Source organism: Paramisgurnus dabryanus, chromosome 3, assembly GCF_030506205.2.
Source record: "Paramisgurnus dabryanus chromosome 3, PD_genome_1.1, whole genome shotgun sequence".
Lineage (NCBI taxonomy): Eukaryota > Metazoa > Chordata > Actinopteri > Cypriniformes > Cobitidae > Paramisgurnus > Paramisgurnus dabryanus.
Window position 1 is genome coordinate 19,225,893 of NC_133339.1, and position 59,413 is coordinate 19,285,305.

Below are 59,413 nucleotides of genomic sequence, written 5' to 3' on the forward strand. Positions count from 1 at the left end.
TTTTATTATTTGAGTGATGCAATGCACAGTGATAAGATGGTCAGGTCGATCTCAAAGTTCAGTAGCTTGTAAAATGAACTCTTTGAAAAGGCGAAACTCCAACATCGTCTATCAGCAGTACGTAAATGAAAACACATAGAAAAAGGAAGAAATAGAAAAAGGAACAAAAGGTTCCCTACTTTCTAGGCTACTTGTTTCATGAATATTAATGTGATTGGACATTCTAGGAAGGTTACCTGGCAATGTCAACTTGACCCCATTAATATTCATGAGCTATGCAATTACCGTATGACGTCACAGCACCCAATCATTACCCACACACAGAGAAAAAAATCTTGAGTATGGTTATGTTTTACACGGCTGAAGTATAACCTCACTGAAACATATTCCCTACAATTATATCTTGGCAAAATCGAATGGATCAATGCCGGTCAACGTTTTCAGATTTGTCAATGCTAAAGGTTAACGGGACCAGTGGGACCCCATTACACATGCAGACGTGAAGAATCACTGGGATCAGCGGTCTGAATGATTTACCCGATCATTAATGAATTTAAACCGCCATCAGCACATCAGGACATCAAACCTCTGTGTGATCTAACCAGAGTCTCTACTCACCGAGTTCTACCTGCAAATCCCAAAGGACTTTTAGTGTCGTTGATGTTGCGTTTGCTTCCAAACATTCGTCTCTTCGTTTCTCCACCTGCATGCAGGTTCAGAGTAAATGTAGCCTAATACTTGCATAAATACAACACATGCTAAACAAAAGCATAGAAGTTATTTTTAAGAGAAAACATGGATCATTTACACATTTATTAGCACACACACACAGTAACAATGGGTCTTATTTACTAAGCATGCGTACGCACAAATGTGTTCGGGAAATGTGCGTTTGGACGAATCTTGAATCAACAAAATACTAACAAAAAAATGCATACTAATTTTTTTCTAAAGGTTTCAAAAAACCTAAGAAAAACTTAGACCACACGTACACAATAATCATGAATAAGGAAAAAGAACACTGAAACAAATGATTCATTAAATTTACTCAATGTTTTTAAGGTAAGTGGTTGCAATTAAGCTATATTTTAAAAAAAGTATTTTATTTTATTTTATTATTTTTTGTTCAAATGTAGCTTAAATAAATTTATTGCAACCACTTAGCTTAAAAATTGAGTAAATTAAATAAAAAAAAAATTTCAGCAAACCCTACAATATATATCTGTATTATATATTTTATATATTTTTCCTTGTTCATGATTATTGCATACCTGTGGTCTAAGTTGTTTTTACGTTTTTGCATACATGTAAAATACATTTTAGTATGAAAGTTTTTGTTGAATCATGATTTGTTAGTTAAAATGTCCAAACGCACATTTCACGAACAAATTCGTGTGTACGCATGCTTAGTGAAAGACCCGTTGATTTTTATACATCGCACTATACAGTACATTCACTCACTCACATATGGCAAAAATGTATTTTCAAATATAATTTTAAATATATATTTCAAAATATGTACTGAAATATATTTTAAAATGTGTTTAAAAGAATGTATTTTTCACCAATATATTTATTATATAAATATATTTTAATCATGTTGCATTGGAAGAAAAACTTTGTATGTTACAAACCTCTAAACATAACAGGTTTGAAAAGATTGAAATTAAATATAACTTACCTAAAATTGCATATTTTATACAAACTTTTATATTTTGGCCAAATTTTTTTTCCATATAGACGGTTTCAGCAGTAACAACATAAACAAGCGGCTGTCGCGGTCCGCACGTAACTTCCGGTAAACTCCGCTAAGAATAAATAACAACAAAGTTCTTTAAATGTAGTTTATTTATATAACAAGCAAAAAAAAACACATAGATTACCTAGGAAAGCAAAACATTTGTTATTTTCGACGAGGCATTCGTTCAAGAGATCAGTTTAGTAACTAGTCAGACCATTAAAAAAACGAAACCGGAAGTAAAGTTCGGATCCAGACGTGTATCACGTGCGTCCAATGAAACCGTCAAATACATTTAAAAAATATATATATGTTAATACAGTTTAAAACTAAATATATTTCTAAATTCAAAAATATATTGAATTAAGCTTTACTTTCTACAAAATTTATTTAAAACATATTTTTGTCTAGAGAATTTTATTTTTTTGGAGCCCTGCTCCAAAATTTACAAATCCAACTACACTACACAAGCAGCATTTAATAATGTGAAGGGTGTTACAAAAGCTAAGCTGCCTCCCAATATTGCAAAATCTGTATTTCGTTAAACAAAAGAATTAACAAAAATTAGCTGCCTCTAATTGATGATAAGAAACCTGTACTGATAATGAGGAAAAGGACAACCCTTCAGGTTTCTTTCATCAATTAAATTTTGACCCGCTCGGCTAAATCCCTTTATTGCTTTGAATAAATTTCACATGATGTTCTACCATCAATAGAGAAATACAATTGTGCACAAGCCTGTCTATGTGCACACGCAGTTAATGAATTCATTTGGCGGTTAAGAGAGGGGCTGTCTGGGAAACGGGTTTGGGTCAGCAGTCCATTACAGCTGATAGATTTCTGCATCTCTGCAAATTGATTAAAGGACGTGATGAATGGACAACAAAACATTCAGCCAAGAGGAAACACATGGGACAAGATGATGGAGGGTGTGGAACATGCCTACACAGTACTTAAATGCATGTATACTATTTTTGTTAAGTATATACAATTTACTGCGTAATATAAAACGGAGGTGACCATTGTATATAGTTAATCATTTCACTGATGGATCACTAAAATCCTTCCTCTTTGAATGAACTGTGGGTGATAGGAGTTTGAGTGCTGGGTCTTCATTATGACTTGCTGTACGATTTACATTGAAATAATTGACAGGATTTGAATTATCTATTAGTGGACAGGAGACGTGCTCTTACTCTGATCTTGTCTGAGGAAAGTTATGAATTCATAATCATGTCTGCACCATCTAATCTGCAGCTTCAATGAACATGAATTAAACGGAGCAAATGCTGTACTTTAGAAATATAAACCAGACACATTAGACCAAGAATGAAATATCAAATTGTTTGTTTGTTCATATCTTGCATGGCACCATTCCAGCACAAGTTAATTTACAGACATGTTGAGAAAGGGCCAAACTGTAAAAAAAAAGGCAGCAACTTGGTTTTGCAAGTCAATTCAGCCTACTATTTTAAGATTTTACCTGCGATAAGATGACATAACTTAAAAAATTAAGTTAAACTATTTTAAATTGTTTTTTTAAGTTAAAGTAAATATATGTTGATTTGACAAAAATGCTGCATTTTTTACAGTGCATTTGGCATCTTTAGTTCACCTAACCTGCATGTCTTTGGATTGTGGAAGGAAAGCATAATTCCCGGAGTACACGGTGATCTCTTGATGTATGCTGTTATTAAAAGAAGAAACATTGGTTCAAAGATAAATGAATTGCATTGTGGGACTCTAGCAAGTAGGATACCTAAAAGGACTAGCTGGCCTTAAAGTTCCGATGAAATCAAAACGTTCAATTCTTATTTTTGATGTAATGTTGCAGCATTTATTATAAACGATTTATCTGTACAAGTCACTTTTTTAATTCACGTGCCCTCATAAATTTCAACGGCGAACATTCTCTGACAGTAGGTTCACACCAGCTGCGTTTGAGGCGTCAAATTCGCGTCTACCGCGTCTAGTTTGTCGCTTTAAACATTTTGAGTTTACTTGCTTCATTCGCGCGTGAAAGCCGCACGTGAAATTTTACCGTGGGTTCACACCAGACGCAGGGCATCGCGTTACTCGCTCTAGATTACTCGCGGTATTAAACTTTGTGTCATGTGAATTTTTCGCTCGAGTTGAATATTTTCAACTTGGGCAAAGACGCGTTTGAGGCGAATAGCGTGTGTTTTCGCAGCAAACGCGCCGTCCATATCGCGTCATTCGCATAGCCCCACGCGAGGACACGTCTGATCGTGTCTTTGCATTGACTTTGTATGTAATCTACTCGCGCAATTCGTTGAACTCGCATCTGGTGCGAACCCACATTTAGTCATCGAGACATTTACGCGGAAATTTGCTTCTGCGACTCCACTCGCTTCCTGTAATCACGTCACTACTAGAGCAAGCTCCTGATTTGTAAACGTGGCAAGTTTTTCAGCCAAAATTTAAAATGTTCAACTTGCGCATTTGCCGCTGCAACGCTCAATTCACGCCATTCGTGCAAACTAGACGTGCGAATGAGGCGGAATCGTGTCTACTGCGCCGCGCTAAACGCCTCATTCGCGCCGCGAGACCTCCAGACTCACATTGACTTAACATTTAAATCACTCGCGCTTGACGCCTCTACCGCAGCTGGTCTGAATGCAGCATGATGATGTCAATTAGACGGCTTGGGCGGGATCATCTGGTAACTCCGCCCCCTCCTACGGTCAGTCTGCTTCCAGTTCCATTTCCAAATGAAACACCTACTTTTCTTTATCCAATCGAAGCACAGTGAAAAACACAAGCCAGCTAAACTCTGCAGGCCCTCCAGGACTGAGTTTGGGCACCCCGGCTTTTAAGGAAGAGTTCACCCAAAAATGCGTTGGAAGTAAAAAAAAAAAGTTGGTGGATGGGTTGTTACTTTGTTGTGTCGCAGGAGCGCAGCAGGTGAAAGGTGAAATTGAGTTGAAATTATATGGACTCGAAATAAGCCAAGTGGAATGGATTTGAGGAAGCAGCAGCGTGGAAGTAAAGGCTGTAGCTAAAACGCGGAACAGAGTTTAATTTATTATGGCATTCCTCTCTAGTGGAATGGATTTGACTGACGGCGCTCTGACAAGTGAACAGACAATGCGCTAAATTAAGAGAACAAGTGAGTGGGACAAAAATTATTGGTTTTAAAAAGTGGGTGGGTCTTGTCCCATGGTTCCGACGCCCATGCAAAAATATAAACTCGGTTATTGTTTACTCACTCTTGAAAGTTAAGGTAAGGTAAACTTTCTTGTCCCAAAGGGAAATTTGTCTTGGGCTCCACCATCTGTCCATTTGTCTGTCACCATTTGTTTTGGCGCTCCAAACCTGTACGATTGTTTTCTTGGGACCATATGTACATATGTTGAGGCTGTAAAAATCAAGGGGATCCAAGTTGGCTATCTCCGAAAAGCCAAAAAATCTACACAACCTCACTATTATCTTATTCACAGAGCTGCATACTCAAACATTCAATGACAACTTAACCGCACAACAACATTGAAGTCAAATCTGAAATCCGATTACATCTAAAGGCACCATATTTAAATGCATGCAGATGTGAATACATGCAAATAAATTCTGATGTTTGGATGAACTCACCCAGGCTGGTAAAGGGTCAAGTGCACAAATTATACACACACAGCCCACAAATAAACATGTTAAATGACTATTCTAAGTGAAAGTGACAATACTCGTAATGTGACCTCCGCATTTAACCCATCTCAGTGAGCAATGAACACAAGCACACCCAGAGAAGTGGGCAGCTATTGGACACCACCCGGGAGCGATAAGGGGAAACGTGCCTTGCCAGCCATGAGACGCAAACTGGTAACCTTCGGGTTACAAGCCCAACTTCCTTTCAGGTGATGGACAACTATTGAACATTTCATCCCTACTGTGTCGCTTACATTTAATCTAAAACATTTTGTTAATCTGTGTTTTCTGTGAATCAAACCCATGGCACAAAAATGAAATCTTTCTTTTAAATGTATTAATGTTTATTTATTTTCCAAAAACAAAAACCTTAAGTTTAAACCCTGAAAGGCTCTCAAGCCCCACCCAGTAACACAATTATCCAATGTTGATATTTAGTCTTTACTGCAGGGGGTGGTGGACTGAGGACCCTGTGGATATGAAGCCGAGTTTGGGCTCGACCACATGAAGTACAAGCCAAAGCCCCGCAAGAACAAATTCAGACAGATGGACGGTGAATACTGCAGACAATAATGCTGTTTCTCCCAAATGACATCTCTCTCTCACAACACACACACATATATATATACACACACATGTACACGCACACACATATATATGAACATACATGCACACACAGACACGCACGCACGCACAGTAAAATCTGTAGGTTCCTGAGCTGATATGCAACAATACAAAAATGTACATTCAAGCAGCGCATTAATAGCTTTCAGAGTAACAGCAATAATATATGCAAGTGTCTATAGGTCCTTGAAATGCAAAAATTGCTTATTGATTTGTTTGCGATTATGCGTCATTATATCTGGCAAATATCTTCTATACAGTAAAATCTATACATTCAGATCTTCTTAGAAACATTCATTATCTCTTAATTACTACAAATCAAAACTCCACTTAAAGACAGGAGTACTGACAAAATACAGTATGACATGCACTGTGATAGGCATATAGATAACATGTACATTCATATACAGTGCAGCATATTTACAATACAACACAACGTCCCATTAGAAAGCAAAATAAAATAAAAACGTTTGAAAGGTGCAGGCAACTTCTCCACTTTGAGAACAAGTACACTCAAATATTAAACTTCACTTGATGTTTTCTACACATTAGGGATAGGATTGCAATAAACCTCTTTAGGTTTGATAAACCTCCCTCCCATTTATAAGATTTGGCAATCATTTCTAAGTAAACTTGGCATGAAAAACACCCAAGTTTTGTTTAGAGTTGAACACCTAACTTTGTTTGATCTTGCACAATGCAAGTTTGTTATTACTGTGTTTGGCAGCTATCTCTGTTGATCGAAAGTACTACCATTAACAAAAACTGTACACATTCCTCTCAGCAACAAATATAAATAGTCTTTATAGTTGTGACGCAAGTCCATAATACCATATTTAAAACAAAAGAATGCATAAAGCATATTGATTTTGTGTTACACTGTGTTAACTGATAAATCTACAGTATCACATCTCAGATCCATACGGTACATGAAATAATATCTCCAGCACCTCTACTGTACAAAATAGGTAAAGGCAGTAGCACGGTCCACTTTATGTGTGTATGCAAGGGTCTGCGTACAGCACACATAACGCAATTTGTCATTAGAAGAGTGCGCAGCGCCAGATTTTTCAAACCGTGCGCATGTGGTAAATGTGCTGTATTTTGTCGCAATGCGCATGCGACGAACGTCTGCATACACGTACGAGTCAAATAAACCATGCTTTGCAAGGATGTGCGTTCACGTAAAAAAAACGGACTATACTGCGAACTTAACTGTGGATACATAAAGCTGTTAAAGCGATAGTTCACCCAAAAATGAAAATTCTGTTATCGTTTACTCGGCCTAATGTTTTTACAAACCTGTATACATTTCTTTGTTCTGATGAACACAAATGAAGATAAACTGAGAAATGTTTGGACCTTATTCACTTCTATAGTAAGAAAAAATACTATGGAAGTAAATGGGGTCCACGAACGGTTTGGTTACAAACATTCTCAAACATTTTTCCTTTGTGTTCATCAGAACAACGAAATTTATGCAGGTTTGTAACAACATGAGTAAATGATGACAGAATTTTCATTTTTGGATAAACTATCCCTTTAAGTTTCCTTCTTACAGTATCAGAGGTAAACCGAATAACAACAAAATCTGCAGATCACTAAAAAAATATTTCAGCTATATCTGAATGGTAATGGGGAATTTGCGCAACAAACTTCCGTATTCTGCAAAACATGTCACATCGCTTCTGGTTCAGTTTTTTGTAGGCTTAATTTTTATTTAACATCAATGAAGCTACCAAAGACAAGCATAACAGCTAGGGCTGCCTAATGCTTAGGCACGACTATTCGTTTGCAGAATAAAAGTTTTTGTTTACATAATTATTATTATTATACAAAGTACATCAAAGTATATTATGTATATATAAATACAAACAAACACTTTTTAAGGAAAAATATATTCATATAATAAATATTTATATATTATATAAATTATATATAAATCTACAAATGTTTATACACATTCAAATATTTCTTAAATATATACATGCATGTGTGTGCATTTATATACACATAATTCTTATACACACATTACACACATTTTAGTATGTAAAAAAAACTTTTATTCTGCAAAAAAATCGTCAGGCAGCTCTAATAACAGCTGTCCATTGCATCTGCCAATTGATATTTAAAGTTTTATTTATTAAGTATTATAATTTTTCTTCTCACTCACATTTTGATAAAAAAATTGAATAAAATGCCACAAATAAAAACAACTAGCTACGTTAGCTGAATAACTTAAGATATTGTCATCATCGGTTAATACTGCGAACATTTTCTCCATAAAAGGATGCAATGAGACTTAAGTCATATACAGGGCCTGAAGTTAACTTTTTTGACCACCAGCCACTGTGGCAGGTGGATTTAGAAATCCACCTGCCACAGAGACTTTTTACCAGCCAGTTTTTTTTTTTGCCTGAATAGTGAATTATAACACTGTCTTTATTGTATGAATGAAAAATAATTTTTTTCAGAGCTACAAACGTGAATTTCTCTTTGTCTTAGGTTGTTTGATTAACATTAATGACACAGACTTAAGTAGGTTAATTGAGGTTACTGTCTCTTTAAGACCAGCACAGACTGGTTTTTGACTCTCTATACATACACTTAAGACATAAAGAAATGTTTTATTAGAAAATGAATACTGTTGAGTTCATTTTGTTTATATGTGCCCTGTCAAGAGCAGAAAGATTTTATGTATGCATGCTTTTAGGAACGTCTCTCCGATGTGCCCTATTGAGTCCCCTTAAACCCGCGCACGCACACAGAGACAGAGAGGGCACAAACTGCGCACATAAACGCCGCACATACGTTGTTTTTCATTACTATATTCGCAAAATGTATGTTAATGTACTACAGTATAAGGCATAGTAGCGCAACTCTCTCTAAAGTATACACATCAAGAGTTCTGATCCGTCACAGCAGCACTACACATCTGTGCAACTGCGATTGTACAGTAGTCTATGTCAGCATTGCATTCTCATCCCATCTCACCAACAATTTAATACTTACTCGCACATCCAAACGTAGTCCGAGAAGTGCCTCATCTTCTTTCCAATCACATGAACGTTGCGAAACAGCAGTCGCATCATCTCAATGAATCACTCAATTTGCATCAGTGATATGCGCAGGTTGATAAGAAATGAGCGGGTGCCGGTTACGAGTCATCCAAAAATATTTTAATGATATTCAGGCCGCGGTCAGTCGGTCGAGTTTAAAAACTACTTTGAACAATTGTGGGCGGGTTAGTTGAAAATGTCGGTCGGGAGTGGGTTGTTTCTACAATGACCCGCGCATCACTGATTCGCATTGGCTACCCGCCAATGTGGCTGGTAGATTGACAGTGTTACCCGCCAATTGCAAAATCCACCCGCATTTGGCGCGTGGTCGGGTGTTAATTTCATGCCCTGGTCATATATCTTAGTCTAAAAATATAATAATTTTATTGCCCTAAATGGGAATGCTTTAAAGGGGACATTTCACAAGACTTTTTTAAGATGTAAAATAAGTTTTTGATATCCCTAGAGTAGTTTTAGCTAAAAATACCATATAGATAATTTATATCTTTATATATTAAAATGTGCCATTTTGGCGTGTGTCATTTAAAATGCAAATGAGCTGATGAAATGCAAACACTAATCGCCAGTCGGTTGAAATCGAAATTGAATTGAACTGTCAATTATTTTCTCTTTCTTTTTCTCTTTGCATTAAATGGTTGGATAGTTGCAGATTAAGGGGCGGTATTATTATTATTATAATAAGATCCCCTTCTGACATCACAAGGGGAGCCAAATTTCAATTACCTATTTTTTCACATGCTTGCAGAAAATAGTTTACTAAAACTACATTACTGGGTTGATCTTTTTTAGTAGCACTGATGACCCAACTGTAGCACATAAACATGGAAAAAGTAAGATTTTAATGATATGGCCCCTTTAAATTGGCTTATTTTTGCGATGTGAAAGAGTAAAAAACTATATATAAATAGTAATATCCAGACAGATACGGATATGTTTTCAATACGCAGTATATGGATTGGCTGGCCAAATATATTTGGTAAAGCGAGCTCAAAAAGATGCTTCAGCATCTAAAATGACAAAATTTTATATTTAGTTGCTGTAAAAAAACCAACACTGTATGTGCATTTACTATTAAGAAACAGATTGCTTGGTTTTTTTGTGACTACCAGTAACCACACGTATGTCGCAGAGACATTTGTGAAAGAGTGTTTCATCTGGAGAGTGTCACAACAGCATCTGCTAAATATATATAACATTTTAGTGAATTACAGCAGATGAACAAATGCTATCTTTCAGATCAAATAAATACAGAATAAAAATCTTTGAGATGTACGTGTGTGCGCATATTTTTGCTTTTTGAGTGGGTTAGGGTTAAGGAAAAGTGTAGCAAGTTTCTTATCTAATTCATCAGTTGTTCTGAACTAGAAAAGTCAATGCACGAAACAATTATAAAACCTTTAGTAAGTGAAGGATGATAATCCTGGCTCAGACTGGCATCCAAGAAAACCTCACAAGCTAAAAGGTGGACCAATTAAGATCCGACGTGTCCAGAAAGTCTGCCGAAAATAAGCTAGAGGGGGCGTGTCCGTTCAGGTTCATCATCCCTGGCCCCTCCCCTCCAACACCACCCATTCCAAAGTCTAGCCAATCCATACTGTCAGGAATGGAGTCTGACACCGAGTGACTAGTGAAACTCAGGTCACACGTATCCATTGGCGAACAAGGGTGGTCGAGGATACTCGGTGTGCTGAGCATTTGGTTGTGGAGATCCACGATTAGCGTCATGGGTCCTCCGGGCTCCACACCCAGCAATGGTTTGCCAGTAGTGCTTTCCAGGAAATCTTCAAGACGGCCGCTTCCCGTCTCACGGTTGGTGTGGGTATTAGATGGAGGTTGAGGTTCTAAAATCCAAGTTTTGAGGGGCAGATCAGAGGGAGGGGTGGTGACTGTGATAGGAAAGGGGCTTAATGAAAGAGGCGTATTTGGGCGGAGCCGTTCGAGAACGGGATCAGGGGTGGATTTGAAATTTTCTGATATGTCTGGAGGATTTAGGAAAACAGTCTTTGGATCAATAAAAACGTATGTACGCAAAAAATTTAAATAAATAAAGCAAGACACGCTTACCTCCACGCTGAATTAGGATGTCAAACAGGTCATCAACCTGCTGGTTACAGCCATTTTCCTGAAAGTAGACCAATGGAGAAGCAACAATCAGGATCGTAAATAATCACCAGAAATATTTAGTACAAATAATGACAAGACAACTGATCCTAAATCAGCCCCACTAACGATGCAATATGGTCATAAAAACAAGTACAAAAACAACAGTTTGTGGAAATTTTGGAGACGCTACCTGGTGACCAATGGGACTGGGAGAACACAAACTGGAGGTCGGAGAAGAGAGCAAAGGTCGCTGGTCCTGACACATCATTTCCTGACGAACAGAAATGGACGCACATTAAAGGGAGGAAGTGACACATAACATGCCCAAAAACAAAGAGAGATTTCATGAACTTGCCACTGAACTGAACAACCAGTATGTCAAATGAAAATAAAAGCTTAAGATGTTACCACAAACATGCTTTGCTCTTTTCATTTCTATGCATATAAATCTGTGCAATACAGAACCGCAGTTCTGATCAGAATTCATGTCTTGTATGACAAATTTGTGTTAAGCATCAGGAAGAATTTCTTGATGTGCCTTGCTATCTACCATCTGCATAGGCAGCTACTTTCTTATGCAACATCCTGAAAAGAAACCTCATAAGCAGACCCAGACAAAATCTTTTCTTGCATTTTCTCTGTTGTTGTAGTGATAAAATCACTAAAAATACAACTGCACAACAAATTTAAATCTGGTAAATGTGTGAAGTGGAGTACAGACCGCTACACTTTTACAGTCAGCTAAAAGCTTTATCAAATTAGCCGAAATGTTTTATAAACAAACAAGCTTACACTGTGTGAACCAATCGGACGGTTAGCAGGTGTTGCTGTATGTGGGAATGCATTTGGCGGATGATTTTATCCAAAGTGCAGGAAACCAAACCTCTGAAGTGTTAACACAATGCTCTACCAATTGAGCTACAGGAAAAGACGTCTAATGCACACAGGATCACTTGACGCGCAGAACACATATTTTTACATACATGCTCCCTCGAAAAAAGAAGTCACCAACCGCCACTGAAGTTAAGTTTGGCTAGAAGTGGGTTACTCACAGCCAGACTTAAAACCATTAAAAGCCCTTACATTGTTGTTGTTGTTGTTGTTTGGAGATGTTGGTCTGGTGTTGGTTGTTGAATCCATTGGAGAAATGGAGGTCTGGAAATTGGATGACGTTGAGATGGATGCAGAGTTTGACATTTTGTAATTGTATGTCACTTTAAGATCTGGCTTTAGTGCCTGTGAACGTAAAAACATGCATCTCAATTAGTCTCCGTGTTAATGGGCTAATAGCTCATGCTTTAGCTCAACTGACAGTGATTAGCAATTAGCATTTTTATCAACGGTGTTTAAAAGCCTCATAATCACTCCAATGAGCAAGTAATGATACACATCGTTCCTTCATATTGAAGGCCTTATTTTTAAACTATATGCCAACGTACAGCACAAAGACAGCACAGCAAAAGTAATCGACAAACCTTTTTGATTGGCTGCTTCAAAATGACGGTTTGTATGGGCCGTTCGGATTGGTTATTGTTATTAGGCAATTCAGCGACTGATTGGCTGGGTGGCCTGATAGGTGTGGACTGTAGTCTCTGAAAATGACATTAATATAAGTCAGTGCATAAAAATATTTGTTTTACACCCTACTGAAAAAAAAAGATCAGTAGCTGGTTTTAGCTGGTTTAGGGGCCATTCACATTTCGCGTCTTTTGCGCGCTCAAGTTTGTTATTTTAAATGTAGGCGCGCGGCATGCGCGCTCATAATGGATGCGACCCGGTTGGGGCACACATGCAGTGCCACACGCTTGTTTTTTCCAGACACATCCGCATGGCGTTAAAAACATTTTAACTTTCAGTTGCCACAAACGCAACGCAGGTCATGTGACAAGAACCAACCGGCAATTGTGTTTTCCACGCAGTTTAGATGCGAAATGTGAATCGCTCCTTAAGGTGGCAGTAGCTGGTTTAAGCTAATTCTCCCAGCCTGACCAGCTAAGTCCAGCTTAAAAAGTGACCAACACACAGCTCGACCAGCTTTTTACACCAGCTAAATCCAAGCTGAGAGACCAGCCTAAACCGGCTTATGCTGGTCTTACCTGGATTTTTCAGAAGTGTAAGCTTAAATGTTAAAACAAATATTACCTGAAGCGTGATATGATTGGTCGTTTTGCTCTTGGGTTGGCCTCGGGTTGGGGTCTCTGTGTTTTGATTTGACAGAGTTAGCAGGAACTGGTTGCCATTGCTGTCCATCACAATTGTGGGGGCGGAGTTAGATTTAGGTACATCCAATGTGACTGCAGAAACGTGACTTGACTGCTGGTTAGTGTCAGACTGAGACACCTGCTTTAAAAAAAGATAAATGTTTAAATATTTAATCACAAGACTTGACCTTACATGTTGTGAATCGGTTTTAAATGGGTTTTTATGAATAATGCAAATAATGAATGCTAGTCAACACTGACTTGTTTTTGCAGATGCGGTTTGGCCTGCATCTGGTTGGGATGTTTGTTTGTTTTCCTCTTCCTCTGATGCGCTTGTTGCTGCAGGTTACGCTGATTCTGTTGCATTACTAGCTGTTGCTGCCGATCCTGCTCCAACCTCTGCTGCAGCAGCTGCGCTTGCATCTGCGTCTCCGCTGCCTGCGGGAGGGCCTGAGGCTCTGTGGCCATCTCACTCTCTTCATGCACCTCTATGACCTCTTCTTTCACAGCGGCTGTGACCATCTCTATACTGACATCAGCAGATTCCTCTTTCACTCGGACCGGTTTGCCCTCCAGCTGTGAGCGGAGAGACTCCACCAGCTGCTGCTTCTGCAACAGCATGCGCGTGAGCTGCTGAATGCGCCGGTCCTTCTCCTGCAGCATCCGGTCCTTGTCTACAGGGGGCGCTGTAGTGGATGCCAGACAACAGGAGGACCGGGGTGCCTGGCTGTTGGGCTCCTCCTTAATGCGGACTGTTGTTGTGAAAGGGGAAGAGGGCTGCAAGGTGAGCTGGGTAAGAGGAGACGTCACCTGTAAGGAGCAGAGTTCAAATTATTTAAGTACTTACATAAAATACATTTTCTGGATTCAAAAAATAAATATAGACATTTACCATTTCACCAAAAGCATCCCCATTACAGCTCATTTCATCTGGACTCATCCCAGCCAATGAGCGCTCAGAGTGAGTGGGCGAAACGGGAGGGGAGGAGCTAGTGCTGCCAAACGGCATCATCTGCGGAGCTGTCGCCCTAGTCCTGCCCTGTTCTGCAGTGGCAGCCAATGGGATCGAAAAAGCCACCGTATTGCCATCCGTTGATTGCCGAGGGGAAGAGGCCCCTCCTACGGCAGGGACGTTGCCTGAGGGTGGGCCTGGTTGCTGTTGTGTTGTGTTGCTGCTTGAAAATGTTGGCATATTTCCACCGTTTTGTTCCTCAAAGTTCTTCAGCCGTTCGATAAGGTCATTTTTGGTTCCAGATACGGTCAAGCCACGCAGTTTCAGCTCCTGCTTCAGCTCTGCCACCTACAGGAGATGCGAAGAACGACATCAGTTCATTGATTAATGAATTTTCTTAAATTACAGTATTTACAATAACAGTAGCGGACAATAATAAATAATCACAGCTCATCACCTTAAGCTCATCCAAGTTGGGAGGCAGAGGCCCAAATTTTGCGGTAAGGTGGAAAGTAGTGGATGTTAATTGAGGGGGCGGGGCATTCCTGGATGGTGAAGAGCCATTGGCTGAAGAAGGCTGTTGGTCAGCTGGAGGCCTAAATGTATTAATCATATCATTTAAAACAAAGAAACAGCAAAAATATGATTTAAAGTGAAAGAAAAAAACACTTATTGAATTCAATTCCTATTGACTTTTCTTTTGATTTCTTGAATAAGTCATGCAAGATTAACTAGTAAACAGGTATATAGACGTGGATTTTACTTGGGCGGTGCCGGTAGGATGGTAGGGTAGTTGTAGTTTTGCTGCTGTTGGTTGATGATCTGCAGCTGAAGGAAGAGTTGCTGCTGATAGAGGAGTTTGGCGTAGGAGGAGTCGAGCATTGGTGGAGGATCACGCTCGGCCTTCTGATCCGGAGGAACGTACTGGTGGTATTTCAGCTTCTTTACCTTTGGCTTATTGTCCTTAACCTTTTTAGTGCGCTGAATAGGCCGTTCGTTTGACGCTTTACCACCCTAAGAGAGAAAAATAAAGACAGCGATTCAGACTGATGATGCAGCAACATGCTAGTTTAAATGGAAGCCTCCATTAACAAAAACAGGAAATACACTATTTCAAAGACCAATAAATATATTTACATTTAAACTCAAAGGGGTGGTGGAGGGGAGACAGGGTTTAGATTAATCAAGAACTAGGACATTTCACACATACCTTACAAACAAACATACCTTACACAAAAAAAATACTGTTGTGCATCTAGACAAAACAATTGCACTGATATATGTTAAGATACTGTATCAGTTCAAGATGTTTTTAAATTAAAGGAATATTCCACTTTCATAAACATCTTGGATGATATGAAGAATCTTTTAATTTCTTTCTTTGTTCAGTCAAGAAGAAATTAAGGTAATTCCAGGTTTTTTCTCGATATAGTGGACCGCAAAAATGTACAGTACGGTTTTAATGCAGTTTAAAATAGCAGTTTCAATGCTGCTTCAAAATGCTCTAAACTATCCCAACTGAGGCATAAGGGTCCTATCTAGCGAAACAATTGTCATTTTCGCCAAAAAAAAAGGACTTTAAACCATAACTATTTGTCTTGCACTAGCTATGTGACGCGTCAGTGTGACTTTACATTATTATGTAATCACGTCAAAAAGGTCACGTATGAGGTATGCAAAACTACCCGACAGTGTTTACAAGTGTGGACGAAGAGGACTGTTTCGAAGTTGTTGTATGTGGAATGATAGTAATAAATGTCTTTGTGTCAGTTTATTGTTTAAAATGGTCCGCATATGTAATGTGTGACCTTTCGGCGTGATTACATAAAGCATAACGTCCCGCTGTCGCATCACACGGCAATTGCAAGATGAGAAGTTATGGTTTAAAAGTACACATTTAAATTTTTTTTGGTGAATATAATGATCGTTTTGTTATCTAAGACCCTTATGCCTCGTTTGGGAACGTTTAGAGCCCTTTGAAGCAGCATTGAAAGGTCCACTATATGGAGAAAAATTCTGGAATGTTTACCTCAAAAAATAACAAATAAAAAACCTTAATTTCTTATCGGCTGAACAAAAAGAAAGACCCCCATGTCATCCAAGATGTTTATGTGAATAAATTATCGGGATTTTTTAAATAAAAGTGGAGTATTTCTTTAAAGGAACACGTCAACTTTTGGGGATTTTAGCTTATTCATCGTATCCCCCAGAGTTAGATAAGTCCATACATACCCTTTTCATCTCCGTATGTCCCGTAACTCTGTCTGATGCACCCACCGCTAGCCTAGCTTAGCACAAAGACTGGAAGTAAATGGCTCCAGCTAGCATACTTCTCCCAATAAGTGACAAAATAACGCCAACATTTTCCTATTTATATGTTGTGATATGTACAGGTATAGTCAAAGCGTGTACAAATAACAAGGTCATGGGAGACACTCCGCCCAAGTAGCAGTGCTTCGCTTTCTGAGAATATACAGTACTGTGCAAGTGTCTTAAGCCACCATGCCAGAATTAGATTTGTTGTTTTTGCAATGTTATAGTAATCATATATAATTGTTTCTCAGTCTCTTTAATAACAGAATACAACCAGAAAATCCATGAAATGTGTATATAGTATTAAAAACTGCATAAAAATGTAAACTGATGTGTCCAGTTTTGAGGGTAAACTCCCATTCCACTTGAGCAATAGCTGGAAACTACAGAATCCCTTAAACCGAAATAAAATTAAACCCTAATTTCTGATTTTAAAGAAATTAGTCTTTTTACTTCATTCTGCTCAAAAACGCTCAAGATGTGTTAAGTGCCCAGAGAGGTCACACTGAACACAGACGATGCCTAAAGACGACATTTAGTCCTGAAAATTGAGTTTTTTATTTTTCTGTACATATTTACTGTATTTTCTGTTTATATCTTAATAAAATAGATTGAAAAATAAATATGGATGTACATTAAAACTTCTTAAACAACAAGTCTGGTGGTGGTGGCCTAACACTTTTGCACAGTACTGTAGTTTCCAGTATGTATATGGTTAAAAGATGGCTGTCTCTCATACCACCTTGTTATTTCAAAACACATAAATAGGAAAATGTTGGCATTACTTTGTCACTTATTGGGAGCAGTATGCTAGCTGGAGCCATTTACTTCCAGTCTTTGTGCTAAGCTAGGCTAGCGGTGGGTGTGTCAGACAGAGATACGGTACGGACAGAGATGAAAAGGGTATGTATGGACTTATCTAACTCTGGGGGATACGATGAATGAGCTAAAATCCCAAAAGTTCCCTTTAAGGCATCTCAAACATGCATTTTAGTCTGGGACTAGGATAAGCCATGTCTGGCAAACTGCCCCATTGTGACTAATAGTGCAATAAAGTAATACATTTTATCAGTATATGCATTGCCGGAGTAAAATACCTTTCCCACTACCTTTCCATGCTTAACATTATGGTCTACTAGATGACAAATAAGTAATTAAGCAAATCACAGTCTGAGTAATGATACAGTGTCAAATCCAGTCACAAGGCAGCAAGTTTCCCCTATCAATACTTGACCTTGGAAAGTTCACATCATGAATGTTTTGGCATCACCATTGAGTCACATTTTAAAGAAATCTTTTATAATTGTATAATGAACAACAATGCTAAATTCTATGCTCCTGTACTCAAACAAAGGTATTGTGCCAAATAAATCATTTAAATGTCACATCTTTATAACAGTCTCTGCCAAGCCTACATTACTTTCTGACTGATTCATAAAACAATTCGAGCTGAAATGTCTTGAGCGCACTGTTGAGATCAGACTGAAATGATCGATGACCGTGTTAAAAATATATTTCAGCCTTTATGACTAAAATAGACACTGACTGTAGATACGTAAATGCGGACAGTCATGTGTTAAAGCTATAAGTCACATTTTTGGACCCAGTTTTTGGACTGTGGAGAAGGTTTTCACAGTACATCAATTTCTTTGATCTTTTTATGACACACGATAAATTAAATACAGAGTTATTTGAAGTTTCGATTTTACTTTGCAAAAAAGCTTTCTGTGCGTTACTCGGACAGCATAAAGCTTCAAAATAGTAGTTGCAGCTTTTACGAAACAGGTCAAAACGATCTCTCACCTTTTGCAATGCAGAAGCTTGCTTTTGGCCTGTTGTACCATTGGCCAGTTTCTGCTGGGGGGCGGGGCCAGCTGTGTTTGGCAGTGGAGGCGGAGGAGGAGCGGGCGGGACCTAAAAGAGAAATTGGAAAAGCTGGTGAAATCAGGGAACTTCATTATCTTTGGTACGCTAAACACGCTCAAACTACATTACGAGAAAGTAAGCGTGCGTGTCCATACGTGACTAAAGAACCAAAACACAAATGTGTGGAGATGATGAAGTGCGAGTGCACACCCACTGTATGTTTGTAAGCGCGTGGGGAAGTTTAATGAGCCGAGTGAAGCCGGTTTGCCCGCTGAAGATAATTCACAACTCTAGAGAGCTGAGTGGGCATAAAAAGCTACGCTGAACATCAAAGCGGGCGCGTGTGTGTAGTATGTTGATGATAGATTATTATTTCAATAACATTAAGAATTTACTGCAGCTGCAACAACTCATCCAGGTTCTGACCTCATTTTCTGTAAAAAAAAAAAAAATGCATGTGTTGGAGCCACCGAGTTTGGTTACGTCCCAATTCGCACACCTATACCATGTACTAACATGAACTTGATTGGTGCCATAACATTATAGACCCCTTTGCGTCCTGCTAAATTCATTACCTTTAAATGAATAATTAAAATTTTCCCCTTAAAATTAAAAAAGGGTTACGATCGGTTAAGAGAAACGTCACACAGATGCACACTTTCAATTAAAGGAGTAGTCCACTTTTAAGTTGGGGTCCATTGACTTGTCATAGTAGGAAAAAAAATACTATGGTAAGTCAATGGGCCCCATCTATAAAGTGGACTACTCCTTTAATAAATCTGTATGAAAAAATTGTAGCATGCTTTCACTTACTTAACAGATTATTATGGTTCATGGCACACAAATTTTTAGCGTAGAGATGCTAAATATGCGAATGTACCTGTATGAGAATGTGCACGCACCTTTTTGGGTGTGGTTTCACTGGCAGGTATCGCAGGTGGAGACGATAAGTGGGTGGAGCCAGGAGGAGGAGAGTCTTGACAGACTATTTGGTCAGGCGAGAACGCATCACTGCTTTCCTCGTCGAACGATGAGCTCTCGACTTTTGGAAACTGGGTATCTGATGTGATGAAGAAGAGAGAAAAAAGAAACAAAAATCACTGTTAGGTTAATCCAGTTAAATAAACACAGTTTACAAGGAACTTGCATACTTGCCGTTACAATGCCCGGGTGTTGCAACGGGTTGTTACTGATTGCAAGGTGGTTGCTTACCAAAAAGGCCAGTTTTTTATTTGTTTTATCATCCACTATAAAAAACGCTGAATTTTGATTGTTTTAAAACCATAGACTCTAAAAAAATATGGACGTAGTGTCCAAGACGTCACCCATAGGTTTGTGAAGACCTTTTTTGAAGCCATTAGTTGTCAGGGCCTGCTTGGTGCCGTCTCGCGGATAAATTCATCACAATACTTCCACAATACTTTTTTTTCCTACTATGGAAGTCACTATCTGCTGTGTGTTTACCATCATTTCTCAAAATATCTTCTTTTGTGTTCATCAGAAAAAAGAAATTCATACAGGTTTAGAACAACACAGAATTTTTATTTTTAATGGTGAACTATCCCTTTAAGAGACTAGAAGTAAACAAATATTTTAAGCCGGTCTCATTCGCTCTAATGTTTATACGGCATCACACATTGCAGCAGAGTTCATCATCTCAGCCCTCTATAAAGTGGCGGATACAAACGCGAATGTAAATTTCCCTCTAATTAATTTAACTCTGTGTTTGACGCGCACCAATCTCATTACCATAACTCTGCATGTAATTAACATCCAATGCGCCTGCTGCAGGAACGCAATATAGATATGAAGATGAATAACGCTAAGCGCTAACAGCGAGCTCTGGTGTGCCTGTGTGACTTTTAAGTGAGAAAAAGAAAAGGATCTAAATAAAGCATTTAGTGCGGGGAATATAAATGCAGACTTGGGAACATCAGCCAATTGCTAAAACGGAGCTTAAAGATAAAGGTGAAAAGATAAAGATGGTGACTGCTGAATGGATTTGGATGGGGCTTTAGTGGAGACGAAAAGGTTAAGTATTAAGAAGTTCAATGAGTGAAACGACTTAAAGTTCAGCTAGACTTTTCCTTAACTTTTGCTCTGGTGTGGTATAGGCAGTAGACCCTACTTGTTTCAGACATCCCACTTCTTCCAGATATTGAGAGGGGCTCCCTGATGCCCACAAATGATGATGTAAAATATCCCAGAAATCAATTATTTAAATACGTGCGAGTTAGAGAGGTCATGTTCGAATAATTTTGTACAAGGTCTCAGACGTAGAAGATTGATATAGCGAGCAACAAGACGAAGCAAGAAAGTGACAGACAGCGAATCGTGATTGGTCTCTCTTGATAACAAGACAAATCAGTATATCAATACTGTACTTCATTTTCACTGTATTGACTGTAGTACAAAAACAGAAAAAATACAGATCATGAGCCCCATTGACTGTCATAGTAAGAAAAAGAATACTGTGGTAGTAAATGGGGCTCTTTGAGTGTGGCGTAAGGGCCCAAACATTTTTGGCACTACTGTATTTACAGTAAAATGATTTAGTACCTATGATGGCTTGTTTGAGGCTGCTGTGTACTGGAAGGATGTTTTTGTGAATGAGCTCCATTGGTCCGGGCCGCTGGGAGATTTTATCATTCAGGTCATCGGCCAGACGGGCACGTTTTAGCAGAAGTTGCTTGGCTTGAAGAGAGGGCTCAGCCGATGTCTCTGTATACATACATTAATTTATGATCTGTGATCATTTATGTATAATACATAATATAATATTATATACAGAGACAACTATAAGCAGATCATGTATGAGGTGTGTAAAAAAATGCTGGGTTATTTTCAAGCCAGCGTTGGGTCAAAAAGGGACGAGCCCAACCTGTTGGGTTGTAATTTAACTCAAAATGCTGGGTTGTTTTTACTTATTGGGTTATCAAATATAAACATTTTCGAAGTAAATTTAAGCCAATGATTGGGTTTTTCCCTTTTTGACCCAACGCTGGGTTAAAAAAATAACCCAGAGTTTTTAGTATGTAGTAACACTCACCTTCTAAAATGTGCATCCTGACCAGCTCAGATCTTTCTGGACGACTGCGAATCTTTCTCTTCAGGTAGTCCTCAGTCTACAATTATTAAAGAAATAGAAAGATAAGCTTTTACCTTTTTAATAAATTAAGAAAATAGATTTTAAAAATGCAATGCATCTTACCCTGGCTCGCTCTAAACTTCGTCTTTGTTCGTGAAAGGAAGCAGAACTTTTCAGTGCTGAAGGTAAAAGAGATATGAAAAAGACTATTAAAATAAATAGCATACTTCCTCTGCAATAAAACTGTTATTAAAGTGTGAAGGAAAACATTTGTGACCCTGGACCGTCATTACGGTCATTTTTTTTTAAAATTGAGATTTATACATCATCTGAAAGCTAATAAATAAAATAAATAAGGTTTCCATTGATGTATGGTTTTTTAGGATAGTACAACATTTAGCCGAGATACACCTACAGTATTTTTAAGACCATAATACGCTCCGGAGTATAAGTCGCATAAGTCAAAAATGCGTTTTAAAGAGGAAAAACATATATAATCTTCACTTAATATCCTAATGATTTTTGGCATAATAAAGTTAAAAATGTACTGTTGCCTATTGCTCCAAATAAACCCATGTTACTTATGACTGGTTTTGTGGTCCAGGGTCACATTTGTCAGTCACTTAGAGAAATCACAAATAGCTTACGTAGAGCAGATTACAGGAAACATTTATGTGTGTACAAAGACAATTCATAGCCTTTTCTGATCAGGAGAAAATGTTATTTTTGTGTAACTGAAGTAAAGCTTATAGTTGTGAAACAGTACAAGGAAATAAGATAAATGTAAAGATAAATATGATGATTAAGAAGAATCAAAGAAAAAATCCTGCATGTACCCGGAACAACATATACAAGAGCAATATAACATTGTGATGATGCATGTACACGTGCAATAGGGCTGCACAATGTATTGTTTCAGCATCGTCATCGCAATGTGCGCCTCTGCAATAGTTTCATCGCAGAACATTTATTTCAAAAGGAAATCTATTTCGGATGCCTTTGCAAGTGTTACACTACTGTATATAAGAAGAATGGTTTCAAACGGAAAAACCATGACGAATGTAACTAAATTATCTAAAATAAAATCTGTGAGCTATTCAGAAATGCAAAGCAGAAGTTAAATGCTTTCAAACAAAGCTTTATGTCATCTGGTGAAATCATCCAGTTTTGCTCATAATCGCAAATAACATCGCAGAAATACAAAACAGCCCCCCATACCGTGCAGGCCCAACGCGCAATACATCTAAAAATAATACTGTGCTAAACACATCTGAAGCAGACCGTGTTTAATCCACCAGGTTCACAGTCTAAACAATCTGAAATGTGTCTGTGCTGGCTACATATTTAATAAAACCCTAAAACAAAACTTTTCCTCGTCCTGGTTATCATAGATGCTACGTTATAACTGTAGAGATAAGTGTTATAACACGGTGTTGAAATACAGAGAGGCCTGCATATAAAAGCTAAAGAGAAAGTTGCTATTTATTAAGAGGCTTGTAGGTCATATTAGTTCATGCTGCCCACAGCAGAGCATGGCTCCTTTCACATCATTGCTCACATACACACACACCAAAACCAAATATGCCCCATAACCTTTAGCATCAAAACACAAAAGCCATCAGCCTCAAGAAATGTATGTGTGCAAGGGTTCAGTGCGAAACCACTTTGTGTGTGAGAACCGTCCCATCATAATTTCAAGCTCTCAGACTCCCCCAAACATCAAAAGTTACTTATATATATATATATATATATATGTATATATATGTATATGTATATATATGTATATATGTATATATATATGTATATATGTATATATATATATATGTATATATATATATATATATATATATATATATGTATATATGTATATATATATATATATGTATATATATATATATGTATATATATGTATATGTATATATATGTATATATATGTATATATGTATATATATGTATATATATGTATATATGTATATATGTATATATATGTATATATGTATATGTATATATATATATGTATATGTATATATATGTATATATATATATATATATATATATGTATATGTATATATATGTATATATATATATATATATGTATATGTATATATATATATATATATATATATATATATATATATATATATATGTATATGTATATATATGTATATACACATATATATATATGTATATACACATATATATATATATATATATATGTATATGTATATATATATATATATGTATATATATATATATATATATATGTATATATATATATATATATATATATGTATATATATATATATATATATATATATGTATATATATATATATATATATATATATGTATATATATATATATATATATATATATATATTATATATATAGGAATAATTGATGACGTGCCATTGAATTATTCGAAAATAATGCACACCCGTTGGGTTTTTAAAATTCTTTTGAAGTCAATTATTCTGCTTAGTCCACAGTTACCACAGACATTGCTAAGACATTGCTCGGTGGTTATTTTAAGACATTTGACAGGACATGGTATGTGTTTATCGAATAAAGGTCCCGTACACACTGCATATTAATTTGGTTGTCACTTCACCTTTTAATGCTTAATCCTGTTCTGTACACACACAGTTCAGTTATTTATGGGACTCACAACCGCATTCTACAAGCGAATTAACTCCCGCAAAATGCAGGTAGTGACAACCGAATTTACAAAAACTCTGCCCAGTGTGTACAAAACCTTCGAACTGAACAACTAGTAGTTAATCAAGTGTTTAAACGTTCATCATAAACAGGACAGAAGAGTATGCGCGGTTCAGAAAATGACAGAGGCAAAAGCGTTTGCTGACTAGTGTTGCCAGATCTTGCACTAAAAAAAACAGCGAACAAGAAAGATCCAATAATAAACCGAAATAAATCTAAATGCTTTACCTCGAAGATCAAAATATTGGGACCGGCACCCTCACACTTTATTAACACAAAAACTTGATCGCTTCATGAGCCAAAAGCCATAAGCGGTTAAGCGTCAAAACGGTATTTACGTACAAAAAAGACGTGGACCTGTCAACACTGTGACTGCAAGACCGCGCGCTTCGCGCTGTGAAGCAGCCTCACAAAAGCGTTAAATACACAACGCCAAGACGGAGGTTTATTGCAAAACACAATGCTGTTATTATTTTGGTCAAAGCTGTGAGTGATAAGCACGCGAGACGGCACAACGTTGCTATGGTTATTTCTGTGTCAATCATCACATTTTCGGGAGTGAGTCTTGTTCTGTACAGACATGAAACAAACATTTAGGGGATTCACTCCAGCATTTTAATGCGGTTGTCACTCCCGAAAGTTTGCAGTGTGTACGAGACCAATAATGCATACCCATAGAGCATTTTTCAACCAAATCAAAATAAAGCTTTCAACAGCCCTAAGGTATAAAATCATATAACTGGTTTAGGGGTGGTTTCCCAGACAGGGATTAGCTTAAGCCAGGACAAGGCCATAGTTTAAATAGAGAATATAACTAGTTTGAACAAACATGCCTTGATAAAAACATTACTGGTGTGCATTTTGAGGTAAAACAAAGAGCACTGATGCATTTTAAGATATGTCAGTTTAAGTTGTTTTTAGTTTGGACAACTCTTACATTTATTTTAGTCTATGACTAGTCTAATCCCTATTCAGGAAACCGCCCCATATTGTTTAGATTTGGTTCAGAATAACAATGTGCTCGGTGTGAAATGGGCTATAGGTACTGTAGGGGTGAGCGGGGCAAAAACTAACGCAGGGTTAGTTGTAACACGGACTGTTTACATAGTTGCACAAGGTTGAGCGTTTTGTTTTTCCGGTATTTTTTTCATGCTGCAAAAAGACGATCTCCCGCAAATTATTGGAAATGTATAATGTTTTTCCAGAGAGTTATTGATGAACAAGTTTTTTCCTCATATGTTTTTTTTTGGTTTCTAAGTCGGGTGTGTAAGATACCAAAACCAATGCTATGCATCTTAATCAGTGTCTTGTTGACTAAAACATAGCATCGTTTTGAAATATGTCTGCAGCTCTTAGCAACTTTTTTGGTGGGCTTGAAAATATTTTGACCCCGTGGGGTTAATTGTAACGCTGTGTTACAAAAAATCCCTCAGCACTTACGATATAAAAACCGCTAACATTAGCGTAATTCTTGTCGTTGTTTTAAATAGGCTACACACGAATGATTGCTGGCTGCCAACAAAATAAATGTGCCTGTCTTATCAAAAATCGTGTGTCAAATTTATTTTTGTCCATATCTTTAATATTGATTGAATAAGGTCACGTCAAAGATTGAAATCATAATGAAATGAATGGCTAAAATCAGACTTTGATTCTCATTATCTCAGAATTTGATTTTGAAACTGTAGTATGGTTTACAGACTGGGTCACATATAAAAAAGTTTTTTCATAATTGTGCTGCTTTTTCCTCACATATTTAGACATTTGTATCCATTTATAATTGAACTATTGTTAGAATAGGTTGGATGAATGAATCTAGTGTGGAAACCTGTCTACTATAGACAGATACATAAACAATATCCACTTCAATTGTATAGACAAAATAGTATGAAAATATTTGCCTGCAAACTTAATTTTTAGCAAGTGTTACAATTAACCCCCTGCCTGTTACAATTAACCCCACCTATGGGGTAAGTTGTAACGTTTGCACTTCTGTCATGTTTGGTGCAATTGTCCAAGAACGGTAAGTACTAGAACTTCAAATGTTTATTTTTAGCAGAGATGTGTGTGTTGCTTGTGTAAAAAGATAATGAATCAAACTCAAATATTTTTTGAATGATTGAGCCAAAACCAAAAAGCATTAGGTTGTGCCCCGCTCTCCCCTATCCAATGTTTCTATTCACAGAAAAATGTTTATAAATCCATATACATTGGGCTCCATTTTATGCTGTTTAATTTTATGCAGAGTATCTGGATTTAAGTGAAAAGTCGCTGTAACCACATTCACATCAAAAGTCAGAAGCAAATCAGAGCTTTAAATCACCAGCACACATCTGCTGCTGCTGTATGTGCACCTGTCATAGGCCTTAGATCAGAGTCTTACGTTTCCTTTCTACACTGCATCCTGGCTATGTGATTATGGTGCTGATAACTGTTTATGAAGTTGAGCATTTCCTTGTGACAAGATAAAGGTATAAATGTGCACATTATTTGTGACAGTGACACTTATAGAAGTAAATTAAAAGCTGTTTTATAATGGAAAACGCCAGACAGAAAGTGCATTTGACAAGTGAAAGGGAGAAAGTGAAAACAGGACTTGGGAGCATTATTTAACAGAAAAGCAAATACAGCTACATTACGAAACTCTAGGCGCATCCGTTTGCACATTTCGCTTCCTATTGGGTTCCACATTTAGATCCAGACAGTTACGGGATAAGTGCTTCGCCTTAATGTTGTTATTAGTTTCACTGTTGTCAGTCATGGCGGTTATGTTTATGCCAGGCAGGCCCTTTCAACCCAAACCTTGTCCAGATTACTCTCACAGAGTTTGCTCACGTTATATAACTACATAATCAAATGGTTTGAAAAACCTTTTGGGAAGTTATAAGATTTGATGCAAATACTGTATAAGCAAGTCCTTCTGCTAGAGATATAGACAGTTTCAGCAGTAACAACATAAACAAGCGGCTGTCATTGTCCGCACGTAACTTCCGGTAAACTCTGCTAAGAATAAATAACAACAAAGTTCTTTAAACATAGTTTATTTATATAATAAGCAAAAAACAACACATAGATTACCTAGGAAACCAAAACATTTGTTATTATAGGCATTTGTTTAGCAGTTTAGCAACTAGTCAGACCATTAAAAAAAACGAAACCGGAAGTAAAGTTCGGATCCAGACGTGTATCACGTCAGCGCACGTGCGTCCGATGAAACGGTCTATACAGTAGCAGGAAACACCTACATTTTTTAAATATTTTACCATGTTTTTACCTCAACTTAGATGAATTAATACCCATTTAATACCTAGCTATCTTTTTTCAATGAATGCACTTTTAATCTTTGTACAGCGTTTCTTGAATGTGCAGCATTTAACCTAATGCCCCATTTATTCCTATGGCTCAAAATAAAAGTTTTATTTTGTGCCACCATAAGTTACTTGTGTAGCTACTCATGTAACAGTCTTTAAATAGGGAAAACAAGTGTTTGGTGGCTTCTAAATTCATCCCTGTTTGGATCCTAAGGAATGAATGGGGCTAGGCTAAATGCTAACACATTCACGAGGCGCTGTACAAAGATTAAAAGTGCATGCATTGAAAAAAGATAGGTATGTATTAATTCATCTAAGTTAAGGTAAGAACATAGTAAAACATTGAAAAACGGTGGTGTTTTCCTTTAAACACCCCACTTATCACCTGTTATCTGGCGTAAATGTGTGTGTGTACAGAACAAACCCCATGCAAATGAAATGCATGGTCGGTCATGCACCTACTTTTAGCAAGCAATAGGGTACTGTTGGTTTGCTGTATCGTGAATAAGTTGCGGTTGCAGGGCGGTGTTAGACGAAGCAAAGCGTTGTTGCTTTTTTAACCATTGCTTTTATAAAACAATTACCACACAAGATAAATACTAAAGCAAAAATATATATCAACAAGTCTGTCATAAAGTAAAATCACTAAAAGACTTCCTTCCACTCAAAAAAGGTAGTCCTTAACTGAATGCATAGTTTTAAGTAGTGTACTTAAACATTTAATACAATAAAAGTAACTTTGGATTAATTGTAATTTATAAATATTATTTACTTATGATTCAAGTGGTACCATTAAATCTACACTGTGAAGTTTTTTACATTTTTATTTTCATAATAATAAGCAATGCCACGACTTAAAGGAATATTCCATTTTCTTAAAAGAAAAATCCAGATAATTTACTCACCACCATGTCATCCAAAATGTTGATGTCTTTCTTTGTTCAGTCGAGAAGAAAATATGTTTTTTGAGGAAAAAATTGCAGGATTTTTCTCATTTTAATGGACTTTAATAGAGCCCAACATTTAATACTTCACTCAACACTTAACAGTTTTTTTCAACGGAGTTTCAAAGGACTCTAAACGATCCCAAACGAGGCATAAGGGTCTTATCTAGCAATACGATTGTCATTTTTGACAAGAAAAATAAAAAATATGCACTTTTAAACCACAACTTTTCGTGTAGGTCCGGTCCAGCGCGACCTCACATAAATGCGTTGTGACGTAGGGAGGTCACGTGTTACATATATAAAACGCACATTTGTGGACCATTTTAAACAATAAACTGACACAAAGACATTAATTAGTATCAGTTGATATACAACAACGTAGGAACGGTCCTCTTTCAAGACGCTTGTAAGCACTGGGGCGGAGTTTCGCGTTCGTCCTCTGTGACCTCTTGACGTCATGACGTATTGCGTGGGGTCAGCTGGCGCATCACTACCGGATCTACATGACGAGAAGTTGTGGTTTAGAAGTGTATATTTGTTATTTTTATTGTCAAAAATGACAATCGTTTTGCTAGATAAGACCCTTATGCCTCGTTTGGGATTTTTTATACCTTTGAAACTCCGTTGAAGAAAAAAAGTTAAGTGTTGAGTTAAGTATTAAATGTTGGGCTCTATTAAAGTCCATTAAAATGAGAAAAATCCTGCAATGTTTTCCTCAAAAAACATAATTTCTTCTCGACTGAACAAAGAAAGACATCAACATTTTGGATGACATGGTGGTGAGTAAATTATCTGGATTTTTCTTTTAAGAAAATGTACTAATCCTTTAACGAATCTACATGAAATATTGTAGAATGATAAAGCAGTAATACACTGGAAAAAATTTAATTTTTCACATAGTATCTTCAGGTTGAATAACATATGCTGGAAGATATAATAAGACCAGTCTGAAGTATTACTGTACATCAGTGGTCAGTGTTGTGCCTGAACGAGTTCATTGAACGAAAGTTCATGAACTCGTTCATATTTTGGGCGAACGTGAACTAAACGTACTGTATTACTGCCTGATGAACGCAAGGTGAACCCGTTCATTCTGGTGCTTGTGAACGGCACACATTCTCAGTTTAACGTCATTCAATAGGGTGCCAGATTTCTATAGAGTCTTCCAGGCGAAAACCCGGCTAAAACACACTGCAAACAGGCCTTAATGTGTAGCGGAAAAACACCCAATCTGGCAACACCGCCACCAGGCTGCATGCGTCATCAAAACAACACTGACTGGACGCTGCTGAAATCCAAATCCCTGCTGCGCCACATAGTTTAACATTAAATAACATCATATTTGTCCTAAATCGTTAACGTTTAAAGCAACACTATGTAGTTTCCATGTAAAAATGACTTGCAGCTCCCCCATGTGGTTGAAAAGCGCAACAGTGCCTGGTATCAGACACTCTTCTGCAGGCAGGGGGAGGGGTGGGGCTGTGTTTCCTACCCTCCACCGCCACTTTCAGAGTGTGCTTGTAGCAGCTAGGAGGCTGCTTAGGTTGCAGCAACAGTACAATTTGTCCAGTTAAAAGTTGTTCTATCACTGAAATAATTTTAGAGACATTATTTAAAGGTAAAAAAACTACATAGTGTTGCTTTAACATAGGCTGCTAACGCATATTCTGGATCTTAAATAGACTTTGACTAAGCTCACGCTATTTAACGTGCACGTGCGGTGTGCGATACCTGCGAGTTGTACTACACGCGACGCCTCACAGCGCTTCTCGCCCGATGTGGGACCCCCTTGAAGCACCCGGCTAGCCTTTCAAGGTATGTGCAAGCAAATACAAAAATTAAAAGACAGTCAATGCTAATGTAAACCCTGGTTTGATAAGGATTTAAAGTTGGATATGAAGATGAAATCTGACGAATTTAGCTTCAGTGTTAAAACTAATCAAATAATTGCGGTCTTTGGTTCTATATGGGCTATAATGGCAATCATTTTTTTTAAATAATATGGAAAAAAGAACTATAAATTAGTTCATTTTTGGAACTGTGAACTAGTTCAAAATTTTGAAATATGAACTGTGAACTGAACTAGTTGTGAACTTTCCCAACACTGTCAGTGGTCTCAAACATGGTGCCCATGGTTGCCCGCCAAAGCACATTCTATTAATAGCCTCAATTTATTTATTACATGTTATTTATATTAGCTTGGCTTATATTATGTATGCTAACATTTTAAACAAAAAATAAAACATATCAACAAGTTAAATAAAATAAAGTCAACAAGCAAAAGAAAATCGCTATATCAAAAAGTAGCCCTCCTCATTGTTTTATCCATTGTGGTAGCCCTAGCTCACAAAAAGGTTGAAGACCCCTTTTGTACATCAATTTACTGAAAAGAATAATTGTCCTAGTTTGAACTCTCTGGTTCTGCTTTCCTGTCTTTCATTTCAGGTTTTTTTTAGATGTAATGTTGTAATATGCACCACACCTTCTTCTTAAGTGTTTAATATGAAAAAATATTGTTCAACTTTAGAGAATGACTAAAGAGCTCTTTAAAGTAGCAGAAAGTTTAACTTGGTTTATGTGAAGACACAGAGGTGATAAGGACGGCTGAGCATTTTGTCTATTTTTACATTTACTGATAACTTACTCTGTTTTGCTTTAAGCACCAAGTCTATTCATTTGAATTGAATGACTAGTAAGTCACCTCCAGGAATCAACTGAGGGTTATGACAGAAAAATGTAAGAAAAAGGCTATAAGTAGTCAACTTCAAACATCTACCGCCTAACCGCTTAATGTCAAGCACCGCTGACACAAATGAACCCCGGCCCTTTAACGTGAACGCCTTACAGCGTTGTATTAGCACTAATGACGTACATTAGCACATAATGGGTTCATGAAGCAGCCTGTAAAATTTTATCCAATGCTGATAATAGAATCGCTTTCATCTGATCGTTCAAGCGCCTCAAAGCTTTTTTTAACTTTCTCTTGCTGGAGACAAAATTAAAATTGTTGCAGTTATGTGTGAACTTTGACGTGACCAAAGCAGCCATGTTAAATGAGATGTCTCGCCTAGCTAAACTTGTCAACCACTATAGCACTTTCACAGCCGAGCATTACAAATCCGCATTGAAAGACAAAAATCATCACTGTAGGAAATGCACCAACTGAGGTGAACGGCATGTTAAAATGGTTGCTTTTTGTATGAACATTTTGCACGACCGACAAATATAAGAGATGCTTTGTGTACAAGCAAAATTGAGGGTTTTTTCTCATTTTTATATTTTACTGGAAAACAAAAAGTCAAAAGACTTGCAGGGTTATTGACGCCGAGATATTTTAAAGTTTTTTTCTGCATGTGGGTGCTGATTTACATTACCTCGTCATTAAGCATTTAGGTCATTCAGCAAACTATCCTTCACAAACTGACTTAACAGAATCAACCATCTCCATCCAACACAAGACGCATTTGCCGAGATCATCTGTCTTTAAGCCGTCAGAATGGGGATAAGCTGACGGTTGAGCCAAACGTGTTTAGCTGTGATATGAATGGCTCGACCTTTGATGTAGTTTTTTGAAAAACCGCTCACAAAGCAAAGGAAGTGACTTTGACTCAATCTTACATTACCCAAACCAAATCAACATCTTAGGCAGGATGAGAAAGAGTAAACCTGCCTACTACAACCACAAGACTACTAGATTTCACTTGGGTTCACACAAGTATAAGTCACCCTTTCCACAGATGTGCAGAAATTAACAGATTTGCAGAAATAGCATGCGTTTATAAAACACGACATATGTTTTTGCAGAACTGCGATGTAACCACTAATACAACTTTAATTAACTACTGGTAGGAGGGTGTCAGTGGTTCTTACGTGGCATGATCCCTTGGTTAACAAGTTCTTCTCGAGTCCTTCTCTGCTGAAGTCTGAGTTGAAGCACTAAAAAAGAAAGGCAAAAATCAAAATTTTGTCAAATATCAAAATTTAATAAATCTGAAGTGTCAAACATGCATACAAATTGAATGTCTGAATGACTGAATGTCAAACAAGCATTGTGCAAAAGCTTCAGCCACAATGGTTAATAAAAAAGTAGTATACAATAAGTAGTATGTACAAAAACATTCATCGCATTAGCACAGAAAGCAAAATTAAAGGCCGGCCCCGTTCAAGATAGACGTTAAAATCTCCCCAAACACATCTAAAGAGGTATCGAACTGCACTCTGTATGTAATGGTGTGACGCAGGCCATCGCTATTAAGGTGGATTCCCAAATTTAGAAGAAACCACTGAATAAAATAAATGAAGTAATTGAGTTGTATAATACCCCTGTAGCAGCTTGATGCGTCTCCTTCATTCTCCACTCCAACAACAGCCGGCAGAAAGCTTATCAGTGAGCGAGGAGAGAGTACAGACTACGGTAAAATCTACTTCCTCTTCCTGTTTCATTTAAAAACAGAAGCAAGTGTGCAAGATATTTCCACAGTTCACCACAGGAAGAGACAGTGTGTCAATTACAATGTGCGTTTTGAGCTTAAACCCTCATTAAACTTGACATATGGACAAATTTTGAGTACAGATACAGCCATCAACCGAACTACAACTGTCCTCGAAAAAAAGGTCTCCAAAGCAGAAATACTGTGTTTGCCATTTTATGAAGTGAACTTAAGACTTCATTTGAAACATTTTGGACAAAAACGTAAAGCATCAAACAGAAATTGTGTAGTCTTTTTGTTTCGAAGCTCTGCAGGTTTCAAACATGTTGAAAGCAAAACCAACTGTTTTATAAATGGGAAATGGAAGCATCTCTCTTACTATTCTGAAATAAAGCGAATTCAAGACATCTCTCGCTCTGGTTTGACATTTTGGTAAATATATCAAGCAAACTTGTAAAGACATACATATTAGTGAAACGTTAGAAAGAACAGCTAAAATGTAAGTGATATAAAAACGTTTATGCCCTACTGAAAAAAAACAGCTTAAAAAGAGCTTAAAAAAGTGACCAAAGCACAACTAGACCAGCTTTCTACACCAGCAAAACCAAGCTGGGAAACTAGCTAAAACCAGACCACCAGCTTATGCTGGTCTCAGCTGGATTTTTCAGTAGGGCGTATTAACATTTTACGGTAATCAATAGAAAGCAAGTATAAAAAATAATGAACTCTCATAAATATTAACAATATTTAAATGTATAAACCAAGGTTTCCCAAACGGGTTAACTACACTGAGGTTTTGCGAACCCCTGGTGGTTTGTGGGGGAATTTCAGGGGGTTTATGAGTAAAATAATGACAATTAAATCATAAAATGTAAATTAATATTAAAACACTTACTAAACTGGAGTTTCGCAAACCCCTGGTGGTTTGCAGGGGAATTGGAGAGTGTTTGTAAGTTGATGAATAGAATAATTACAATTACCGTATTTTCCGGACTAGAAGTCACACTTTTTTATAGTTTGGCGGGTCCTGGAACTTATAGTCAGGTGCGACTTATACGTCAAAATTATTTTATATGAACCAAGAAAAACCATTACTATCTACAGCCGTGAGAGTCCGCTTTATGTTGCTCTTGTATTTATGTAATTCAATGGATTCAGTGATGCGGAATGACTTCAAGACCTTTTTAAACTTGATTTGGCTTGTCGTGTTAAATAAGCCTATTCAGTCTCTCAGGTGTGTTCTGTATGCTATTGTGTATCGTGTAAATAACTGTTTATGTTACTTTAAAGGGATAGTTCACCCAAAAATTAAAATCCTGTCATCATTTACACACTCTCATGTAGTTACTGTACAAACCTGTAAAAATGTCTTTGTTCTGATGAACACAAAGGAAGATATTTTGAGAAATGTTTATAACCAAACCGTTCGTGGACCCCATTGACTTCCATAGTATTATTTTTCCTACGATGGAAGTAAATGGGGTCCACAGACGGTTTGGTTACAAACATTTCTCAAAATATCTTCCTTCATGTTTATCAGAACAAAGAAATTTATGTGGGTTTGTAACAACATGAGAGTGAGTAAATCATGACAGCATTTTCATTTTTGCGTGAACTATCCCTTTAACATGTACGGACATCTATTCAGCCTGCTGTCCTGTGCTATTGTTTAGTTGAATAACTTGCCTTTCCAGATTAAATGTCTGTTCTTCGGCTTGGATTTTGTGAAATACATTTCTAAATAAACATGACGTATAGTCTAGGGCTGCATAACGATTAATCGCGATTAATCGTTTGCAGAATAAAAGTTTTTGTTTACATCATATATGTGTGTGTACTGTGTATAATAATTATGCATAAATAAATACACTTGCATGTAGGTATTTAAGGCGTATTTACATGTGTATATACATTTTTATATTTATATATAATTTATATTATATATAAATATTTAATCTATAAATAGTTTTATTCTTAAAATTATACATGCATGTGTGTATATTTATTTATACATAATTATTATACACAGTACACACACATATATGATGTAAACAAAAACTTTTATTCTGCAAACGATTAATCGCGATTAATCGTTATGCAGCCCTAGTCCAGTGCGACTTATGTTTTTTTCTTTTTTGACTGATGATGCGACTTATACTACGGAGCAACTTAAAGTCCGGAAATACGGTAAATCATAAATAAATGTAAATAGAAATCTAACAATGTAAATAAAACACTTCCCACACTGAGGTTTTGCGAACCCCTGGCGGTTTGTGGGGGAATTGCAGAAGGTTTGTGAGTTGATAAATAAAATAATTACAAATAAATCATAAAATGTAAACAGAAATCTAACAATCTAAATAAAACACTTCCTAAGCAGGGTTTCACATCCCCAAATCTAAATAAAACTACACAACACTGGGATTTCGCAAACCCCGGTGGTTTGTGGGGGAATTGCAGGGGGTTCGTAAATTGGTGAATAAATACTTACAAAGAAATCATGAAATGTAAATAAAAATCTAACAAAAATCTAAATAAACTAAATATACTTAAATAAAAATAAAAATATATATTTGATTTGTTTAATCTGAAGGTCATGTGACCATTACACAACACCACAATATATCAGAAAACTAAAACACATGCAAAATGACCAGATAAGTTTTATGACCAATAAAAAAACTACTAGATTAATGTAGATTAACAGGTAATAATATTACTTATTATGTAAAATATACTGATAAAAACTTTAAAACAGATAAAAAATGTTTTTGTAGTTGCACATGCTATTCAATTATTGAAATATTTACTTAAAATCTAAATATTCCTCTATATATCAGAACCTATTGACAAAGATGCACATTTTATACAACTAAAAAATTTCTACCATTCTGTCACTTAAACTTAGACAGCTACAACTACAGGAAATCCTTTAAATGGTCACACTTATGGTGTGAACAAACTCTATCACATGGGTACTTTATCACTAATTTCAAAATTATGAAAAGCAGAAAAAATATCATGTGTTTGGACTGATGTTATTGAGCTCTGAACTGGTCCGTATGGTAATATTTATTATCAGATCGTCTTCAGCACCTGTTGTCCCGGTGCATGTCATGTGGAACGGAGCCAGCATCACACCTGTCGCGCAGCTAAATTGTGATCTGCCATTAGCTCATCGCAACAGCTGCTGGGCTGCTAAACTGTGATCTGGCAGAAGGTCAATAAAGATCCTGTGGGTAGATGAAATCCAGCCTGGAAGGTGACGTGTGTGAGGGTTCGAGGAGGACAACGGCGTTAATAGATGTGATAAAAGTCAAGAGTGAGGGTCTAAGCAAGTGAACTGGGCCTAATGAGTCGTAATCACAGCTTTAGAGCTCACGGGTCGGTTGGGGAAGACTGCCAGTAAGGAGCGTGTGTGGATGTTCGTCTAGTGTCAGATTCGGTTCTTCCAGCAGCTCGCACAACAAACGGCAAAACGCAAATCTCTGCCAAAACACATCATCAGTGCCGTCATGGTAAATGTGTTGACACTAGCAGAGATCCGAAGGGCAGGAACTTAAAGGTTTCTCGGGAATTAATATCTCTCAACTCAAGTCCTTCACTCTGCTTAGGGTTTGTCTTCTTTGCAGCACTAACTTTTCTGTCATATCCATTTACTATAGTAAAATTACCTGCTGCAACCAGAAATGTTTTCGGTTCACATTTTGCGTCTAAAACTGGGTCACTTTCCTCCTCTCCAACATGCTAGGGCGGTTGTGCAACATTGGGCCTCACTCCCTATCCACCTTATTTTTGACGTAAATGTGGGCACTGCCATCTTTGAGCTCTTTTGTGTAAGACTTCCGGTGAGCCACTAAGCTAATGATAGATGATTGCGAGGGACACAAGTGTGCCATTTGACTGGCTTTTTTGTTTATTATGAAATCCAGGAAGACCGGCATAATTTGTGCAGTTAGGCGTTGCCATAATAGCTGGTACAAATGCAATAAATCTCTACAAAACATTTGTTTTAACCATAAAACACGCACAAGAGCTAAATGTGTATCTTGCGAAATTAGACTTATGAGGTGTCATGAAACATTTTGATAAAAAAGTAAATGCAAAGTAAGAGTATCAAAATAAGGAGCATACAGTTACAAACATCTCTTCATGTACTATTTTGCACATGATTTCAAATGACATCATACAAACCAATTTTTTTTTTTTCACATTTAAGGGGAAAATTGTCATTACCGCAACGTGTCGATGACTGGATTTGGGTTATTTGACATGGAAATATTTATAATAAAAAAATCTAAAAAATAAAAAGCTTCAGTGCATGTTATACTATAAACATTTACAGTAAAGAAACATGTGGTATTTGGTGATCATTGATAAATGTAGAGACAATAATAAGGAATATAAATGTGTCCAAGACCAATTTTCTCATCCTCCGCAACAATTTTTAATCATTGTTTAAGCCCTCAAGGAACTAAAATTTTCAAAAAAAAAAAAAATTGTTGGAAGGGACATAATTGACTGTGACACTCAAGATGGCTACCAGGTAAGCGCTTCTTATTTTTTCTTTCCAGATAAAATTTTTTATTTTGTTAGTCATAGAACCTAGACATCTTTTTAGTTCTTATTACCGAAAAATGAGTTTATAAATGCATATATTTAATGTAATTTCATGTTGCGGTAATGATAATTTTTGATAATGATCATCTAAAAAATGTGAATAATTTTATAGGAAATATTTTTTAAATCCTCTAAAAAGAATGATTATAGTAAGTTCAGACCTTAATCTTATATGTGCAAAAATTGGGCTTCTTAAAAATTCTGATGCTTGACACCTTCTAAATCTGGATTTTGTGAGAATCACCCGTATGTGGCACACGTTCACCCATTATCTGTATCCACACCATGGTATAGAAGTAGCTGAATCAGAAGCCATCCATGGATTTACTGTATCTGTGGCTTCTTCGGTCTTTTAACAATGCCCACAATTAAACTACGGGAATTACCCTAGATTAGTGAGACTTCCTCCATCTGTCTCTGTAGCTTTTTTCCATGCATCAACGGTCATACTTGAGCTGACACTGCAGATCTCTGTGCTTCTGGAGAGTTACTGAGGATATAAATGTGAATTATGCCTCGCATCTCAAATCACACCCAGCAAGTAACCTAAATCCACCAGTATAGTACAGTACGCATGTGCGTTCGTTTAAGCCGATACGTCTTCATCTAGGATAAAGTGAATGTCAGACGTCAGATTCGAGCCTATTATTTCTACAGCTCCCATTACCTACATAATATAATGATCACAGTTTGGATTTGCCTCTGGAGATGCACCTGATCCCATCGCTGATTCAGAGCCAATTCACAAACTCTTGTCCCTGGCTGGTTTTCATTTAAACAAAACTAATGCACACAATTAACATGTTAAAGAGGTTGATCTATCCTAAATGATCACTCCTTTAATGTAAGCCTGTGAGATTTTATGAACAATTTTATCATCTACCAGGCAAAAAAGCATCAGGTCATTCAGAAAAAAAACAATAACAGGTTGCATCTGAGGCGACATGGCTATAGTGCAAATGATATGGGACTCTAAGCCAAAGTTTAAAGGAATAGTCAATTTTCTTAAAAAAAAAATCCAGATAATTGATTCACCACCATGTCATCCAAAATGTTGATGTCTTTCTTTGTTCAGTCGAGAAGAAATTATGTTTTTTGAGGAAAACATTCCAGGATTTTTCTCATTTTAATGGACTTTAACGGACCCCAACACATAACAGTTTTAATGCAGTTTAAAATTGCAGTTTCAAGGACTCTAAAGTAAACGATCCCAAAAGAGGCATAAGGGGTCTTATCTAGCGAAACGATTGTCATTTTTGGCAAGAAAAATAAAAAATATGCACTTTTAAACCACAATTTCTCATCTTGCTCCGGTCGTGTGACGCGCTAGCGTGACCTCACGTAATACGTCATCACGTCAAGAGGTCACGGATGACGTATGCGAAACTATGCCCCAGTGTTTACAAGTGTGGAGAAAGAGGACCGTTCCGACGTTATTGTATGTGGAATGATACTAATTAATATCTTTGTGTCAGTTTATTGTTTAAAATGGTTCGCAGATGTGCGTTTCATTTATGTAACACGTGACCTTTCGACGCAATTACGTGAGGTCGCACTGGCTCGTCACACAGCTGGAGGAAGAAGAAGGTTGTAGTTTAAAATTTATATATTTTTTTTTCTTGCCAAAAATGACAATCGTTTCGCTAGATAAGACCCTTATGCCTCTTTTGGGATCGTTTAGAGTCCTTGAAACTGCAATTTTAAACTGCATTAAAACGGTTACGTGTTGGGGTCCATTAAAGTCCATTAAAATGAGAAAAATCCTGGAATGTTTTCCTCAAAAAACTTAAATTTCTTCTCGACTGAACAAAGAAAGACATCAACATTTTGGATGACATGGCGGTGATTAAATTATCTGGATTTTTTTAAGAAAATAGACTAATCCTTTAATATTTAGGGTCCTAATGGCAAATCTCAAAGTGTTAGTGATGATTGCCTTAGTAAACACCACTAATTTGTGTATATATGTGTGTGTGTGTGTGTTTGCACACAAGCATGCAACATGACTCCACACCTTCTCTCAAACCCAAGCAAGCACGCCGTGCGCGGTCCAGTCGGGTGGCTTGATTCTCCACGCAACGGCTGTTTGGAGGAGATCCAAAATGGGCGGGGCCAATGTGAACACACGTGCTAAAGTCCAGCATGACGATCAGGTTATTAAAGGTAAATAAATCTTTTCTGCTGCAAAAAAGTTCCTTATTGTTTCTTCAACGAAAAGGCTTTTAACTCTTGGGCCGGCCTCAAAGTCCCAGGCTGTGACTGTCTTTCATATTCAATGTATTTCAGTCATTCAAAGTGCAGGAGCTTCTGCACATCAGTTCGCACTCGCAGGAATCCAAATGAAAGAGAAATTAAAGCGCAGAGGAGGAATAAAAAAATAAGGAAGATAAATCTGAAGAAAACATCAAAGATCCAGAGCTCTTGCTGTTGCAGTGGCAGGATTGAGACTAAGAGCTATCCGGTGGGAAAGGTGTGTGTGTATGTATGTATGTATGTGTGTGTGTGTGTGTGTGTGTGTGACACCACTGCTCCTATGAGAAATTTTACTGCAGCTGTTCCTTCAGTCACTCATTCAGGCAACACACACACACACACACACACACACACACACACACACACACACACACACACACACACACACACACACACACACACACACACACACACACACACACACTTCTGCTGAGTATTGCGTTTTAATTGAGGTGGTACACTGTACACTCGCTGACCTCTTTGTACTGACAAAACTTGTTCAGAGAAAGGTGCTTTTATAATTCAGCTGAAAAAAAACCTTAAGTACCACTTCCTGAAAACGGTTCGAATTACAGGAGAGGCAACATCATAACTGCCAGTTGCCGAGTTTATGGAAAGTGTCTGATATCCGTCTGACAGTCGCACTTGCGGATCTTCACCGATCAGGTGTAAAATCCTCCGTACGGCAGGTGTTTCATAGAGCCGTTTATAGCAAACGCACAGCAGACTGCGTCCTGTTTTACACGCTGAAGTGTAAGGCTGCAAAACGTTTGTGGAGGAAAGAAATCACACGTGCGTTTTATGGGTAAACTAAGCCCTTGAAAAAAACATGGTGATGGACTTGACAATTCATTTTGGTGAAATACAAACCGGAGGGTTTATATGAAACTGAAGCTTTCAATGTGAGAGATTAGGATTTGAATTTTTAAAATCTGCACACTACAGTATCTCAACATGCAAGTAAAAATAATCACTAACTTTTCAGTCCCATTAAGCTTTTAAATAAAACTGGGCATTGCCGTTTTCCTAAAGACCCATTAATGACTACAAAAGTGTGCTAGATCAGTGGCTCATGGATTTGGGGATTTTTGGGGAATCACAAGATGTTAAAATGAGTGTGTCAAATGTAGTTATTCTCTTTAAATACATTCAGCATGATCACACCTATCATGGTCTCCATCAACATAATGGAAAATATAAACATTAACTAGTTCTCTCTGATACATAAACCTTAGGCAGGTAAGGGTACTCACTAACTAACATGACAGTTAGACTGTAGGGGTGCGCGGGGCAAAGGGGTTAGTTATTACACGGACTGTTTACATTGTTGCACAAGGTTGAGCGGTTTGCTTTTCCAGTATTTTTTTCACGCTGACGTGCAAATTATTGGAAATGTATGATGTTTTTCCAGAGTGTTTTGGTGGCATGTAAGTACATTTTTTCATCATATGTTTTTTTTTTTGGTTTCTAAGTGGGTGTGTAAGATCCCAAATCCAATGTTATGTCATTAATCAGTGTCGTGTTGACTAAAACGTAGCTTTGTTTTGAGATATGTTTGCAGCTCATAGCAACTATTTTGGTGGGCTTGAAAATATTTTGGCCCAGTGGGGTTAATTGTAACGCTGTGTTACAACTTACCCCTCAGCACTTACAATATAAAACCCGCTAACGTTAACATAATTCTTGCTGTTGTTTTAAATATGCTACACACAAATAATTGCTGGCTGCCAACCAAATAAATGTGTCTGTCTTATCAAAAATCGTGTCTCAAATTAATTTTTGTTTATATCTTTAATATTGATTGAATAAGGTCACGTCAAAGATTGAAATCATAATGAAATGAAATGGCTAAAATCAGACTTTGATGCTCATTATCTCATAATCTGATTTTGAAACTGTAGTATGGTTATTACAGACTGGGTCACATATAAAAAAAAGTTTTGTCATAATTGTGCTGCTTTTTCTCACATATTTAGACATTTGTATAATTGAACTATTGTTAGAAAAGGGCTGGATGAATGAATACAGTGTGGATAGCCGTCTATTATAGACACACACATATATATATATATATATAAACAATATCCATTTCAAGTATACAGACAAAATAGTATTGAAATATTTGCCTGCAAACTTAATTTTTAGCAAGGGTTATAACTAACCCCCTGCCTGTTACAATTAACCCCACCTATGGGGTAAGTTGTAACGTTTGCACTTCTGTCACGTTTGGTGTAATTGTCAAAGAATGGTAGGTAATAGAAACAAACTTCAAATGTTCATTTGTAGCAGAGATGTGTGTGTTGATGAAAAAATATCAAACTCAAATATTTTTTGAATGATTGAGTCAAATCCAAAAAGCGTTTGTGCCCTGTTCTCCCTATATGTAGTCTGACTGATCTGAGAATATTTATACTGTTATATAAAACACTTTGGACTTAATTGCAATACTAATAAGATCCACCAGGTGGCAGTAACGTTCAAAGCATGTTAAGCCTAACACAAAACACAGGACCTTCAACAGTGAGGTCTCTTAAACAAACCATGTAAATGTTCTAGCTCTGCCTCATGCCTTTTCCCTAATATTCTTGCTGTTCAATACTCTTGGTGTCTCTTTCTTGATCAAAACTACATGGTTCTTTAGGGAACAAAAATGGGGTTTTTTTGTAGCATCTTCATTTAAAGGGGACATTTCACAAGACTTTTTTGAGATATAAAATATATATTTTGGGGTACCCAGAGTACATATGTGATGTTTAATCTCAAAATATCATATAGATAGTTTATTATAGCATGTTAAAATTGCCACTTTGTAGGTGTGAGCAAAAATGTGCTTCTTTGTGTGTGTCCTTTTAAATGCAAATGAGCTGATCTCTGCACTAAATTGCAGTGTCGTGGTTTGATAGCACAGATTAAGGGGTGATATTATCCCTTTCTGACCTCACAAGGGGAGCCACATTTCAATGAGCAATTTTTTTACATGCTTGCAGAAAATGGTTTACCAAAACTAAGTTACTGGGTTGATCTTTCACATTTTCTAGGTTGATAGAAGCACTGGGCACCCAATTATAACACCTAAACATGAAAAAAGTCTAATGTTCATGATATGTCCCCTTTAATAAGACTATATGCTGGGATAAAATCATTATCAATCTCGTAACCTTACCATTCTTTCTTTCATGAATAGGAAGCAGGTTGGGGGTGGGCTGTAGAGACAGTTCTTGCAGCTCATTGGTTACAGCTTCACTCTGAGGACTGGAGGCGGAGCCCGTGGTAACTGTAGGGGCGGTGCTACCTGGACTTGACTCCTCCCCTAATAGGTCTCCTCCCACCATCGCCATGGTTAGAGACGAGGAAGATGAACAATCTTGAAGGAAAAAAAAAGAGAACAAATTACTAAACTATTATATAACCAATTATAATATATTCATAATTTTTGCTAAACTCTTAAATGGATAGTTCACCCAAAAATGAAAATCCTCGTGTTGTTCTACGAGTTTCTCTAAAAGAAGATATTTTGATAAATGATGTAAACCGCCATTGAGTTCCTCAAGGAAAACAAACCTTATGGAAGTCAATATACCATTAACTGTATGCTTACTCTCATTTATCAAAACATCTTCTTTTGTGTTCAACAAAAAAACAAACATAAAAGGTAAGTAGGTGATGTTAAATTTTACAGTAAAACATAAAAGTAAAACATAATTAAAAAGGGCCCATATAAGAAGAGAAAGAGAGAGATATGATCTCACATCGAAAGAGATCTCTCAACAGCAAACAAACCCTGCCGCAAACTTTTTAAGCAAATGAGAAACACCATCACCTCTCACACACAGCAGCGCCTCTACAGGGAAAGGTTTTGTGAAGGTGTCTGACCTACATAAACGCATGTTAACTCATCACAACACTGAGTCACAAATTCAACCAAAGGCTCATCTGCTAATGAGCTCCACTTTTTCAGTTTTTTCAGTAAATGAAAGCCTGAGATGATCTAAACAACAGCATACTTCTTTTGTTCTTTACATACACTTGGCTTTTTTTAAAGCTCCAGCAAACCTAGGACACATACATTAATTTAACAACATGAATATGATTTTTGATAAGATTTAGCATTTATTGCACATAATTTAAAGTTGGTAAGATCTAGATCTGAAATGTTTAAAAGAGGAATATTACACATACAGGACGTCTGAGGATTAATGTCTAGAAATTTACATTTGTGTGCGTGTGTGTGTGTGTGTGTGTGTGTGTGTGTGTGTGTGTGTGTGAATAATGTTCCCGTTTCCCTCCCAGACTACTGCTTTCTCATGGTTCATGGAAAAAAATATGATAATCTTAGCATTTTTTTCTCAGTAGGCTACAACAAAACTACAATTTTCTCAGAAAAAGAAGAGTTTTCTTCTGTGAGAACTCAAGTTTAAAACCTGCTAGGAATCCACTCAGGACAAATAACTGGAAGATCCTGTTACTTTGCTTTGAATTGCAGAAAAATAATGCAGCTATCAGCTTTTACTTGACAAGCTTAAACAAAATACAATATGAAGATTAGTTCATCTACTTGACAGAACTCAAAAATAAAAGTAATACTTTAGGTTAAAGGAATATTCCATTTACTTAAAAGAAAAATCCGGATAATTTACTCACCACCATGTCATCAAAAATGCTGATGTCTTTCTTTGTTCAGTCGAGAAGAAAATATGTTTTTTGAGGAAAACATTGCAGGATTTTTTTCATTTTAATGGACTTTAATAGAGCCCAACATTTAATACTTTTAAAACTCAACACTTAATAGTTTTTTCAACGGAGTTTCAAAGGACTCTAAACGATCCCAAACGAAGCATAAGGGTTTTATCTAGCGAAACGATTGTCATTTTTGACAAAAAAAATTAAAATATGCTCTTTTAAACCACAACTTTTCGTCTAGATCCGGTCGTGATACGTCAGTGTGACCCCACGCAATACGTCATGACGTCAAGAGGTCACAGAGGACGAACGCGAAACTCCGCCCCAGTGTTTACAAGTGTGTTGAAAGACGACCGTTCCTACGTTGTTGTATGTGGAATGATACTAATTAATGTCTTTGTGTCAGTTTATTGTTTACAATGGTCCGCAAATATGTGTTTTATATATGTAACACGTGACCTCCCTACGTCACTACGCATTTACGTTAGGTCACGCTGGACCGGATCTAGACGAAAAGTTGTGGTTTAAAAGAGCATATTTTTTATTTTTCTTGTCAAATATGACAATCGTTTCGCTAGATAAGACCCTTATGCCTCGTTTGGGATCGTTTATAGTCCTTTGAAACTCCGTTGAAAAAAACTGTTAAGTGTTGAGTTAAATATTAAATGTTGGGCTCTATGTAAGTCCATTAAAATGAGAAAAATCCTGCAATGTTTTCTTCAAAATACATAATTTCTTCTCGACTGAACAAAGAAAGACATCAACCTTTTGGATGACATGGTGGCGAGTAAATTATCTGGATTTTTCTTTTAAGAAAATGGAAGATTCCTTTAAGTAATAGGTTTCAGTGGAGTTTAATAAAATGGACACAAACTGTTGAAGGGATAGTTCACACAAAAAAAATGAACATTCTGCCATTTACTTGTATAAATTATATGTATTAGAGTTGTATACATTTTTTTGTTTTGCTAAACAGATATGAAGATATTTAGAAAAATATACATTTTCTAAATATCTTCATTTGTGTTTAGCCGAACAAAGAAATGTATACAGGTTTAACTTAAGGGAAAAAAATGCTGGCAGAATTTAAATTTGTTTGGGTGAACTATCCCTTTAACTCTCCAACGTTTGATGTAATGGCGCTTCATATGAACCCTCTAAAATTTCTAATGGTGCGTTCACACCAGAAGCGGAAGAGGTGACAAGAGCGAGTGATTTACATGTTAAGTCAATGCAAAGACACGAATAGGTGCGGTGTGGATGGCACTGCGCAGATTGCACGGAACACGTGGCGCACATGGCATGTTCCGTGAGAGTTGAAAATTCGCCAAAGTTCGATCCCATCTTCGTACTTTTACAGGAATTAAAAGGATCTTGTTTGGAAGAGTGAGGAGGTCGAACAATCTTGTAAGTTTACTCAATTTGAGCTATAGAAGCCCCTCCCATGACGCGAATTTACGCGTGAATGTTTTGAATGACTAGAATTTCACACTTGAATGAAGAGAGTAAACTCAAAATGTTCAAGCATCCCACTATGCGCAAATAGCGTGCTTCTGCTGCCTCTTCCGCGTCTGGTGCAAATTCACAGTAACTGACAGAAGGGACTTCTGGAGGGCTTTTGGAGCTTCACATACAGTACATGATCACTATGTACTACTGCCTATACAGTACATGTACACAACACTGTGTAAACCTGATTCAAAGTTCTATCTTGTGTTAAAATATGGACATACAGATTACACTTTGTAAATTATTCTTCTTATTTTTGGGTGACGTATCCCTTTAAATGTGCAATCAACTTTTGCCTTTATCTCACCATCTTTGTTTGAAACAAAAAATTAAAGGGTACTTTACATACTTTTCTTTATTGGGATTGAAGTCAAACCTGACGTTTTGTGCGAAATCATATAAGAGCTTAACCAATACATCATTATTATAAGGATATTGTTGTGATACCAGGTAAGGTACAGAGACAGTTTTCAAGACAGATTTTCATGCATTTGCTCGGTAACTAATTTTTGCCAAAGTTATAGATTGCAGATTTAAACAGAAGTCGGAGGCAAACGCTTTACTGGCAATACCATTGGTTTTAATACCAGTGAGTATGCTGATAACAGCTTAGTCATGTGCTAAACTGAGTGAGTCACCCCATCATCATCATCAAACCATCTGAGCAAAAGAGTGTTGCTGGAATACATCACCATGGTGACGAATGATGTCATAATAATGAAAATATGATTGAGAGGTGCATTCTTGTTTGGTTTGTCTCTAAAAAGTTTCTCAAAATTGCTTTTTAAACTCATCTTCACCTCTCTATACCTTTTTATATTTTGTGTGCATGGAAGATATGGGAAGTAATGCTAAATATATGCATTAAGGTATTTGTGGTGCTGAGGTCAATGCCAATATTGCACACCAGACCATATAAAAGTCACATTTAAATCATATTTGACAATTCTTATATATTTTTTAAATATTGTAGGGTATTTTTTTATTGTAGTGTATTTTCTTATAAATAGTTGTGTATATTATATTGCATTTCTGTCAAAGATCCTCCTAAACTTTACACACCGCACCTTTAAGAAAATTAACTATATTATTGTACTCGCATCATTGCTTTATATGGCTTATTGCTTTAGCTAACAATTAAGTTTGGTATAAGTGTACGACGAGAGATCCAAAGTTAAAAACAATCCTAAAGTGCATCCTGATGGAAAGGTCAGACATCGCAGTTGGAGGATGTAGACCTCTCTACACACTTAAAAGTAATGTATATAATTTACTGACCTTTTTGGGAAACTGATGCTCCAGTGCTGGGAACTTACTGCATGTTCAGCACTTAGTGAAATCACTTATCGTACATCACTGTTAATGCTATGCAGAAGTTTCTGCCTTCCTGATACACTTGCTGTAATACGTACTATCCAGCGTACCTTTTGAAAACAAATCCAGTTTGTTTATAGTCTTGTTTGAGACTTTTGGACACAAACCGGTGTCTCCAGTATACGCCTTAAAGCTCAATGTGTCCACAACAGGTCCTTTGGTCATGGTTTACGACAAAAACATAATTTCTGTTTATTTCTCTCATGACACATGATCTCTTCCTGTTAAATATAATCAGATGACTAAACTCTCTTACACCTCTCTCCTAATGCAGCAGTCTTTTGTATTGTGGTTTCTCCCATGTTTTTGAATTGTAAAAATGTGGTCGGTCCACTTGATTGTATCTGGGTAAAAATGCAAGTTCTCTCCCCGGCACAAATTCTCCCTCTCAAACTCTCACTAATGGTGTCAGGGGCATAATAGTTATTTAATAGTTATTCTGGAGAACTGTGTTATGAAAGGTGAAGGGAACCGCATGGCCGTATGCACTGTTACAGATTAAACAACACAGTTTAGATTAAAGTTAAGTGTCACTGACTGGGTCAGATATCATTACTGTACATCCAGGACCTCATAACAGCAGCAGGTGGCTAATCCACACCAGGTGCGTCCTACACTACCACCTGTTACTCATCCATACGGCCCACATTGCCACCTGACTCCAAGTACGGCATATCACCAGTGTGCACTCAGGAAAACCTCCTGATAGAGTTATAGTTGAAACCATTGACAGCCTATAAGGTGAAATGGGGTTCAAATTATTGCTTGCTTCTTTGTATACATTCCTGATCTTACTGCACTGTAAAAAATTTTTTATGTTTAATAGATTTCAACTATCTTGACAAGTAAGAAGCTGCTTAAAATGATAAAAAATAAAGTTGAAATAATTTAAGCAACTTTATTTTTATAATTATAGCAACTCCAGTCCTCAAGAAATTGTCAATTCAAGTTGATTAAATTAAAAAAATCTAAGTGTAACAAGCAAGTGTGTGCATGATGCATTAGAAACGCAGCGAATGAAAGGAACGAAACGAACGAAAGAAATGAAACGAACGAAAGAAACGAAACGAAAAGGAACGAAACAAACGAAACGAATGAAAGGAACGAAACGAACGAAATGAACGAAATGAACAAAAGAAACGAAATGAACAAAAGAAACAAAACAATGAACGAACGAAACAATGAACAAACAAAACAATGAAAGAAAGAACGAACGAACGAACGAACGAACCAAAAAAAAAAAAAAAGAAACGGAAGAATGATCAAAAGAAACGAAAGAACGATCAAAAGAAACGAAAGAACGAACAAAAGAAATGAAAGAACGAACAAAAGAAACGAAAGAACGAACAAAAGAAACGAAAGAACGAACAAAAGAAACGAATGAAACAAACGAACGAAACAATGAAGGAACGAAACAATAAAAGAACAAAACAATGAAAGAACGAACGAACGAAAGAAAGAAAGAAAAAACTAACGAAAGAAACAAAATGAACAAAAGAAACGAAATGAACGAACGAAACAATGAAAGAACGAAACAATGAAAGAATGAAAGAACAAAACAACGAAAGAAAGAAGAAACAAAAGAAAGGAAAATAAAAGACAGAAAGAAAAGAACTAGCTAATAAAAACATCTAACATTGGCATATGGAGGTCTTAATATGGAAAATAATCCACCACAGGAAGGTCTGTGTCATCTTTTATTTTGTCACTATGAGTCATTGACCTTGACCACACACACACACACACGCGCACACACACACGTTTGATGGTTTGATGCAGAAGTCATGCTTGTTAATCATGAACATCATGATGTTGTACGTCCATGTTTTCATGCGGCATTTAAAGATGCTGTAGAATGTAAAACTGTATTTATCTAGGCAAAAAGGAATAATAAGATTCTGCTCATGGTTATCACATATTGTGAGCCTCAAACACGATCATTCCTCCGGTAATGATTACCGGTTTCACGGTATACCAAGGTTTTAAAGAGTTAAGGTTTCAAAACCACAAAAATTTATGTAATACCATTTTCAAGGTATAAGCTGGGTTTACACAAAATTAACATTAACACGTAATGCACATGCCTAGTTTCCTCCTTGTTATCTAAACCTCGTGCATGCAAAAAACCTCTGAAAAGCAGGCCAATCTCAACAGAACACCAACTGTGACATTGCAGTCATGATTTCCCCCAACACTAAATTAATTACAATGTTGTTGCAATGCTAAAAACAAAGTTGTGACCGAGTTAGCGCTGTATGCGTTAAGGCCGAAGTTCTACTATTGACGTTACAGTTACATTTTGCAAGTCCATATTGGGAAAAACACAAATTTGCCATTTAAAAACATCCATTACAATCTCCAAATAATTAATTTTTCCTCAAAATCTGTATATTCATCTTATACAGACTCAACCCTAAGGTCTGTTTGCACACACACAGAGCTACTGAAATGAGCCGCTCTGAGAAACAGCCAATCAGAGCAGAACTCAACCTTATTACTCATGATCCTTTCAAATAAGGTAATATTAGACCATTTCATTCTTAAGACAATTTCCAGGGTTGTAAATGGACATAAATCCATATCTGGATCATTTTTGCACTTAATAAAACTTTGGCACCTTTAAAATGCTGATCTGTGGTTCTCATCAGAAGACACATCACAAACTTACAAGCTTAAAATCATTTCAAGTAACAAACCACAAACAGCTTTGCATGATTAACTTAAAACAGAAGATAAATGTCTACATCATTGTAAGTTTAAACATATACAGTACAGGAATCCAATAAAGTGAATCCATACTGACTTTGTGTTGTTAGGGAGGAAATAAACCCCTTTACAAAAACAATCAGCTGTAGTACCATGATACATTATAGTTATGCATTATGACTTCCATTTTAGGCACATTTGATCAGTTTGTGTGTTCCCTTGGAATCAAATCCATACCCATCAATAAATGAAAAAACATGGCTGTTTGTACTTTTCTGTAAGTGCATTTTTAAAGGAGCGATAACACAAGATAAAGGAAAGTTGGGTCCCATCTGTCAAACACAAGACCAGGTGGCATTTAAATGTGAAGAAAGGCCTGTCACCAGCATCAACACACGTTGAAAGGCTGATAACACAATTTTAGTTATAATCTTCTCTACTTCTAACAGATGAATTCAAATGAGGAGAGACATCATCTCGGACCTGATGTTACATAACACTTTCACCTTCACAGCATCAGGACCACAAACACCTTATATCGGTCTTGTATCACTACCAAATCTTCAGTCATGAACATATCCAGAAAATATTACTCACTATTACCTAATTAACACAATGCACTGTAACATGAGCAGAACTAACAAACTCAATCCATGTGTCACCTCTTCCCAACTACACAGTGCAACTTGCAGCAAGCTTAATAATAATGCAATATCAATATCCAGAAAGTACGCGAATAAACGACTGCACATCTGCTGGGGCTGCACGCCAAAACATGCCATAAACTTCATAAAAAGATAACTTACTTTACATTCGCTGACAACTCTCATCCATTGCTATTCCAATAGTCTGAAACAGCACAATGTTCGTTTCCGAGATCAAGTAAACTTTAACCGGAAAAACGCCCATTTTCAAGATTCACCCAATAATATGCGAAGACTCTGTTAACTGACACTGCTACAGACCAATAGTCTCATTGCAATAACTTCCGAGACAGAGACAGCTGGAGCCTAAAGTGGGTCCAATCATAACCGAACTTTGCTGATCAACAACTCACCTCAGCCAATAGCCACGAAGCTCGCTGCAAGTATTTTATCGGAGTCGACCAATAGAAATGCTCACCGGTTGACTCGGAGCACAGCGTTAACATTTCACCGTATAATTAAATGAGTAGATTGGCAATAATGATCTGAAGCAACTTAAAGTAGGCGGAGCGTAATGGCCCAGAAGTGGTCTCTAATTTGTCAGGAACGACTGATTAAAAAATAATGTATTAGAAATAGTAATAATTAATAATGATCTTCTTTTGATAATTTATCGTGTATTTTAATTGTAAATCAATGTCCATATGGCTTTTAAAGTTGTAATGTCATTTGGTATCGTAATTTGCCCTGCCAACCGTAGTCGTTATTTTCCCAAATCAGATTTTAGATACTGATGTAGCGAATTTCCGTATGTCTGATGTTAATTCTTGGAGTTTATATATTTCAATAACTTTAATTGTCATCATACTAAAATGTGATGATAATGTGATGTTTTCGACGTTTAAACTAAAAATAAAACAAAAAATAATTTTAAGAATAAAAAACATAATAGTTTCATAGTTTCAAAAAATAAAGGTGTCATCATTTCCTCATGTTGTACTAAATCTTCTTTTGGATGAACACAAAAGAAGATATTTTGAGAAATGATGGTAAACACACAGCTGATTGCAACCATTGACTTCCATAGTAGGAAAAACAAATACGATAGAATTCATGGGTATCATCAACTGTGTGCTTAACATCATTTATCAAAATATCTTCTTCATCATTTATCAAAATACTTCCATAATATTTGTTTTCCTTCTGTGGAAGTCAATAATTACAATCAGCTGCTGTGTGTTTACATGAAGGTGAGTAAATGATGAGACTTTTTACTTTTGGGTGAACAATCCATTTAAGTGAAAAAAAGAAAGAAAACAACTTAATGACCCAGTGTGAACTTTTGAAGGAAAATTCTTGTGGAGCACGTATAAACCATAGACTGTAAAAAATAGGTATAAAGTTGAACACACATCCATTTACTGCCCCCTAGAGGCAAAGCAGTATAATTATTCCAAACCTAGACGTAAGCTAAACTGAATCTTAAAAAACATAATTTGTATCTAAATTAACTTAGAAAATCATTAAGATCACTTATTTTACTATAGTTAAATAAATATCTTTTGTGCAATATCAATTATAAGATCTATTTTTTATACATTTACCGCACTTGACTTTGTTCCAAAATGAGATAACTCCATGCTACTTAGCTGTAGTTTTCTAGAAGGCTTAAATCAAAATAAACCAACTGCAGTTGAATACATATTAATTGGAAACAAAAAACAGAATCATGTTCTGGAACCAAACTCTTTTTATATATATATAAAGACTTTATTCTAGCCATGACATTAAAATAAAGAAGCAATGGTTTTGAAGTTGACTCATTTACTTTTTTTTCAAAACTTCTTTCAAGAAAGATTAGAAAATAGTTGAATAAATACAACCAATAGAAAATAAATCCTACAGGTCTAAACTTTTAAGTAAACGGTCTGTTACTGGCAAAGTGTCCAGCATTTTTAAGTAAAATCAAGTATTATACACAGAGAGTATACACAAGTCAGTCCTGAGGTTTGTTAGTACAGTATCATCGCCAGAGGGCTGATCTACTATCAGCTTTCTTCATTGACAGCCAAGGTCGCCTTCCCAACAAAACCATCAATTTTCCAAAAACATTTTCATTTTTGACACTATAGGTAAACAAACCAAACCAAACATTAAAAACAACTTACAAACTGACCTCCATGAGGTCTTAATCTAAAATAAGTGACTAATTTAGCGAATAAATTAACAGATTTGATAACAGATATCAACTAAAGTATTTAATTTTTTTGAGTCATGAAAGATAGAGGAAAAACAAATTCAATGTACTGTCTCCTTGCAGTCTTTGAAATGAAACTACGTAAGAAAAAGTCTTTCTCACTCTGTCAAAACAAGTAACAGACCAAATGTATTGTCCAATTATTTGCATCGATTGGCACAGCATCATCCTTTCCAAATTCTACTCCCAAATCTCCCATCAGCATTGGCAGCAAATGATGAACATCATCTACTTTTGGTGGAAATTGAGTTTGCATTTATATACGCTCCAAAAAAAATGACTTTCTTAATTACTTTATTTTCTTGTTTTCAGTACAAACATCTAAACATTATTAAATCAAGATGCATTTTCTTGATGTGACCCAAGAAAAAAAAAATCAAATTTAAGTGAATTTGTGCTTAAAACAAACAAACAAACAAACAAACAAAAAAGAATCTGCCATTGGGGAAGAAAAATATCTTAAAATAACTTTCATTTTTTCTTAAACACTTAATTTAAGAAAAATGTTCTTACCCCCTTGGAAGATTTTCTGGTTGTTTTAAGCACAAATTCATGTAAATAAATGATTGAGGAAATTATAGATATTTGTACTGAAAGTAAGAAAATCCTTTTTGCAGTTTATATTTGCCTTCATAATATTATGTACATATGAGCACTTCTGTATATCATTCATATTGTCCATAAAGTTAATGTGATAAAATTTAAGTTAATTATAGCTGATTAAAGTTCTGTAAGGGGTCAGTGGGACGTCACTAGGTGTTTGACCCCATGACCCTAAAGGTGACACTGGCGATCTTCTCATACAGCAAGAACATCAACGCAGCCGTGAGGACCGTCTGAAGTAACTTTGCCTCCAGGCCTTTGAACAATCCCAGCATGCCCCATTTCCTGCATTAAATCAATTCACATATCACTTCAATGTAAGAGGAATAAAGATGTGACATGCAATGAATCATTTCCTTGGAAACCCGTGTGACAGCTCAGAGAGAACTAAATAGTTGAAAGACTTCATATTTTAAAAACGTGGACTGTAAGAAATATTTTTAGCATGTCAGTAAAAGGTCAATTTTAAAAGGTATCTCTTTCTTGTCATGTGACGTGTGTGGGTTTATACAGTACCTGACTCTATTGATGAGCAGATACATAACAGATCTCATACTGCTCAGCAGTTTGTTTTGTTCTGTTGGCTGCCCATGCTGCCCAAACTGAACACAACAGAGAGCAATAGTTTACACGGACATTCATATTCAATCAAGCAAAATAAATTGAAATCAGAACAGTGTTCCTCAGGAGGGTTTACTGTACCCGTAGGACGGACTGAACTGTTTGTAGTGGGTAGGTTATCGTGGTTGCTACCGCCTTGGCAATGGCTCCTATTAGAAACGCCTCCACAGATCTCAGCTATTATCACACAGAAATATTGAATACATGTGTGTCATTCTTTTTAGGTTAACAATAGTTTAATTGTTTTTATATGTGAATAATCTCTGATATCCTCTCTGATCCCTGATAGTCTCTGCAGGAATTAAATGTAAATAAATATGCAATGACATCATGAACAGATATGCAGTTATGTAACTTTGTTGCATTGCTACCAGCTAGGTTTCTATGGTAACAATGCAATGACACGTGTGGAGTGTTTTATATCATCTGCATAATATTAAATTCATATCAAAGATGTTGCATTCTAGGCAACAGTGTTTTGGTTCATCTGTTTGTTTTTCTGTATATGTTAAGAACACATCTACATAATCAGTCTGCACTGATTACTTTTTATGGTTTTATTATTTATTTTTATCTGTGTGATTTGTGTGCATATCATTGTATTTACTACCGTGTATAATGAGGACATTATATGAGTATTCTGACCTCTCTGTGCACTCCTCTCATCAGCTGCCTCTTCAGACCCTCATAGATCATAAACTGAACAGCAGGATTCAGCACCAGGAGCAGGGAGGGAAATGTGCCATTCCACAGTGCTCCCAATCCTTCCTGCTGAATGATCTGGGCAAATGCATCTAAAGAGAAAGATCATGGAGAGCATTCACCGGAGACACACTTTTATCAAACAGAATATTAACACACAGTAGGGATGGGTCGAGACATGCTGATACACACTAATAATACCTGGCCGATAACGATTCTGAATCGCGGAGCCGATATTATAATGCACAGCGTTTCTTGCACTACGCCTTTAGATCAATAGGTAGTCCTGATCAATCTGAAATCACCGTTTTGAGTCGTTTATAACTTGCATTTGAAAAAGCAAGACTCGTCAAACATAATTATTATACATATTCTCTATTATTATAAAAATACCTGAAAAGATTTAAAGAACAGCAATTTAAATATATGCTTAAAGGGATAGTTCGGCCAAAAATGATATTAAACCCATGATTTACTCACCCCCAAGCTGTCCGAGTTGCATATGTCCATCGTTTTCCAGACAAACACATTTTCGGATATTTTATAAAATGTTTTAGATCTTTCAGTTGATTAAATGTAATGTTACGGGGTCCACCCATAGTACACGACCTTCAAGTCCAAAAAAGTGCGTCCATCCTTCACAAATTAAATCCAAACGGCTCCAGGATGATAAACAAAGGTCTTCTGAGGGTAATCCACGCGGTGTTGTTGTAGAAATATCCATATTTAAAACTTTATTAACGAAAATAAATACCTTCTGGTAGCGCCGCCATCTTAGACTCATCTGTATTCAGGAGAGAGTATTAGCGTAGTGTACGCACTTTTCTTAGTGACGTATGACAAATTCGGAGGGCGGGTGCACAGAGCAGCAGCAGAGTAGCCTCCGTACACGACTAAGATGGGGGCGCTACCGGAAGGTAGTTATTTCGTTAATAAACTTTTAAATATGGACATTTCTACAACAACACCGCACGGATTACCCTCAAAAGACCTTTGTTTATCATCCTGGAGCCGTTTTGATTTAATTTGTGAAGGATGGACGCACTTTTTTTGGACTTGAAGGTCGTGGACTATGGGTAGACCCCGTAACATTACATTTAATCAACTGAAAGATCTAAAACATTTTATAAAATATCCGAAAATGTGTTTGTCTGAAAAACGATGGACATATGCAACTCGGACAGCTTGGGGGTGAGTAAATCTTGGGTTTAATATCATTTTTGGCCGAACTATCCCTTTAAGCCATTTCCTGGAGATGCGTTTGTAAATGGTTCTTCTTCTGCAGCCTGCAGCTAGGTTAAGTTTCTGCACGAGAGCTCCCTGTGGCTTTTGGATGTAGCTGCAATTTACCGTAATTCATTGAGAAGCATAGCAAGCATCATCGGTCGATTTATCAGCCCATCCCTACCACATAGGTCCAAAAAAACAAGTGAAAACTGTGATCAAAAAACTTTGGTGCGTAAACTGGCCTATAACTTGGGAAATTTGCCAACCAGGATGTCTAGCAAAAAAAAAAACAGATAAATAATTTCTTTATCATAGGGTCTTAATGTGACGCTGGACCACAAAATGGGTCAATTTTTTGGAAGTGAGAAATTGAAAGCTGAATAAATAAGCCTTCCACTGAGATTTGAAAAAGTTCAAAGTTTTCCGGCAATCCCCATTTCCAATATTATCCACCAAGTAGTGCTCTTACCCAACTTATAAAACCCAGAGGTATTCCCTTAGGGCAAACAGTTCAAACTCCTTATGTTTTGATAATCGGCCTGAATATGATCTCGATCAAAATTGCTTCACAAAATTGGATTTCGCTCAAAATTTAGTATTTTTGAAGAAACCTACCCATATTTGAGAGATGATAAAAGAGAACAAATGAAGGTAGGATTTTTTTTTTTAAAGCAGAGGGTCGGTTCTTTCATTTGTTATATTGTATGTTTATATATTTAAAGAAGAAGATTTTCTGGACGGCATTACATTTTTGTGAAAATCATAAAAAATGCTGGCAACTTTCTTAAAAAACGCTGGCGGGGAAAGAGTTAAAAGATTTGGAAGTTTTTTAATTTGTACCCTGCATTTTTTCTAATGTTTATTTTTTTTACCTATAATTCCTTTGTAGTGTGTAGGCTTTATGTCCTCGTTTCTGAATTTCGCCCCTTGTAGTTTTAGTCTGGTATTGACGACCCAGAGTGGAGTGGTGACTAGAACATTTACTACACCTAAACATACCAGACATAGATACAGAGAAACAGTATGTTGAAACATGTGACATCTAAAGCAGGAGAAATCTATCTGTGAAAAACTGCTATAAACATGTGAAGAAGTTATATGAGAATTATTAGATGGATAATTGTTAATAGTAAGTAGATGCATGAATGTTCTGCTATAATGCTCACACTGAATGCAAATTGAACATTATGTTGTGACACTAAGAAAAAAAAGAATTTTAATGTACATTTATTTTACTAGTTTGGGTAACATCTCAGCCAATACTCTTTTAGACAAGCAAACCTGCAACAATGCCAATGATCAGGTCTCGTCCTGGTGTTGACCTATGACCTCTTAACCAGGTGGCCTTCAGGCTATGAAAACAGTAGAAGTACACAAAGTTGGAGCAACAGAGACTGCAGATTACTGGGAACCAACCTCGATATGGAGCTAACCTAGAAAGTGAGAGAGAGAAACAGAGATTAACAACTTGTTTTCTTGATACGGTCAGATTGTCAGGCATAACGATAAACAGAAAACAAACACATAGTAATGAATGTATTAAAGGATCTTGACGTGTGTGAGTGTGAAGTTACTTACAGACCCTCCTCCTTGATGATCTCACCCAGAATGGCTGCTGTGGACTTGGCTTTCCTCTTTTCATCCACTACAAACATACAGAAACATGCATGAATGCTTTATTTAAAATGTACAACATAAGATGTACATTTGAGGTCAAACGTTTCACTTTGGTACCTTGCAGCCGAAGCCGAGCTGTGTCGAGAGGAAAGAAAACAGTCATAGCAGTCACACTGCCCTAAACACATGACATGAAAACATACACAACATGTTTGATGTGCAACATGTGGGATGATCTCATCCCCTTATGAAAACAATGCATGGTTTTACTACAGTACCCATAGTTTAACTAGGGTATTATAGTTTTATTATATAATAAATCCCAAATGTACCACTGTCACTATAGTAATAGTTTAACTATGATATTTGTAGTAAAACTATGGTAATATACATAAATTACCAAAAACAATGTGCTTACTATAATAATGACATGTTTAATTTAACACATAAACTGACAACATTTTAGATTTGTCATTAACATTAATATACAGCAGGTGGAGAATCGCGATAGCACTTTAAATGTGATTTAGCGGGAAAATAAATTAATCATGTAAATAATGTATTATTGTACTGTAAATACTGTATGCGTCTGTACCACTGCACCGGCGACTGCATGCACGAGACTCTCGTAGGAGAAAACATCCATGAGTCTCAAATCTTTGGATCCCATCTTCTGCAACCTCTCCAAAGTGTTCAACTTCTTTTCTCTATCTGAATAAAACTCAGATTTAAAGTCAGACGTTTGAGCAGATGTTTACAGATTTTCGACTTCCGGGTCTGTTTCAGCCAATAGCTGTGTCCCAATTCAGGGGCTGCGACCTTCTAAGGACGTATTTTAAGACCGATTGCGTCACAGCAGCGCGACTTCAGGCTGGTAGGTCCGTCCCAATTCGAAGGATGCTTAGAATGAAGCCTCAAAATGCATCCTCATTTCTCCGCGCTGTTAAGGATAGAACGAATGGATCCTTAACAGCCGAGGATATCCCGAGATTCATTGCGCGGCTGCAACGGCAGCTGGATATTGTAAAATAAACAATTAAAACCTTCATTAAATAAAAGTGTGTATTTATCAAAAAAAGTTTGTCACTGTTTTAGTATTATAAGTTATGTTTTGTGTTAATATTATTATTTTTATGATGCATATATTTCTAAGGTTGATTAATTTAATTTAATATACTGTTGAATAGTTTAATCTACATCAACGTGTCATATTTTCTAAACTAAATTAATATTTTTCTGATTTCATATTTATTTTAATAAGTCAGAAACGTTTCCGCTATGTCCTGCTGACAGGCGCAGCAGGTGACGCCAATTATGGGTCGTCCGAAGGTTAGACCGTCTCATTTCAGTTCTCTTCGCGGATTTCTGAGGCTGCCACCTTGAAAGACCGAGTGCTCATATTTAAGGTCGCATGCTTAGAAGGTCGCAGCCCCTGAATTGGGACACAGCTAATGACAGAACTGGACTTTCTTTAATCAGAAACGTCAGCAACTTGAAACGCTGCGCAAACCGTTCGGTGTATGATATTGAAGTACCGCGAGAGCAATTCCAAGGCTACGCTCTCGCGA

General features: G+C 36.7%; 2 protein-coding genes and 1 long non-coding RNA gene across 7 annotated transcripts; 1 reads left to right on the plus strand and 2 right to left on the minus strand.

Annotated features, from left to right (window-relative positions):
* Window positions 1-5,734: 5,734 nt before the first annotated feature.
* Window positions 5,735-51,062, minus strand: mrtfaa (myocardin related transcription factor Aa). Of its 5 annotated transcripts, none has more exons than XM_065252836.2 (18): window positions 50,981-51,062; window positions 43,069-43,269; window positions 32,473-32,538; window positions 21,752-21,807; window positions 21,590-21,665; window positions 21,100-21,261; window positions 19,443-19,600; window positions 18,478-18,588; window positions 15,125-15,375; window positions 14,819-14,957; window positions 14,302-14,709; window positions 13,671-14,219; window positions 13,351-13,548; window positions 12,684-12,800; window positions 12,292-12,444; window positions 11,399-11,479; window positions 11,170-11,227; window positions 5,735-11,084 (listed from the first exon to the last, which is right to left on the minus strand). In XM_065252836.2, the coding sequence occupies exons 2-18, from the start codon at window positions 43,241-43,243 to the stop codon at window positions 10,561-10,563; spliced, it is 3,282 nt and encodes a 1,093-aa protein (XP_065108908.1). In that variant the 5' UTR covers window positions 43,244-43,269; window positions 50,981-51,062; the 3' UTR covers window positions 5,735-10,560. The 5 variants fall into 5 exon arrangements, with proteins under 5 accessions (XP_065108908.1, XP_065108906.1, XP_065108912.1 ...); XM_065252834.2 differs by having other exon boundaries at window positions 13,351-13,551; XM_065252840.2 differs by lacking the exon at window positions 21,100-21,261 and having other exon boundaries at window positions 13,351-13,551.
* Window positions 39,689-43,218, plus strand: LOC141281927 (uncharacterized). The gene is made up of 3 exons (XR_012336345.1): window positions 39,689-39,815; window positions 39,939-40,122; window positions 43,090-43,218. It is a non-coding gene; the product is annotated as an uncharacterized lncRNA (long non-coding RNA).
* Window positions 51,063-51,934: 872 nt separating the features above from the next.
* slc25a17 (solute carrier family 25 member 17) lies at window positions 51,935-58,640 on the minus strand. The gene is made up of 9 exons (XM_065252833.2): window positions 58,441-58,640; window positions 57,963-58,023; window positions 57,807-57,873; window positions 57,510-57,661; window positions 57,101-57,217; window positions 54,945-55,093; window positions 54,381-54,476; window positions 54,195-54,280; window positions 51,935-53,963 (listed from the first exon to the last, which is right to left on the minus strand). The coding sequence occupies exons 1-9, from the start codon at window positions 58,513-58,515 to the stop codon at window positions 53,828-53,830; spliced, it is 939 nt and encodes a 312-aa protein (XP_065108905.1). The 5' UTR covers window positions 58,516-58,640; the 3' UTR covers window positions 51,935-53,827.
* Window positions 58,641-59,413: the final 773 nt, after the last annotated feature.

Coding starts and splice junctions, on each gene's coding strand:
- mrtfaa (XM_065252834.2), bottom strand. CDS start 43,243: ATGGCGATGGTGGGAGGAGACCTATTAGGGGAGGAGTCAAGTCCAGGT. Junction 21,262..21,589: donor CAGGATGCACATTTTAGAAG/GTGAGTGTTACT, acceptor GTATGTATACAG/AGACATCGGCTGAGCCCTCT. Junction 11,480..12,291: donor ACAACAACAACAACAACAAT/GTAAGGGCTTTT, acceptor TCTGTTCGTCAG/GAAATGATGTGTCAGGACCA.
- slc25a17 (XM_065252833.2), bottom strand. CDS start 58,515: ATGGGATCCAAAGATTTGAGACTCATGGATGTTTTCTCCTACGAGAGT. Junction 58,024..58,440: donor ATGCAGTCGCCGGTGCAGTG/GTACAGACGCAT, acceptor TCATGTGTTTAG/GGCAGTGTGACTGCTATGAC. Junction 57,874..57,962: donor AGCTCGGCTTCGGCTGCAAG/GTACCAAAGTGA, acceptor GTATGTTTGTAG/TGGATGAAAAGAGGAAAGCC.